The sequence below is a fragment of the Brassica napus genome, chromosome C4 (assembly GCF_020379485.1).
Source record: "Brassica napus cultivar Da-Ae chromosome C4, Da-Ae, whole genome shotgun sequence".
NCBI classification, from domain to species: Eukaryota; Viridiplantae; Streptophyta; class Magnoliopsida; order Brassicales; family Brassicaceae; genus Brassica; species Brassica napus.
In genome coordinates, this window is record NC_063447.1 from 56,284,074 (window position 1) to 56,350,574 (window position 66,501).

General features: G+C 34.5%; 3 protein-coding genes across 3 annotated transcripts; 2 read left to right on the forward strand and 1 right to left on the reverse strand.

Annotated features, from left to right (window-relative positions):
- The first annotated feature begins 25,270 nt into the window (after nt 1-25,270).
- Nucleotides 25,271-28,566, forward strand: LOC106377113 (tyrosine-protein phosphatase DSP2). Its single transcript, XM_013817284.3, has 6 exons — nt 25,271-25,679; nt 25,775-25,868; nt 26,221-26,310; nt 27,743-27,800; nt 27,900-27,943; nt 28,038-28,566. Exons 1-6 carry the CDS (start codon nt 25,390-25,392, stop codon nt 28,221-28,223), a joined length of 762 nt encoding a protein of 253 aa, XP_013672738.2. The 5' UTR covers nt 25,271-25,389; the 3' UTR covers nt 28,224-28,566.
- Nucleotides 28,567-29,646: 1,080 nt separating this feature from the next.
- On the reverse strand, nt 29,647-30,950 carry LOC125586201. The gene is made up of 2 exons (XM_048756043.1): nt 30,645-30,950; nt 29,647-30,540 (listed from the first exon to the last, which is right to left on the reverse strand). Exons 1-2 carry the CDS (start codon nt 30,948-30,950, stop codon nt 29,647-29,649), a joined length of 1,200 nt encoding a protein of 399 aa, XP_048612000.1.
- A 17,158-nt stretch (nt 30,951-48,108) lies between these two features.
- LOC106377112 (endoglucanase 11) lies at nt 48,109-53,031 on the forward strand. Its single transcript, XM_048754971.1, has 3 exons — nt 48,109-48,443; nt 48,788-49,201; nt 49,295-53,031. Exons 1-3 carry the CDS (start codon nt 48,261-48,263, stop codon nt 49,580-49,582), a joined length of 885 nt encoding a protein of 294 aa, XP_048610928.1. The 5' UTR covers nt 48,109-48,260; the 3' UTR covers nt 49,583-53,031.
- The last annotated feature ends 13,470 nt before the right edge of the window (nt 53,032-66,501 follow it).

The following is a 66,501-nucleotide window of genomic DNA, read 5'->3' on the forward strand; positions in this document are numbered from 1 at the left end:
TATATACCGTGTCCAATTGTGGAGATGTCAACTCGTTCTAAACTTAGTTGTTTGAGTTGGAATAAGCATGAGAAAAATCATATAGCAAGCAGTGATTATGAAGTATACCACTTTTACGGTTTGGGTAGCTCTTATAATAAATGAACCTATTGTGATTTGGATCAGGTTAAGGTTTGGTGCACTAGACAGGAAGCAAGTGTGCGCTTCATATAGATATGAAAGCGAACATTTTGTTGCGTCAAGTACAATCCTGGCTCAGGCAACTTCATTGCGGTGGGATCAGCTGATCATCATATCTACTATTACGATTTGGAAACATAAGCCAACCACTTCCTGTCTTCAGTGGACACAAGAAAGCGGTTTCCTATGTGAGTTTTTGTCCAACAACGAGCTCGCTTCAGCATCTACTGATAGCACACCTTATGGGACGTCAAGGACAACTTGCCAGTAAGATTACTTCCCTATCTAGTCTTGGCTAAGTTGTTCAATGTTTACTTCTTTTTTCCTCTTTTCAGGTTCGGACATTTAGAGGACACACTAACGAGAAGAACTTTGTGGGTATAACAGTGAATTAGCGAGTATCTCGCCTGCGGAAGCGAGACAAACGAAGTATATGTGTATCACAAGGTTCACAAAATCTAGAAGCCTCTGCTCTGTTTTTTAAAGTTATATTAATTTACACTATTGAATCTCAGATGTGTAATATTGCAGGAGATCGCGAGACCTGTGACATCGCACATATTTGGAACACCAGAGATGGACAATGCAGAGGAGGAAGCTGGTTCATACTTTATAAGTGCGGTTTGCTGGAAGAGTGATAGTCCCACGATGCTGACTGCAAATAGCCAAGGAACCATCAAAGTTCTGGTACTCGCTGCTTGATTGTAATTAATATATTTTCAACAGATTTTAAAAAGCTTCTTGAATCATAGAGAGAACAACTTGTCCAAATTAGGGTTCATGACTTGGAAAGCAAGTTTGTATTATAATGCTTGACTTGGACCCCCCTCAAGAGAAGACTTTGTATCAAACTGTATAGATATCTCACGGTTCCTTAAATCTCTTTTTTTTCTTTTTTTTTTGTTCAACGGTTCAATCTCTATAGTTTATGTGTATAATCAAAATGCTTTGACAGGTGATAAGTCAAAAACCTTGACTACCTACAAAGCGTCCAACCACATGCATGCACTTATAAGTCATCAATGTGTGCATGTAACAAGATCGTTGATAATTGAAGACTTTGTGACATTAGAGTAGTACGTAAATAATCTAGAGAACGTATAAAATGGGATTGTATGTGTGTACACGTTCTCATTCTACGGCCATGTTAATATTGTAATAGTAATCCTTTTACATTTGGATACGTAACTCGGAATGTCATGAATTCTATGAGCATGCATGCTTTGGGAAGTTTGAATCCAATGGCCGACCATTTTAGTTATTTAAAGAAAAACAACTTCCTGAAATTGAAAACGTTACATAGCTCATCATAGTCATTGTAATTATAGGTGGCTTGATAAAAATAATCGCTAACAAGCTTTTCTAGTTCCCTAAGTATTTTGAAAGTTGTAACTTGTATTTAAGGAGTCAGAAACTCTTTTAACAGGAAACAACGACTTTTTTTCACAACGAGGGGGACACATGAATGTGTTTCTTCCCTTTAAGCAACCATATCCATCAAATCCTTTTATTTTTGTTTATTAAAGACGTATACACGTACAACTATATATTTCTCAATTGATGTGCTCTTTCTTATATTCGTTTTTCTGTTAATAGTTCGATAGATCACAAAATATTGTCCTGCATGCTTTGTTTATATATAACTTAATTTTGTACAAATAAACTTAAAACCACTCTTTTCGCAAAGATTATTCTTTAAGAAAAACCATAGCTTAGATTAGTAAAATGTTAGTTAATCAGATTGATAACAGAATTGATCAGCGAGCTCTAGCTATATCAGTTTTAAAATTCTGGACTTTAAATAATTGTGTATTGGAAACAGCGAAGTATGGTCAATCACGTCCGTCAGTAGTGATTTGATTTAATTTATTTAGAATATAAGTATAGCTTGATAGGCACAGATTTGGATTTTTCGTTGTTATGGTAAAAGCAATCGTTTCACGGTTGCCACATATATTTCCCAAGTTCGCATCGAATTATAATACTTATGTAGGTCGAGTTACGTAAGCATATATACCTATGAAATCTAAATGTGATGTAGGGTGGCATCGGCTATTGGTTATTGCTCTATGCAGCCACAATTATATTCACAGATCTTAATCTACACCAATCTTCATTTATATATTTTTTTTAAAGCTCACGACTTTTTTTTTAGTCCACAACACATCTTTAAATTTAGGGAAATTTGGACTCATGTCCATTGTAGAATATAAATTAACGTAATACACATAGCAGTGATATGGCTACAATTTTCTGTATATTTTGTGTAATATTACAGTATCTGTCCTTCACCAATCACAAAGCTAGATTAACTTGGGTTTCTATTTTTTTTTTTTCTTCTTTCTCCTTTGATTTTGTTTGATCGGTAGGGCTTCAATTAATTAGTTATAGTTAAGTATTAATAGTAAGAAAAAAACATATATTTTTTTTTTCACATATGCCATATCTAAAATTTTTTAAAATGGACATAAAAATTTTCAACGAAATGTGTAAATTGATCTTAGCAAAAAAGATTTTCCATTCTATATTATTTTTATAGAATAGTCCATATTTATAACAAATTTCATATTTTTATGATAAATCTGTATTTTCATTTTGAAAACAATGGTTTGTGAAAATTTAAAATTAACCTTTGCTTTTTACAACATTTTACATACATTTTAAATGAATATATAATTGGGGTTTTTGCCAAAACTAACCTACAACTTGATTTTAACCCCAAACTTATACCCAAACTTGAATCAAATGCAAAACTAACCTAAAAGCCTAGTGAAATTACAGCTCAGCCCCTTGTGACCAAACAAAAAAACAGAAGCCATTTTTACGAATATAGCCCTAGTAAATCGTCTGAGTCGTCTGAGATGTTGGAAGTCGTCTGGATGACTGAAGTGTAAGTCGTCTGGTACCGGTTTATTTTAAAAATAATTTATAAATCTTGTAAAAAAATATTTTGATGCGTGAAAAATAAAAATCAAGTAATTATAAACAGTTTTAAGTGATATAAATTAAGATATGATAAAATTGATTTGTTTTGAAGATAGATGAGTGGAAGTAGTGAATCATGAAATACTTTGGTTTAGGAGTTTGGCAAACATATGTTGTAGTATTGTATGTATTGTTAGGGTTAGATTTTGGAAAACTAAAATGTTTTTTTCAAAAATTAGTTTTCACCTATATGTGTTTATTTATGTGTATAGTAAACACTTTTCAAGTTTGATTTGATTTTATGAAGTCTTTAATTAGATAATTAAGTTTAGGGGTTATGCTTAGGGTGTGGACGACTTATATTTCAGTCGTCTGTTGAATAATTTACTCGGACGACGTATATTTTAGTCGTCTGTTGAATAATTTACTCGAACGACTTACATTTCAGTCGTCTGGTGAAGAAATTAAAACAGATGACTTACATGTAAGTCGTCCAAATATTCCCGCCTAAAATTTTTTAAAAAAATTATTTTCCCGCTTAAATAATTTAAACCAGACGACTTACTTGTAAGTCGTCTGGAAAGTCTTCTATTTTAGTTTTCCGCTAAAAATATTTAATTTCCCGCTAAAAATATTAAACTCTTCTGGACGACTTACATGTAAGTCGTCTGTTTTAATTTCTTCACCAGACGACTGAAATGTAAGTCGTCCAGGAAGTCGTCTGAGTAAAAAATATTTAATCTAATTGGATTTTTTGTCTCCCTATATAAAGAAAAATTTACACATTCTCTCTCCTCCTCTCAAATGGCTGCAACAAAAATGTAATGTTCATCATTCTAAAACTCTCCAACCTCTCTCTAATCTCTTTGACTTGAAAACACCAAACTTTATATGAATTTTTCAGTTTTGTCTCATGTATTTCTTACTAATCTATCTCTTTTACAGGTTTTTAATCAAATGGTACTCATCTTCCATTAATTTAAAGGTAAATCTATTAATTTTAAATATGTATTTTTGTGTGTTCTATAAATGTAGATTTATCTAATCTTCCACTCATTTTCTCTATTTTTAAGTCATTTGAACGTTTTTGGATATGCAGGTTTTTCAGATCTGGATTTGATATGCAGGTTTTTCAGATCTGGAAGACTTCTTGGACGACTTACCTGTTAGTCGTCTGGAAGTCGTCTGGAAGTCGTCTGGACTTCTTGGAAGTCTTCTGACAAAGTCGTCTGGACTTCCAGGAAGTCGTCTGAACTTCATGGAAGTCTTCTGACGAAGTCTCCCTTTCATAATAGATCTGAGCGTTTTTGTAAGTTCTTATGTCTGATTTTTCTTCATTTGGGAACTTCTTGTTGTATAAAGTTCTTACTTTTTTCCCAAACTAAAACTCTCCAAACCCACTCTAATCTCTTTGACTTGAAAACACCAAACTTTATATGAATTTTCCAGTTTTGTCTCATGTCTTTCTTACTAATCTATTTTTAGATATGTATTTTTGTGTGTTCTGTAAAGGTAGATTTATCTAATCTTTCACTCATTTTTTCTGTTTTTAAGCCATTTGAACGTTTTTGGATATGCAGGTTTTTCAGATCTGAATTTAATATGCAGGTTTTTCAGATCTGGAAGACTTCTGGGACGACTTACCTGTTAGTCGTCTGGAAGTCGTCTGGAAGTCTTCTGGACTTCTTGGAAGTCTTCTGACAAAGTCGTCTGGACTTCCTGTAAAGTCGTCTGGACTTCCTGTAAAGTCGTCCGGACTTCCTGTAAAGTCGTCCGGACTTCCTGTAAAGTCGTCTAGAAGTCGTCTGAACTTCCTAAAAGTCTTCTGACAAAGTCGTCTGAACTTCTTGGAAGTCGTCTGGACTTCTTAGAAGTCGTCTGGACTTCTTAAAAGTCGTGTGGTCTTGTCTACTCAAGTGGAATCCAAGCTTGTCTTTGTAGAGGAATGATCTATAATAGTTTTGTTTGTGGTCTGTTTTGTGAATTGCATGTCTACTCTTTTAGTTGTGAATTTTTTGTAAAATCAGTAATAATGTTTTCCAAGATGTATTAAATGTGCTAACAATGTGTTTACACATTTACAAATCAATGAAATAATAGACTTCAGTAGCTTTTTTCTTATCTTTGGATCTCTCATATGCAATAATAAACTCCAATGGCCTTTTTCTCATCTTAATAAACAAGAATGTTGGTAGCTTTATATTGATACAACATTTTAAGAAGTATTTTAACCCTTCTTCCAACTCATAACAATAGTCATCATTATTGTCTATAACAATAATACTTAAGAGATGGAAACAAACAATAGTAACTAGTCAAAGCATATCATATTTTATTATAAGTTTGCGTTGAAAAACTTAGTCAAATTTAGTAAAACTAAGGGAGAGAACATATTTTGTAAATATGAGTTTTACATATCTTGAAGTTACTTATCACTCTTAAAAATACAAGTTATTCAAAAACTAACGTAGAAGACTTAAAAACTAGCGGAGAAGACGCGGACGACTTCAATCTAAGTTGTCCAGACGACTAAACTATACGTCGTCTGGTCAACACAGAGGTTATTTTTTCAATTGACTTTGAAATCTGTTATTTCGGACGACTGAAAAATAAGTCGTCTACTATTGTTTGGCTAAAAAAAAACTCCAAAAAAGCTAGACGACTTACATTTCAGTCGTCATAGGTTAGTTTTGCATTTGACTGGATAATTTCAGAAGTTTGACTTTTCTGGACGACTTACATTTCAGTCGTCTAGTGAAAATTAAAATAATAATATTTTTTTAAAAGTAGACGACTTACAGTTAAGTCGTCATAGGTTAGTTTTGCAATTGAAAAAAAAACTTCAAGATTTAATTATATACAGACGACTTATAATTCAGTCGTCCACGAGACGACTGAAATGTAAGTCGTCCAGGATTTACGAGGTTTGACCAGAATCTTAGAAAAAAATCCTGGACGACTTACAAGTAAGTCGTCTCGTGGACTACTGAAGTATAAGTCGTCTGTGTAAAATTAAATTTTGAAGTTTTTTTTTTCAATTGCAAAACTAACCTATGACGACTTAACTGTAAGTCGTCTACTTTTAAAAAAATATTATTATTTTAATTTTCGCCAGACGACTGAAATGTAAGTCGTCTGGGGAAGTCAAACTTCTGAAATTATCCAGTCAAATGCAAAACTAACCTATGACGACTGAAATGTAAGTCGTCTAGGTTCTTTGGAAATTTTTTTGAAACCAAACAAAAACAGACGACTTAACTTTCAGTCGTCTCAGGTTACAGATTTCAAAGTCAATTGCAAAAATAACCTCTGCGTTGACCAGACGACTTCCAGGTAAGTTGTCTACAGCCAGACGACTTCCCAAGTAAGTTTTCTGACGAACAGATCTGGAAAAAAACTCGATGTCATACCTTAAATTGGTGAGATAAGTTCTTTAGCATACATAAGGCTTCTCCAAGCACACAGAATCACAAACGAAAGTAACCCATCCAGAATCGTTAGCTTCTATGACTCTATGAACCATAAAAAAATTAGAATCAAAATCTTGGGTTTTTTTAGCTCATTGTGGAGAGAAAGTGAGAGATATGTTGTGTTTAGTTCACAAGAATGGAAAAAGAAGAAGGGTAAATCGATTTTGGGAGCATTAAGAGCTTCAAATTGGTTGTTCATGGTGGTTGTGGTATTGATGACAATGGCAATCTTGTAATTACTTGAAGATGATGAGGGTGAGAGAGTAAAAATGTCATTTTCGAAAAAAAAAAGAAAAAAAAAATTGATGGCATTTTCGTAAATTATATGAACTTGTGGGGTGAATAGGGCAAAACCAATTTTCAAAAAAAAAGAGGTTAGTTTTGTGTTTGACTTTAAGTTATAGGTCAATTCTGCAAAAAGCCCTATATAATTTCTCTCTTATTGTATTTTTTCTCCAAAACCAGATATAATCATTTCTAATATATTGTAACTAATATAATATACTATTCTATTTAAAATATAGTATAATATATTATAACATTCTTCCTCTCTACTATTTTTTCTTCTTTTTTCTCACTCATTTTCACTCTTTTTTATTCCGTTCTCTTCATCTTCTCTGTCTCCCTCCTCCTTTCTCCTTTCTACCCTTCCTTCGCTTCTCCGTCCTCCCTCTCTTCCTCCTCCCCTCTGGCCTCTGGCCTCTTTCCTCCTTCCCCACTTCCGTCCTCTACTGTTCCTTTTTTTCTCTTTCGCAGTTAGTAAAATAATAATGTTTTATATCTGTTAATATGTTATTGCTATGTATTTAACTGATATAGTATAGTGTGTTTTGTTATTTGGATGTTATCACTCGCACATCCATATGTTTATAGAGAGAATATGGTCAATTTGGTGGTGAAAATGTCTCATCAAATACATATTACTGTAGTATAGCTATATTCTTTATTTTTTCCTCCATTATGAATATAGAGCAAATTGACCCTTAAATTTATGTCTTTATAATTGCTCTGCATAAACAATTTCCTACATCCTAAATTTAAAGACTTTGAAAATTAAAAAATCTAGAATCAAAACCAAAAAAATCACAGCAATATTTCTACAGCTGAAAAATGAAAACACAGCTCTTACCAATCATACCCGTATCCTTTGTTTGTCTCCATGTATAAATTTAAATAGTACAACATTTAACTAGCACTACTGATTAATTTATCCTCACGAGCACGAGTCATATAATTATTTAACTTTAAATTCGGAACCCCCTCAGACTAATCGGTAGACGGTAGTGGATAGCTTTGTAAGAAAAATGGCAATGGGTGACTCGGAGCTAATTTTTATTGTCATGGTATATCATAATTAGGCTATTTAGAGCATCTCCAAAAGACACTCTATAACTTCAGATATGAAGTTTTTTATCTCCAAAAAAACATTTCAAAACTTTGAAGTTTCACTACTCAAAATTTCAATTTTGAAGTTTCATATTTTTTTTTTGCATTTTAGTCATTACAATCACATTTCACCTTTATGATTCATAAATATTTTCTTGTTTATTGTTTTAATCTTTAAAAAATTATATCACATAAATATTTTAAATTTTGTTTACAGATTTTTAATTTTACACATAAAATTAAATAAAACTTTAAAATAATATTTATAATATTTTACACTAGATTTAAACAACAATAATATACAAAAGAAACTTAACAATTTTAAAAAAAAAATATTACATGGAGACATAACTATTACACAAATTTAAATATTACAACAACACTAATAGCTAGGTAAGTTTGATCCGGAACCTTCAAAATTTTCAAATATTGTCCAAATTTTTTTGTGTAACTTAAGATGGTTGTTGTTGTTGTTGTTTTTGATGTATTTTTCGTACAATTCTTTTTGTTCATATCGAATATTTTCACGAGTATTAATATCATCGAAAAGTAATTAGTCTTTTAGCAGTATTTTATGCTTCTCTTTTACTTTTTTTGTTCCGATCTAATGTATTTACAAGTATCAATATCACCCGATTTCAACAACTTTTAGCTCGTAATCTACAAAGTAAAAATGAGGAGAACCATTTTTACTTCGAAATGCACTAATAGATCATATATGCATTACGAAAATTATTTTATGAAATAATATGGTATTTTGTTTGAAGTTCAATATTAATTTATTTATTTTTATTTCTATTTTTATATTTTAATAGAATATTTTATTAATATTGTTGTAATATGTTTATATATATGCTAGTTATTTACAAAAGTCTTATGAATTCAAATTAGTTATGACAAATATAAGGATCATATTATAAAATACAAATAGTTTTAAAGTGGAGTTTGAAGTTTTGCTTTTGGAGAAGAACCCCTTTAAACTTCAAATATAGAGTTTTGGAAACTTCAAAATAGAGTTTCTTTTCGTAGATGCTCTTAGGAAGAAATTGTAAGGTAACTCGTTCTATAAATCTATCTTATTATAAGTACTTTGAGTTTTTGTTTGACAACATTGATAGTAGTAAAAAAATAAATATAATGTTGTTTTAAAACATAGATAGTAGTAAGTTGCTATTAAAAAAATTTGAAGTCCATTACATTATATTAAAAAGTAATTGGCTTATGTTACTTGATATACATATTCAAATCAAAATAATAATTTTTATATCAAAAACCATTTCAAAATATACATATATTCAAAATTTGATTTTTGCTAACATATTTTCCAATAACCATTCTAAAAATGTTTTCAACATATATAAGAAAAATATAGTACAAAGCACAATTTCAAACACCAACTTAAATTATTGTTTTTATATTTCACGTTGAAATTTAAAAATATAATATATATGATTATTTATATGATTGTACGTATAAAATATTATTAATTATAAGATTACTTATTTGATGATACGTATAAAATACAATTAATTATATGATAACACATATATATTTTTGTAACCTATGATGACACATATAGGATATATAATAGTGATTAAGGGTGGGCGTTCGGGTTCATTTTCGGGTCTGTTTGGGATTTCGTGTTCAGTTCAGATCTTTGAAGATTCGGTTCGGATTTGGATAACCAATTTAAATTATTTTTAAAATTTATTATATGCTTTAATTTTTAAAAAATCTATAAACAATATAATATATTACTTATAAATTTGAATACATATGTCAGAGTACCTAACTTAACATATAAATTAGTTTGGTTTAAATATTTGGATAGAGAATTAATCATTATTTAAGTATTTTTGGAGTTTTGAGTATATTTTAACTATTGTAGATATTTACGTCTGATTATTTGTATATATTTTCAAGTATTTAAATAAACTTAAAAGTATCATATATATTCTGGATTTTTTATATATATTAAATTTAAAAATAATAAATATATATGTAAGTATATAAATCTATTTTGGTTACCCAAAATACTTCGGTTCGGATCGGATTACGTTTCAGTTCTTCAAATACCAAAATTTTGAATAATTCAAATATTTAATCAATTTCGGTTCGGGTTTGGACTACTTATTCGGATTGGGATCAGTTGGGTTTTTCGAATTCGAAGTTTTTGCATAATCCTAAATAGTGACATAAAAATAAATAGTATCGTATTTTTTAAAAAATACAGTCGCGCGGACCAAAATCACGTTTTATGTTAAATCGAATCAAAAAGTATTTGTCATAGATGAAGGAAAAGTTAAGGTATTAGGCACAGTCGTTGGGATTTTTATTTGGGTTCGGGTGAGTTTTTAAAATTTTTGAATTGTGGGTGTTCTGTATCTCCTTCAAACTTTATATATGTTTGAGTTTAGTTGGATTAATAATATTTCGAGCTCTAATAGAATTTTATAATATATCTAAGACATTTCAAATTTGAAGTTACTCAGATTCACTTAAAAATGATTATTTGAAGTACTTATTTAACTTCTCAATACTAAATTCTAATTAAAATTTTTATATTCATTTTTTCTTTTGCTTGAATTTATTTTTAAGTTTTTGAGTTTTATGCATAATCGAGTGTGGATAAGATTCGGATAATACTTGCTATCAAAACACCATCATACAAAATTTATTCCAATATTTTTGTAAGTCGGACAAGATACAAATTCAAGTTTTTGTTTCAGATTTAGTTTTCAAGTTCAGTTTGGTTTGGGTATACAATACTCATTTAATTAGGTTTTCACATCCATTCATTTTTAAACTCAACCTAACCATGTGTACATCCATCAGTAAAGCTAATGAATATTTGAATAAAGTAAGGACATCCCAGTTGATTGATTAAGAACCATTTCAATAAATAAAAGGCACTAGACCCTAGTAATCAACCATAATGCTGGGCACAATTATGAACTCTTCTCTGGTTTAACGGCTCTAGTTAATTTAAATAATCTGAGAACATGGTCGTCACATATAATTTGATTAATTAATTTGAAATTTATGCCCTAGTTTTAGTAGCAATAATCATTTGCTCCATAATCATTTTAAAATTATTTGCTCCATATATATATAACAAACAACATCTGATTTATGGTATTCTTAAAGTATGATAGCAAAAGCAGTTACAAAAAAAAAAAAAAAAAAAGTATGATAGCAAAAGTCAAACAAAAATGGCTATTGTAAAAATTTCAATGAAAAAATAACAACTACTAAAATTTAGCTTGCTTGTTTTAACCAAAAATACTGGAAAATTTTGAGAAATATAATTTTTAAGAATAATTTTATAAAAGTTGTTGGATAAGCTTGAATAACTTGGAGAATAAGTTATGTGTTTCCTATTTCCGAGATATAGATTAGGAAGAATATGAAATCCTTGATGTTTAGGAGTTATCTAAATGTCATGTGCTTGAGGGATAAGCTTTACGGTTTTTATATATATAGGTGTCAAAGTGTGGCATCATATATGAGTTGTGTTGTGCTTTAGTTTTGAGGTATTTTTTAAGGCCTTGAGAGATTAATAAGCAAGCAAGTTCTTATTAAGTTTGCTCACATTCGAGTTCTACGCGTGGTATCAGAGTATACAGAGTTCGATTGCTTGGTGATAAACAATGGGGGACCTAAGACGGTCTCAAAACCGAAGATTAGCGGACCTCTTTCAATCAGCTGTCCCATGCTGGATTCAGCAAACTACATTGTGTGGGCAATAAGGATAAAGGTTTTGCTTAAGCTGCATAAAGCTTGGGATGTTATTGAGGAAGAATCCAACGATGTCGAGAAGAACAACGTAGCGATTGCACTGCTCTTCCAGTCCATACCTGAGACACTCATATTGCAAGTAGGAGAATTGGACACTGCAAAGAAGGTCTGGGAAGCTGTTAAATCAAGACATATGGGGGCAGAAAGAGTTTGAGAGGCTCGACTACAGACTCTCATGTCTGAGTTTGATAGATTACGAATGAAAGACGGTGACAAAATTGATGACTATGTGGGAAAGATGTATGAGATTTCGTCAAAGTCAGCAGCCCTTGGAGAGGCTATTGAAGAAACCAAACTCGTTAAGAAGTTTCTGTCTGGTCTTCCGCGAAGGAAGTACATACATATCGTGGCCTCCCTGGAACAAGTCATCGATCTAAAGACCACTTCTTTTGAATAGATCATTGGACGTATTAAGACGTTAGAGGAGCGTGTTGCTATGGATGAGGAAGAAACACAAGATAATCAAAAGCTTATGTATGTGAATTCTGACTCTCACTCTACCTCCACAAATCACGACCCCAATGGATACTATCGCGGTAGGGGACGTGGAGGACGGTACTATAATAAAGGCAGAGGAAGAGGACGATACGGTGGACGATATAACGAAAGATACTATGGAGAAGTTGACTTGTCAAAGATTACATGTTTCCGCTGCGACAAGAACGACCATTATGCTTCTACATGCCCTAATAGTTTGCTAAAGCTACAAGAAGCTACAGAAACTATGGAGAAGGAGATTGATACGACATAAGCAGAGGAACTAATGATGAATGAAGTTGTATACTTGAACGAAAGGAATTTCAATTCACGAGATTTCGAGTCAAACACCGACAACATCTGATACTTGGACAACAGTGCAAGCAACCACATGACCGGAAATAGGAGTTATTTCAAGTCAATCAACGAGTCTATTACAGGAAAAGTGCAGTTTGGAGACGACTCTCGTATAGACATAAAAGGGAAAGGATCCATCCTATTCTGTAGCAAAGATGGGGAAAACAAGATACTAGTCGACGTCTATTATATACCAGATTTGAGGAGCAACATTATCAGTTTTGGACAAGCAGCTGAATCTGGTTTTGATGTGAGGATGAAGGATGATTATCTTACTCTGAGTGACAAGAACGGAAAGCTCATAACAAGAGCTAAGAGGTCAAAGAATCAAATATACAAAGTCCTCATTAATTTGGTTGATCCAATGTGTCTACAAGCCGCCACTTTAAGAAGATCAGATACATGGCACGCACGTCTTGGGCACGTAGGAAGAGACTCGTTGAAGACGATGATCAAGAAAGAACTGGTGATTGGGATACCAAACATTAAGGTAGAGAAATACACTTGTTCCGCGTGTATGCTTGGAAAACAAGTAAGACGCTCCTTCCCGCAAGCAACCTCTCATCGAGCAGAAGGAATACTTGACTTGATACATGGTGACCTCTGTGGTCCTATCACACCCCAAAAACCATCTTACAAGAGATATATCTTCGTACTGATAGATGATTATTCTCGATATATGTGGTCTATCTTGCTTCGAGAGAAAGGAGAAGCATTTGAGAAGTTCAAATCATTCAAGACAGTGGTAGAGAAGGAAACAGGGGCTACTATCAAAGTATTCAGGACATATCGCGGGGGTGAGTTCATATCAAACGAATTTCAAGCATACTGTGAAGTGACTGGTATTGTTAGACATCTAACGGCTCCCTACTCTCCGCAGAAAAATGGAGTAGTAGAAAGACGTAACCGGACTCTGATGCGAATGACAAGGAGCATATTAAAGGCGATGGAATGTCCTAATTACCTTTGGGGAGAAGCTGTTCGACACTCTACCTATCTGATTGATCGAGTGGCAACTCGGGTGCTTGAGTCTATGACACCGTATGAAGCTTTGAAGAAGAAGAAGCCATCCGTTGCTCACATACGAGTGTTTGGTTGCATCAGTTACGCCAACGTAGTCACTCCACACCTTAAGAAGCTTGACAGTCGGTCTCGTATGCTGGTTCATCTTGGCATAGAACTAGGATCGAAGGCATACAGGTTGTATGATCCTACTAACCGAAAGATAGTGGTGAGCAGAGACGTTATTTTCGATGAAAACAAAATGTGGAACTGGAAAAGCAACTCTGAAGACAGTGAAGGTACCTTCAACGTCACTTATGGAGTATTTGGAAATAGAGGAATCGATAATGTTGAAGAAGAGAGCTCAGATATGAGCAAAGCGATTGTTGTGAGTGATCAGCAACAGGAAACACCAGCTTATGAAGAAGAAGAGGAGGAAGAGGACACCAATGAGACTATATTAAGGAGATCCATGAGAGAGACAAAAGCCCGCGTATTTAGATGATTACATCGTCTTGGCTGAACTCGATGGAGAACGTCTTCTTCTGAGCATGAATGATGAACCTTGGGATTACGAAGAAGCAAAGGAGACAAAGGTCTGGTGTGATGCTTGTGATGATGAGATTGCCTCTATAATAAAGAACAAGACGTGGGAGTTGGTTGAACTTCATGTTGGTGCAAAAGAAATTGGTCTTAAGTGGGTATTCAAAGTCAAACGCAATTCAGATGGGAGTGTTAACAAATTCAAAGCTAGGTTGGTGGCAAAAGGTTACATACAGAGACATGGTATTGATTTTGATGAGGTTTTTGCTCCGGTGGCTCGTATCGAGACAGAGGACTTCTTATTGCTTTAGCGGCTTCAAGAGGTTGGCAAATTCACCACTTGGACGTCAAGACGGCCTTCTTACATGGTGATCTTAAGGAGGAAGTATTCGTCAGTCAACCTCAAGGCTACGAGATAAAGGGGCAAGAGAACAAAGTCTACAAACTAAGGAAAGCACTATATGGTTTGCGTCAAGCACCACGTGCTTGGAACGAGAAGCTTAACAAGGTTCTAGGAAGTTTGGGTTTTGTTAAATGCTCGAAGGAGCCTGCACTTTACCGAAGAACAGAGAAGGAACACGTCCTCTTAGTAGCAGTATACGTGGACGACTTGCTAGTTACGGGAACAAGTCTTGATCATATGAACAAATTCAAGAGAGGAATGGCAGAGAACTTTGAGATGAGTGATCTTGGAATGTTCACTTATTACCTTGGGATTGAGGTAGTCCAGCATCCAAAAGGAATTACACTAAGACAAGAGCGATATGCTATGAAGATACTATGCGAGTCAGGTATGAAAGAATGCAACGCAGTTCATGTTCCAATGGACCCGGGCTTAACACTGTCCAAAGGTAACAGAGAAAAGAATGTGGATGAGAAGGAATACATTAGGAACATAGGCTGTCTCAGATACTTGTTGCACACGCGACCATATCTTTCTTTTGTTGTGGGAGTCCTCAGTAGATACATGCAGACACCGAAGACATCTCATGAAGCAGCTTTGAAGGTTGTCTTACGTTATCTACAAGGAACATTGGCTTATGGTCTTAACTTTAGACGCTCAAGTGAAGTAGGAGTTGAAGGTTACAGTGACGCATCACATAATGTTGATGAAGACGACGGAAGAAGCACAACTGGTCATGTGTTCTACTATGCAGATTGTCCGATTACATGGAGCTCTCATAAACAAGACACAGTCGCATTATCTTCCTGTGAAGCCGAGTTCATGGCAGCAACAGATGCAGCTAAGCAAGCTATCTGGCTCCAGGATCTTTTGGAAGAGATAACGGGAATATAGTACAAGAAGGTGCCACTCATGATTGATAACAAATGAGCCATAGCCTTAACAAAGAATCCAGTGTTTCACGGCCGCAGCAAACACATTCACCGCCGCTATCATTTCATCCGTGAATGTGTTGACAATGGACTGATCGAAGTGCATCACATAGCTGGAGTCAAACAGAGAGCAGATATTTTAACCAAGACACTGGGAAAGTTAAAGTTCAAGGAAATGCGAGAGATCATAAGAGTCAAGGAAGTGTCAAAACCAACTTCACGAATAGTTTTCACAATTTGCGGCTGAACAGTCAGTACAGTAAATTATTCCATATATAATAACCATTTTTTTTTAACTGTATAATAACCATATTGATGACAAAAAAAAATTATAACCGTATTAAAACAGTTTTATCATTTCAGACATATATAATAAGTAAATAAATAATTATCAAGATAGAATCGAGTTTTAGTCTAGATTTACATGATGTCACCGTATATCAAAAATACTTTTGAGTTTAATTTTGAAATGTCGAAACTCAGTTATTTTTTGTTGGAGGGTAAGAAATATTATTTGTCTTTTACCTTTGCCTATTTCTTCATCTATTAGTCTATATTATTAGATGACAAACAAAAAAAAGTCTATATTATTAATCATTGAAATATTCCAAAATCATATAAAATCTTAATATTCCTTTGTCAATTGTGTAAATGTGTGTGGATGCATGAGGCATTGTTATCAGTTCGGTCCTACTAGGCCAATTCGATAAATTCGACCACAATTAGAAATGAAGCTTTGAACTTTTTAGTTTGAATCAATGTATTCTAACAATAGAAATGTGACCGGAATATAGAAATGAATCTTTACTTTCTATTAAATACTAACTTATACAGCCGTATATAGTAAATTCCAATGTTTTAGATTAGTGTATTTATTTATGGATTCCGTGATCTAAAAGATAATTAGATTCACTTGTCTAATCAAAACGCTAAACTCGGAAAATTATATAACAAAGTATATTTTAAAAATATAATACCGGTTATAATCATCTAACTGGGAGTTTTGTGCCCAACTATAAGGTGATAATTATTAGTTAGGTGAATGACTATATACTTTTTAATTTAAAAAAAAAATGAAATAATATTTTGGAACCATATATACCGTAAGCTATTGAATCAAATCTTTATCTCAAACTTAAACTCTTTATTGATCTCTCAATGCTTTATAAAATAACTCAAAACTAAACCTCTCAAATCTCTCGAATTATACAACATTCTTGCATCTCATTATATATAAAACTAAGTTCCTAAACTCATTAGTAAAACACAACTCAAAATATAACTTTCCTAGTCCATATCACAATAGCAAAATAGTAGCTTCTTCCCTAAGTTACTTCAAGCTCACTTCAACATTCACCCATTTCATCTTGAAGTCTCCATTTAAAACATTTTAAATCCCAACATTGCTCACGAGAAATCTACAAGAAGACACATTTTAAATCCCAACATTGATATCAGAGTTAGGTTGACGAAAAATCTACAAGAAGACTAAAATACATTTCGAGATATGAATGGTACCCTTCGAAATTTGGATGAGAGGTATGTGGCAGAGATCAAGTCAGATAATCCTGGAAGTGTACACGAAATGAGTGTGACCCTTAGTTTGAAGGGGAGAATGTGAGATATCAAACTAAATCCTACATTAAAAAATTAGACAAGAATTGTCTAATATATAAAGAGATGTTCAACTCTAATTAGTACGAAGCCTTTTGGAAGGAAACCAAAAGTAAATCCATGCGGACTTGTCTAAGACCCAAAACGGACAATATCGTATTAATCATTCAATATAGAGTATCACGTTGATTTAATAAATCCCAACATAAACAGCATGGTAGTTTTAAGAAAAATAAAATATGGTAGCTTTTTTAAATATCATGTTATTCAAAAGTATAGCCCTGATTATAGTTTGAATCGAATGTTACAGAACTTGTATTTGATTTAAAGTTGCATTTCATGTTGTCTTAACCAATATAAAACGAAAGGATTTGTCCGGAACATCATGGCCCAATGGTAAGGACGGGCTCCTTCCTGCACCCAGTTTGTGAGTTCGAACCCTGCCGGAGGGAACTACCTCATGATGTCTCTGGACACTCCACACGGATATGGGTCCATGCTTTAGGGCCCATTTGAATATCCGGAGAGAAGGTCTATCCGTGGGTTGCACCTCCCTTTGGGGATTAGTCTGGGCTTCTCCATGGGCCTGGGATACCCTCAGGTTAATCAAAAAAAAAAAATATCTTTTTAAAAGACAACGAACTTTCACTACTAAATATAAATATATTTGAATACTAGTGTATTTTACCATTGGTTCACATGGTTGGAGACAAAGAATATTTAGATAGACAGAGAATATATTTATACGATATGATTTTTATCTTTGTCCTTTTGGTTTGAAGAGAGGTTGGAATGATTGGATCGGCTTCTCGTCTCGTCGTCTCTTCTTCTTCCATACAGTGACCAACTCGAGAACAGAAAATGATGGGAGAGATATGAATGAATTCCCACTTAGAGTTTTTAGAGTGGGATTCTTATTGTAAGTTAGGAAAATATTTCTTAACTTTTAACTAAAAATGTTAAAAATCGGTTCTTAAAATCCTTGTTTAAGAACCGGTTCTTAATTTTTTTAGTTAAAAGTTAAGAAACAGTTTCTTAACTTCCGTTAAAAACCCTATCCTAAAAACTCTGGATTAATCATGCTCTAAGTCACTGAGGTGGAACAATAATCAAAACTTATAATAATGTATTCTTTTAGCTAAAACTTTTTCATTTGACCAATTCAATCCTACAATAGTATTATGTATACATACCGACATTCACCATTCAAGGTGTTTCCCAATAAAGTATAACTCGGCATTAGATTCTATAATTTCGTTTATTTGTAAAGTTTGGGGAATTCATAGTATAGTAAATTAATAATTATCAATTAAAAAAACCATAATATAAGACTTCGACATTTTTGCTAGTAGTCCAACTTAGAGCATCTCATATTGATCCAACTAAATTTTACAAGACTCTTGAAATCAATATTGAAGACGAAGTTGTAACGATATCTAAAACATGCATTTGAAATGGTACAAAAAACATTATTAAAAATATAACATATATATTTAACAGTAATAATAAGAACTACTCATTTTCCTTATTTAAATTGGTCATGGAATCTCTTTACAAGAGTCTAAAAAGATCGAAAGGACGAGAATACATAAAACTAATGGTGGTATCAACATATGAGGTGATGTGTCTCTTATTCAATACTAAGTTTTTTTTTTATATATAGTCCGCGAATTGTTGTGGAAGGGTTATGTTATCCACAAGTTAATAAGTTATTCCATTATTTCATTTTTTGTTTATATTTGTCTGTGGTCAATTATATTAGAAGCCCGGCCGAGAGATTGAACCAATTTGGACACCGAAGAAAAAAACATGTCTCTTGCGTAGGAGCCCCACAGGTGGTTTGACCCTCTATAGAGATACCAATATCGGGTCCTCAGCTGAATGAATCTCAATTTTGAAAAAGCCTCCTAGACGACATCATCCCTAACCCAATTAATTTACGACAAAGCTTTTTTCTGTTTTTCTTGACTCCCTGGTTAGTCGCTTTTAAGAAACGTGAATATTGGATAATCCTTATAACAACACATTATATTATCTTTTTTTAACAAATTATATTATCTCATAAGTATGTAAGCTAGTTCTTCGTGTTGCAGGCATTATTCGATGGCAAATTATCATTATCATGACTCTAGAAATGTCACTGTATCAAAATCATTCCACATTATTTTCTATTATCTCCCAACCCGTCTTATTACCAATCCTAATTTAAAAAGTGGACCGAGAGCTTATCAGATATATCTAATCCCATCTTCCAAAAATGGGTTTCGGGATGAGCCAAAATGTAATGCATTATAATTCACTTGATGAAAAAAACCTTTTTAGATATATGAGACTGAATCTTTGTTTAAGCACGTTCGAATATAAAGACCTTTGTATCACAGACCTTTGTAGTTTATAGTTCAAAAAAAAAAAATACAGACCTTTGTATCACTGGTTAGAGGAGACTAAATTAAAATGTTTTAAAAAAAAAGGTTAAAAACCAATACACATACCATTAAATGTCAATCGACAATTTTGGTTTGTGAATCTTCTGTCTTAATTAAAGGTTTGTTTTATGAATGTTTCTTTAACAACCTTGGTCTGAACTTTTTGAGATAGGAAACCCAGCAAAATGAATTCAGATAAACATATATATAAAGAGATATTTTCTTTTTATTTTTTATTATTTCCAGATTTACGTATATATTAAAAACCATTGAAGTTTAATAAAAAATCATCTCTGCTTGATTAACTATTTTAATAAATTTAATTCAATAATAATTTAATAAATTCAATTGCTTTTTATGCTTATTATTTGTCCTTTATTAACTAATAAAATACATAAAGTTTAAATTTTTATTATATTTCTAAAAGATTTTGTCCTTTGCAAACAGAAGGAATATGAGGTTGAAAATTGGTTGAAAATTAACAAATTTATAGCATAACTTAATTGTATGACGTCAAGTTTATCGAAGCAATTTTCTGGACTAATGTTAACACATAAGCTTTGGATTAATACAAAAGTTAATTATAACAAAAATGCTAAATCGAAAATCTCTATAATATTATTTAAGAAGTTATTTTCCTATGTGTCGCTCTCACGTTAAATTTCACGATGATTGATTACAATGATACTCTTAATGAATTAATTTATATTTAAAATACTATTATTTATTTTTTATTTAGTTTCCTTTTAAAAAATTTCCAAAAATATACACATATAATAAAAAATTAAATTTTTTATAAAGTTAAAAAAAATAAAAAACGAAAATATATGTATATATAATATGATTTCACAAAAAAAAAAAGTTCACAAAATAGTAGTATTACATTTAAAAAATATTTTTAAATAACATAAAATATACTTTTGAATTAATAAAATAAATTTTTATATCTATATTTTCTTCGATGAAAAATATAAATTTGTATATAATATGATATCATTAAAAACAATTTACACAAATAATCTTGATATTAGAAAAATAAATATTATTTCCTCTTAAAAAATTCCAAAAACATACACATGTAATAAAAAGGAATTTTTCTCACAAAGTTAAAAAAATAATTGAAAAACGAAAATATATGTATATATGATATGATTTCGTAAAAAAACGAAAGTTCACAAAATAGTAATATTACATTTAAAAAATATTTTTCAATAACATAAAATATACTTTTAAATTAATAAAATACTTTATATTTTCTTATTTGAAAAATATAAATTGTATATAATGTGATTTTATTCAAAACAATTTACACAGATAATCTTAATATTAGAAAAAAAAATATTATTTCTTTTAAGACATTATTTGAAAAAATACAAAAAATATTCAAAGTAATGGAAGTATTTTTATATATCTATCTATTTTCGTAGATGATTACATAAAACAATTAAAACTGATATATGTTTAATTGACTAAAATAGTTTATAATTAGTAATATTGAAATGTTTTATTTATTTTTCATATATTTAGTTGACTATAATATCTTTCAATTACAGAAAAAAAAATATCGATAAATTATATTTTTTACTTATTTAATATTATTTTCAAATACATTCACAATTTTGTTTACTGCTTATTTTTAAGCGATATTAATTTTTTTTTTAAAAAAAATAAACATTGTTTGATCAAATAGTTACAAAATAGTTTAATGAGTTAGATATATTATATTTTATCATTATTAAAGTTATTTTTTTTATTAATATTAAATTTTCTTTTAAATTTTATGTTTTTATGTTTGTAGAACTTAATAGAACCATAAGTAAATCTGAATTCTCAGTTTTAAGATTATTTAAAATAAATTTCAGTTTCCGTTAAATAAATCAAATGCATAAAGTTATTTAGAATTTATAAAATATTTTAATTATTATAAATATTGATATGTGTTCCTGAGCTTTCAAAAATGTATCAGCTACTTATGCATGTAATTTCCTATTGATCATCTCTTTATTTTCTAATATTTTTTTAAGAAAACATCAACATATAATTTGATAAATATTATGAAAATACATGCACATTTAAACGATAAGTAAAATTGATTTGATTTGACTTAATTATAATAAAAAAATAATTATATTTCATTTTGAATTTAAAATAATATATGTAACTCGATTTAATCACAATATGAGTGACTCGATTAATCAAATTTATATCTAAAATCATAGATATAACTATGATAAAAATGTATAATTTTATAAGAATAATAATTTATTTTGTAAATATAAATCATAAGACAACTCAAAACATATTAAAAATGAAAATAAAATATTAATCGACTGTTACAATTTAGTTCTTTTGTAAAATTTATATATATGCATGAGACTTCAGAATATTATCGTTATATTAATTTATGTAATTTGGAATCAAACACTTTAATTTTTTTTCATTCTAAGCACAATATATCTTAAGTTATACATAATCTTCATTAAATATATTTACATATCTAAGACAACAACCAATTAAATGTAAATAAGAAATTAATCAAAATTTTAAATTATAGATAAAAAATATTACAGTTGAATTCAGATATGCAATCTAATTTATCCAAATGATAACTAAATCAATTGAAAAACAACAAAACTAGTTAGATATAACATATATAAAATCATATTTATAATTAAAATACTATAATATTATTAATATAAATAATGTGTATAAATTATAAATTATTTTAAAATTAAAAGTAAATAATAATAAATTATTATAGTATATTTAATTTAAAAATATTTATATCTATGCATAGACACGGAAATATTTAAAAATTATTATAGTATATTTATAATTTAAAAATATTTAATATAGAAAAATCGCCTAGGTAGGGTTTATTTGTACATTCTTTTAACACGGTGAGCTCATTACGGGATGTGGAGCCAGCTCAGCTCGGGGCCCAATAACCTTTCCCAAATCTGAAGCATATTCCACAGAATGTGCCTTTTCGATTTCTCATTAGCTATTTTATTTTTCTTCTTTTTTAGAAAGAAGCGACGAAAAAGAAACCGGCTTGGAATTCGTCTGTAATTGGGTCTTCTAAAATATACAAATTTTAATTCTGTAAATCAACTGAAGAACTGTTCTTATCTTCATTAATATGATAACATTGCATTGATAAACTACGTATTCTTATTTAGATACGAGCTACGATCAAATCCAATAGTTAAATTAATAACAAAAGAACGACAACAGTGAATAACAAAAGATTCTATAGTTATGAACCACTTACGGTTGAATAGAAAAAAAGATTCTATAGTTTTTTTTTCTATAGTTATTATATCTCTGTGTATACTTAATAAGTTTTGGCTTTATCTCCAGTTTTATTTATTTTTTTAAGGGTTAAATAGCTGTTTTTTAAATAGCTGCTTTGTTTCCATTTATATGTTGTGAATATTGTATATGACAATAACATGACGTGCATGGCACAATTATTGAGCCAATTAGAAAATTTTGTCTATTTAAACATTAGAGTGGAACACATTTGAGCAGTGATTGAACCAATATAGGTTTTTTGTTTCGGGCTTGGAACTTTTCATCGTTTTCGTCCATATTATAAATGACCACATGAACATTGATTTAATATTGTTACAAAATTTCTTAAAATGTCTAATGTAAGTTTTCTTTGAGCAAAAAAAAATGTTTAATGTAAGTCATGTAAACAAAATTCTCAAAAGAAAAGTTATGTAAACAAGGAAAGCTGCACATTTGGAGGGAGCCCTTTGCACTTTGCAGCATGTTTATTGATTCGGAGCTCATGCGAGTCCACTCAGTCTTTTGTATATGTTTTGTTGGTATGCAATCTAGTCGTTGAGTTGATAATATGATTTGTGATTCACATATCTTAATTATTAATCATTTTTGTATCGTCTATAATTTACACACATCTTTCTAGACAATACTAGGACAAATCACTAAACTATATGTGTATGTTATTATACTAGTAGTTGACAAAAAAAAATGTTATTATACTAGTATCATTTATATTTTCTATATATACATGAAAATAAAACATTTCGTGAAACAAAAGAGAAAATTAGCACAACATTAATAACAGTCTTAAAATAGTGGCCGTAGCTAGGGATAGGCATTTTACCCAATATCCGAACCCGTATCTGAACCCGACCAGAAAAATCCGAACTGAAACCCGAACCAAAATAGCAAAATACCTGAACAGGTATTGTATTAGAAGAGATTGGATATCCGAACCCGAATGAATATCCGAAGATAATCGAACATATGAATATTTGACCATATATTTCTAATTTACTTCTTTAATTTTATTCAAAATATTTATATTGATTCTGAACATGGTTCAAAATCATATAATATACATATAATTATGGACAAAATCATTTGATACTCACTTAAAATACATATCAAGCTCTTGTTTCTTACTTTAACAAAAGTTACATCCAAAATTTTAAAATAACAACTAAATTTAATGTTTTTTTATTTTTCAAATTTTATCTTCAAACCTAATCTATTAGAAATAAAAAACAGTTAAATTAAAAGTATATATTTCAAATACAAAAAAAACTTAAACAATGAAGAATTTAATTTATTTTTTCCTTCAAAATCTAAATATCCGAACCCGATCCGAAATAACCGAATCCAAACATAAAATAACCGAACCCGACCCAAAATGTAAAAATATCCGAATGGGTTTTATACCTGTATACCGAAATATCCAAAAAGCCAAAATAACCGATCTGAACTCGAATGGGTATCCGAACAACCACTCGTAAGTGCTAAACATTTATGGAGAATTGTACTATTCATACGATTATGGAAACCATTAAGCCTAAAATAAAAATATATTATCATAATTATTCTACAAAATACACAGCTATACATTTTCAGCCGGTTCTTCTATACAATTAACTTTTTAAAACTATATATAATACGGAGGGAGTAACAAAATACCTAATATATCTTTTATCGTTACTGTTAAATTACCAATCAAAAACATACTTGATTACTTGAATCATACGAATTAATGAAAATAAAATTTTAAAAGGAAACTCACATATAGAAGCAATTACAAATTTTAAAAGGGACTCGCATATAAAAACAACAAAATACTGACACGATCGGGTCGGTCCTTAAAGAACTAACCTAGATACGTCAGCGAACTACGACAACAACATCCTTTATTTTTTACAAAACTATTGTTCGGGTGTTAAATTACTCACAATATTACTGTCACCAGTTTCATGATTTCTTTTGTCGTGAAAAAGAAAAATTGTAGTTTTACCCAGCAACTTAAGTTCTATGTTGAATTATCGGCTTCACTTGATCACCACAAATATGAACTGTATTTCTTTGGCGTGCGATTCAAATAAGTAGTTTAACAAAATATAAAATAGCGTATTATAATAATACGTGCGAAATCGTATATTATCTACTGAAAGTCTGAAAAAAAAAATTAACCAACTCAACTTGTAAACCAGTTTGTCATATTCTGTTTCTGGAAATAAAAGGTTGTGGAATCTTGGCGTATGTATACTTTATATTTACACATGAATTAAGTATTATTTATATTTTCATATATCCCGCAAAACAGAATTAACATCATGCAACGCTTTTAAAATTAATTAATCGAAAAACACACGCAAGTCTCATTCACCATCCCCTCAAAATTGTTCTTTTTCTTTTCTTATCTCTCTAAAAGTTACAAAAGCGACAACAAAGTTACTCTCTCTCTACAATGGCGTGTCTATATAAAGCAACAAGGTTGTGGAAACATAACTACCATCTTCATTACTTCTCCATAACCAAACCGAGAAATCAAAAACAAGACAAGAGACAGATCTTCAGAACTCGTTTTGAGGATGAAACTGATTGAGAAGACGATGAACAAGTCTATCAAGGAGGAGGAGAAAGATGATGGAAGCAAAATCTTCCAGACGATCGAAGTAGCTAAGGTTGACCACCGGAGCAACGTATCTCCGCCGCCGTCGGCTGGTACCACCACACCATTGGTAGAAGTTTCCACCGGCGACGAGCTTAGCCTGCTTCCTCCGTTGAACTTTGCGATGGTCGATAACGGTATCTTCCGGTCTGGATTCCCGGACTCGACCAACTTCTCCTTCCTCAAGACTCTTGGCCTTCGCTCAATCATGTAAGCATTACGATCAGTTGAGTATATTTTCTAAATAAAAACATATATATAGGAATAGTTTATTGAAGATTTTCTTGTTCTTGTTTCTGTGAAAGATCGTTGTGTCCAGAGGCGTATCCTGAGAACAACATGCAGTTCCTCAAATTCAATGGGATTAAGCTTTTCCAGTTTGGCATTAAAGGCTCTAAGGTTTGTGTCTGCTTTTGCTTTTTATTATGTTGGCACTTTCTTGCTACTCTGTTTTCCCCAATGCCCATTTACTTTGATCATTGTCTTGCTTGCTCAGTAATTCTGTTTTACCAAGTGTTATTAGCTCAACTGAAAAGTATACAATGCAAATCTTAAAGGTCACGTTAATGAATGACTCTTATATTAGAGCAATATAATGTGTTTTTGAGCAAAAAAAAACTGATATTAGAATTCCCAAGAACCCTTCTAGATACCCTAGTGACAATTATTCCATTTTTAGTGAACCTCTCTTTTCCCTGAACTACATAAAGGGAATTCTCAGAATTTAAAGTTTATATCTTTAAATTTGCAGTGTCTCCCAGGATTGGAGAACGAGGTTTGGTTGCATCTTCGGAAGCATCAGAAAGAGGGTTCCTATACAAATGGAAATTCCAAAACTACGGTATTAACCTGAATACTATTTGGATGATACCTTCTTATCACAATCTGAATTGCTTAATATGCATGTATCCTAGCTAATTCGTCTTTAATCCTCGCTTAGTTTCATGTCACTTCAGAGTGGTCATTATCGTTGTCATGTTATGATTTAGACTTAAAAATGGCATTTCATGTGTGTGGATTTTTGTCTTGGACTTGACCCTTGTAAGAGACTATTCTAAACCACATTATATGACCTCCCAAGAAAAGCGTACACCATTCATTAAAATTCATGGCCCCATTGTTTGTTTCTTCTTGCCTTTTTTATTTTTGATAAGTATATTTCTTCTTGCCTTTCATCAACTATAATACCGCTTTGTCCTTTTACTGTATATATATTTTTAAAATTAGATAATGGGCTGCGTCAAATAAGTGCTGAGTTGCTTAATTCAATTCTTGTCAGAGATGCACTACTCTGAAAGTTTTTACTTTTCTTTTGTGTTTATGTGATACTGTTTTCTTGTTCATGTTAGTTGCGCGTGCACTTTGATGCATGAGTGGTATGTATACCTTATGCAATCTTGAACCAAAAAAATAAAATAAAACTGGTTCTTAAGGCAGCACAAGTTGTAGCTGAAAAGGACAATACATCTCAAACTTTTTGGTTCTGATTATGAAAACTTGCAGAAAGTGACTCGTCGAAAATGTGTTAGTGGTAAAGTTATCCACTTATGAACTGGTGGTAGGTATGTATCTAGATAAAGTTGGAAATGTGAAAGTGATAGATAGATAGTTCAGATGCTGTTATTTAAAACCTACCTATACCTGTCTCTTCATTTCAAGTGGCTTGTGTTTTGGTAAAATGACTCTTCGTTTCAAGGAAATGTTAGTAAGAGAGGGAAGAACAAAAAAAAAACTTGAGCGTAGAGTCGTTAACTAGTTGTCTTTATCGTAAAATGTCTTAGTGTAACTTTTTAGATTTCTACCGCAGCCATAAGTAACCAAACATTTTAATTTGTTGAACTTGTGATGGGGCGGCTAGTTTTAAATTGATATGGATCATCTTTATAACCGAAAAGAAAAGGCTAAAAGTAATTATAATTGTGCCAATATATATTGTTGTGGTAGTGATGAGAATTTTCTCTCCAATAGACTTGTCAATTAAGCTTTTTAGACTAGAAAACGATGTAAAGTGGCTTGTATCATCTTGTTAGAATGATTTGACTGGAAGGGCATGAATATTCCACAGTCATATTTTGTTTGTTGTGGTCTCTACTTTAATCTTCTTATTGGCTAAGATTCTTTATGTTGGGTGTGACAACTCTCTAGTCCTCATAGGAAGGCATTTTGGTTTTCATATTCGCTGCTTTTGATGGACCTTCTTTGATTTTGTGGCTGAAACTAAAACTTGCTAAGAAATCGATTGTGTGATCTAATCTTTCCTTATTTTTTTGCAGGAGCCATTTGTAAATATCTCAGATTATAAAATCCGTGAAGCACTTAAAGTCCTTCTTGGTACGAATCATAAAAAGCCCTAAAAGATACTATGTAAAAAAAAACATGTTTCACGCTAATATATGTCTAATAGTCTTTTCATTTCTTTCTAATCTTCAGATGAGAAGAACCATCCACTTTTGATTCATTGCAATCGAGGAAAGGTATGTAAAAGCGCGTAAAATCTCCTCCTTAATTAGACTAGTTGATCATATCTGTGTTTTTGACTTTAAAACAAATGTTATGTTGATATTGCAGCATAGGACAGGGTGTCTTGTTGGGTGCATGAGGAAACTCCAGAAATGGTGCTTGACATCGATCTTCGATGAGTACAAGCGATTTGCAGCGGCTAAAGCTAGAATATCAGATCAAATGTTCATGGATTTATTCGATGTTTCGAGTTTCAAAAACACTCCAATGTCTTTCTCTTGCTCCAGTAGTTAGGTAGATGAAGCAGCAGCAAACAACAACATTGTCCTTTGGATTTGATTGATTGATCCATCGGTCAGTCCCTTGAGCCTTTTTCGTATATCTTCTTAGCTGAATAACAAAAGGAGGAGAGCAATCATGAGCTACCAGAGGAATATCACCATCATTCTTCTTGTTTTTGTTTCTCTTTTCTCCTTATCCAATCAATAATAATACAACTATAGTAATTGGAAGAAGAAAGAAATAAGAGATTCATTTTCTTTTGATTTTTTTGTATGCTGATAATGCAATGTATCCATGTACTCAACTCATGTACTCAACTCATTCAGCTAGATAAATATAATAATAGTCATATTTATATCAGTGTTCCAAAAAAAAGTCATATTTATATCTATATAAATAAATGTTCACTGAATATTCATCTTTCTATATGAATGATGTTATGTACAGTATTTTTGAATTAAAATTTTTGAATGTTTTAAATTAAACTATATTACATTTTATTTAAAAACTAAAACATAAATTAAAATATAAATTATTAATTAATGGTAAACTTTTATTCGAAAACTATGTGCAAAAAAACTTATAAAAAAATATTATTTGAAGATGGAATAAATCTGAGTTCCAACATGCCCATCTAATAAAAATCTGATTTTAATCATTTAAACTAGATTTCGATCCGCACAACCGAGCGGGTTTTTGTTTTCATTTATTTTAATATAAATATTTTGTTTTCAATTCTAAATTGATATATATTATAATATATATGTGTCTATCAATTTTTAAAACATAATAAGTTTACTGTTTATTTTTTTCATTGAATAAATTGTTTCAAACTTTCAACTGTATTTGTATCTTTTAGATTATTATTTCATTATTAAAATCGTAACTATATATATAAAGATTAGTAAAATATTGTTTTATTGTCATATTCAAAGATATTGTAACATTTCACAAATTTAGAAAATTTTCAAAAAATTAAACTTTTCGCTTCATAGATTTATATTATCGAGTAAATAATTAAACATTTAGTTTTTGTTTAATTTTTAAAATAAACTATATAATTTAAAAAAAAAATTCAGTGGTTTAAGGTAGTAAAGATTAATCATTGTTAGATAATATGATTTTTGTTATTTAAAAAATAATCTTTATAATTTTAAAAATTAACATCGATAAATATTTAAATATTTATCATATAGAGGTATAGTATTACAACATTAAATTATATCTATTTAGTTTATTCTATCTATAAATCTAATGGATCATCTATTGTTTAAATCCAATTATTGATAGCTCAATAAAAAATTTTGGTAGACCCAAAATTTAAATGATAAGATTAGATATTAAATGTAACTTGACTTTCTAAAAATAGATATATTAGGTCAATTTTTTTAAAAAATCACGTATAAATCAAGTTGTGACTTTTATTTTAATATATTTAATATATAAGATAAAGCTCGTGCAAATGATAGCGTGAAACGAGGACTTGACCTAATTGCAAGTGAAGACTGACTACTGGGTTTGAGAAACGATGGCACATTAACGACCAAACATCTCCTCTATGAGTTACACACGAGTTAACGCGAGTCCACTCGTTCTGATCACCATTCTCAAGAGGCCACCGAAGGTTAGTGTGAGCCACAATAGCATAACGTTCGACTTCTTCACCAAGCCCGTCATTTTCACAATGCTTAAAAGTGACTGACATTGCTAACGGTATTTGACGGCGAGGATTGAATCTCGACGAAGTGAACGGCTCGATCTCGGCGTCGGTTGGGTAGAGAAAGCTTCGAGTTGCTTCGTTGATCGAAGGGGCGCCTCTTACGGCGACAGCACCGAGTTCGGTCGGGAGAATCGAGCTCAAGGGGACAGAACCGTAGTCGTACTTTGAATAGTTATGCATGACAATGCATGTGTACTGGAACCAGTTGGTTTGAGAATTCTCGAAACCGAAGAGGTTTAGAATCGAAGTGAATGGAGCGGTTTCACCGGCGGCGTTGACACGTGTCGCACCGACGAAGACGGAGCTCCAGAAGGCGCGAGCAGAGGCGGTTTGCTGAGGTGTGGAGAATAGTGAACCGCAGAGTTGTGGACCATGCGGTTCGTATTCTTGAATGCTTTGAGAGAAGACGTTACCGTACCATTGAAACTGAAAGCTGTCAGTGTCGTCGCTGGTGGCGAAGTGGTGAAGCTGGTCGAGGATTATGGCTGGTATAGGGATCTGTCTAGCGTAATCAGCGTTTATATGAAACGCTGAAGCGTTCCATAAGGATGTGAACTCGGGGATGATCGGAGTGATGTCGAAGAAGCGGCCGTTAAAGGAGGCTAAGGACTGGAAGAAAGAGACCAAGGGACCAGGAACTATACAAGACTGAGGAACTCGAGTTCGTTCAAGATTTGATAGTATTGAAAGAAAGATCCTAGTCTGGAACTGACGAAGTTGCGAAGGATGGTGAAGTTCCAGAGGAGAGAGATGTAGAGCTGTGAGACGATCGGGAGCCAGGAAGGAGAAGATCGGAGAAACTGGGTGGTGGTGAGCATTAGCTGGTCGCAGATTCCGAGGACGTGGAATAGCATTTGAGCGTCGGGGACGAAAGAGTTGAAGCGGGGAGGGTGGACGGTGGTGTAAGGTTGAGAGGCAGCAATCTCGAGCATGGCGTTGGGAGGAGCTATGTTGTGATTAGGGCTTTGAGGAACTGGTCCTCGGGGTGTCCGGTCGCGGCGGGAAGCATGTGGATGCATTGGTTCTCCGGGTAAAGAACAACGATGATGTTAAACGCCAGGCGACGATAGGGAGTGATTTAAAGGTAATTATAGATGGTAAGAGAGAAAATCATTTAGGGTTTCGATTTATAAATGTAAAAAGAGTCCAGTTACAAAAAAAAAATTGGTAAAAAGGGTAGAGCCACTCTGTGTTTTCCTATGTCACAAGTTACTAAAGTCACTCTGACTTTATCTATGTCACAAGTTACTAGAATTACTCTGACTTATGTCACAAGTTACTAGAGTTTGACTCCAGTTAGTAAAAGAGTACTCCAATCGATAAAAGACGCTATGACATTTGCAAGAAGATGGAGTCTCCTTTCTTTCCTATATAGAGTGAGGTACCAACTCTGAAAATTGTTTCTGAAGATACAAAGCTATCAGATACTGTGAAATGACATGACTTCAAATATGAATTTGCAGTAGGATAACAAAAGCAATAGAGTTTACTTGGTCCTGGAAGTAGCAAATACTATTAAGTGAGATGACTCGCCTGATATTCTGCTTCAACTAGAATACAATCTAGTGAATAAGGTTGTTGGAGACGAGAGATGATGCGATCCTGCCATATAAACAGGCAAAATATGCCACATTAAATAAATCATTTTGAACATAGCAGGAGATAACTTAGCATACACGAATATCCGACGGTAAGACGCTCAAACTAATAATGGGCTTTAGTTTAATACGGCCCAACGTGTTTATACGAACAAGAAATATAGCTATTGAAACAGTTGATACGTGAGTAACAACCAAAAACAAAAAAACCATATTAAGGAATATATTTGTTTCCTTCAGTCTCTGATTATTATGTATAAACAAATATAAAAAATCTAAATTTAGAAATCAAGAAACAAACCTAGTTTTGTCAGGTGCAATTCGGAAAGATCGCACAAAAACGGAAACAAAAAAAAAGTGAAACTATACTAAAACTAAAAGCATTTTTACTAAGAAGTTTTCATGAGAATATATCTTATAATAAAAATTAAAAGATGATAAAAAGTAATAAAATAGGATTTTCAAATGAGATTTTTATAGGAAGCTGAAGCGGATCGTTTGTGAGCAACACGAAAAGCCTATCTTAATCTACATGACCACAACGAATCAAACGCATTAAGAAAAGCTCAGCGGATCATAAGATAGTAAAATACTAGTGTCAATAAGTGCAATATTTGTATTACGATCTTGTCGATGGACATGTGAGTCATGTATACTGATGCCAAAGAGATTATGGTCCACCGCATGCTACATAGTTATACAAAAAAACTTACACGCCCAAATTCTTTACCTTGAGGAGTTAACAAGGGCCAGTCGCAGGAACAAAGCAATTTTCCCACCTTAGTGGTAGCAATATGATAGTAATTCTGTTAAGTGGTTTCTGCACGTTTATTAAATGTGATGGCGATTAGCGACGAGCTGCGGGACCGTCGGTGGAAGATTATGAATAGTTGGAACGTCTAAAATATTCGATCTATGAAACTTCTCTTTACCTTTTGATTTGTACAAAGACTCTTTACGTAAAGATTTTGACAGGTCTGGTCATTAATTAGTCTCTTAAACAAAAATATTAGGATTTGATTTGGACGAAAAATCCTGCATTTTATTGTTTTGCTGCTTAAATATTTTATGCTATTCTTTATATTTAAGAGAGAGCGTGAGGGATTCATTTTATCAGATAAATCTTGATCTTTGTCATCATCAATCTTAAATGTGCATTAATGGAGTCTGAGCATTTTACTCAGTAAGCACCATTAATTAGTCCATATTACTTCCTATGAGCAATAAAAAGACTCGTTGTGATGAAATTAAACAAGCAAAAGGGAGTTTGATCAAAGTGATCAATCACCATGGTAACGGCTTAATTTCAAGAACATGACGATCTTAATTAGTGACTTAAAAGTGAATGGACTTTGAAGATTCCACGTTTTTAATGTGCAAATGACTTGGAGATTAAACCAAAAACGGTATATATTGAGATTTCGGAAATGTCATAAGAGATGGTCAAATCGAGCGCTGGTCGTACACATGGGAAACCGTAAAACATCCTTTCCTAAAGGTTAACTAACGAATATTCAAACTCAGACACACAAATGCACAAGAAATCTCAATCTCTGTCCCAAAATATATATCTACTCACCAAATCAGCTAACCATACAGGGTAAGAAATAAAGCTATTAATATTAATGTGTAATAAGTGTCCATTAAAAAGTCAATTAATCTATTAAAGTTTCTTTATAAGATCGTAGGTGGGAATAGTGTAGCTTCGTTGGAGTGTGAGGGCGTCGGTGATGTGCTGGAGAAAATTTTGTCAGGGAGAGACATTTGGCACCCAATTATTTAATACTATTGTATAGTTTTTTTTGGTAAATGGAATGAAGATGTGTATACACCATCGACAGCATTATTAACTCCGTAGATTTAGAGTTAATTGAGACAGGAGGATGGCTTCCCGTGCGTTGCACGAACCACACACACCAAATTGCAAAATAACTTCTTCCTTTTTGTAACTAATGGCAAAATAATTTGCTTATGTATATATAAATAAGACTTTTTTGCTTAAATAAATAAGAGATTTTTTTTTTTTTTTGAAAGAATGCTAAATTTATTCATCTCAAAAACCTTTGTACAATAAATGAATCAGTGTTTGGAATGATATTAACTCAACTTCTGTACAAAATTGACTATACTCTATCGACTACCAAACCAAAGCTGCATGGCAGTTTGTAGTCTTGAAGGACCTGCCCTGTTTATTGAGGAGATGCGATTTCGCACTTGCTTATCAATTCTCGAGAGTAACAGAGCAGCAGACCACTCCCGTTCTCCCACCCGACGGCCATTTCTCTCCTGCCACACAGAGTATACTGCCGTTTGATATGCATACCGAATCAGGAAGGTTGTTGTTGCATCTCTAGTACCCTCAGACACCATATTTAGAGTCTGATTCCAATTATTAGAGAACCGAGAAGCTAACAACCTACCTACAAAACCATACCAGATGGTTTGAGAATATGAGCAGGTGAAGAATAGGTGATCTCTTGATTCCATGGAGCTCTTGCACAGCAAACACAGAGTGTCAGCTTGTGGGTTCCATTTTTGGATCCTGTCCCCAGTAGCTAGACGATCCTGAATGGCGAGCCATGTTATGAACGAAAACTTAGGAGTCATGCCCCTAAACCACACCCATTTGCTCCAAGTAACACGTGGGGACTGACTTCTTATGATCTCCCAAGTTTGCTTCGTACTAAAACAAGACTGAAAGTTACCTGCTTCTGTTTTCCACAATCGAGTGTCATCTTCTAGTGATAGGCCTCTGGTCCGAAGATTTAGAATCTCGTTCTCTGTCTGAACCAAAACCTCCACTCTGTGTCTGTGACGTCTGTATGTTTGGACCACAGCCTTCACAGTAGTATTTATTGGAATGCCCATGGTAATACAGCCTCGAGACCCAGTCAAGTCTATCAATCTTCCCAAAGGAGACCAATTGTCAAACCAAAAGGATGTGTAGGATCCATTACCAATCTCCATCTGAGTGAGCATCGATGCAAGGGGTCGAAATTTAAGTAACTTCTTCCATATCCAAGACCCCAAATAGCTTCCTTCATTAACACTCCACAGTGAGCCCTTCCTTATTAGATACCGATGAATCCAGCAAACCCAAAGCGACTCCTTAGCTGACAAAACTCTCCATATCAATTTGAGACAGCAAACCGAATTCACTTCATTGAGTGACCTCAGACCCAAACCTCCTTCTTCCCGAGGCTTACACACATCCTTCCATGCGATCTTAGCTTTATGCGATGAGAGATCAGGACCTGACCAGAGGAAGGCGCAGCATAACTGATCAATCTCCTTGATGCATTGTTTCGGAAGTCGAAATGCGGACATCCAAAAATTTATTAAACTGTGAATCACCGAACTAATGAGCTGCAGACGACCTGCAAACGAGAGTTTTCTTGCAGTCCATGAGCTGATTCGTTGCTTGATTCGCTGAATAAGGGGGCTGTAATCTTGCACTGTCATTCTCTTTGTCAACAGAGGGAGACCAAGGTATCGTACCGGAAGAGTCCCTGCCGCAAAGGGAAACTGATCCAGGATTTGGACCCTTTCCTCATCTTCCACTCCAGCCATAAATAATGTTGACTTCTCCAGACTTATAGTCATCCCAGACATCTCTGCAAATTCTTTGAAAACCAACATAATGCCTTCTATCGAACTCTTCTTCCCATCTGAAAACACCAAAACATCATCGGCAAAACACAGATGTGTTAGCCTAATATCTTGACATTATGGATGGTATCCAATCCTCTGCTCAGTTGCTGCTTTGTCCATCATTCTCGATAACACTTCCATACATATAACAAAAAGGTAAGGGGATAAAGAACAACCTTGTCTGAGACCTCTCTTACTATTAAAATATCCAGCAAGTTCCCCATTCACCTGCACTGAGAATGACGCTAGCTCAATACACTTCTTGATCCATAACACAAATCTCTCCGGAATATTAAGGGCTGATAGAGCTGTAAGGAGGAAAGGCCATTGGACCGAATCAAAGGCTTTCGAGATTTCAATTTGGACTGCACATCTCGTCGAAACAGAGGTCTTGTGGTAACTCTTCACCAGTTCAGAAGCTAGCAGGACGTTCTCCATCAGTAAGCGGTCTTTAACGAAGGCTGACTGGTTTTTGGAGATGAAACTGGGTAGAAGAGACTTGAGCCGCCTTGCAAGTATTTTTGAGATGACTTTGTAGACAACATTACAACATGAGATGGGTCGGTAGTCCCTCATGTGTAAAGCTTCCTCTTTCTTTGGAATCAAAGCCAAAATAGTGGAGTTAAGCCCTTTAGGTAGGAATCCATTCTCGAAAAAAGATCTAATAGCCATCACAAGGTCTCCTCCTACTACCGGCCAAGCAGCTCTAAAGAATTCATAGGTGTAGCCATCCGGACCCGGAGATTTATTCCTAGCCATACCAAAAATCACCTTCCTTATCTCCTCAGCCGACACTTCTCTAACCATAGAGGATCGCATTTCCTCACTGCATCGGAAGTCCAATAAACTCTGCATATCCTCCATTGTGACACCCCTGTAATCTGCTGGTTCATATGACAGAAAGCTACTAAAGTGCGACACTGCCTCCTTCTTAATATCTTCTTGATTATCAGCCACTGTACCATCTGATCTCTGAATTTCTCTAATGGCGTTCCGAGTTTCTCTTACTCTAGCAGCACAGTGAAACTGCTTGTTGTTTCCATCTCCAATATTCAACCAATGGAGTTTCGCTTTCTGACTAAGAATTTTCTCCTCCAAGTCCGAGAGGAACTGCCATCTTTCTCAAGCTTTCGTTTCTTCTTCCATATTCAGCTGAGTCGGATCAGTCAAAGTCTGTGTCTGAGTCGTACACAACTTGATATAAGCTTCCTTCGTCTTTTTTACTATATCTCCAATTTTATCTTTACTCAGTTTCCTCAGCAGTGGTTTAAGGCTTTTCAATTTCTTTCCAAGCCGAAACAGAGTAGAGGTCGAGATATGTAATGGTACTGTCTCATCCCAGAAAGATTTGACGAGCGGGAGAAATTCCGGCATATCATCAACTGCATTCGTGAACTTAAAGGGACGTTTTGGCTTCAATTGATCTGCTGTGATAGAAATTCTACAACGCTGATGGTCTAAGCATCCTCCAGCTTCAAATACGCAATAAGCTTGAGGGAACCTCCTCATCCAGACCCCATTAATTAAAGTGTGATCAAGCTTCTTGCAGATAAGGTCACCCTCTCTTTTGTTACACCAGGTGAACTTTGGCCCGTGGTAAGATATATCCAAGAGAGAACAGTAGGACACAGCCTCTTGGAAGTCTCCCATGCCTGGCGCTAGGATAGAAGAGTGCTCATGGCCTGAGTGTTCCTGATCCTCTAGTATTTCATTAAAATCTCCACATACTATCCATGGTTTATTTCTGATTAGCGGCGAGTCCTGATGTGCTTTCAGATCACTCCAAAGCTCCTTTCTCTCCTCTATCAGATTGTAAGCATAAACAAAGGTAATAAAAACCTCCTCCTGCACCCCCTCCATTAATACCGAAACAGTGATCATCTGAGCACTTTTGAAACAAGGTGTGATTCTCACTTTCGGACTCCATATTAACCAGATTCTCCCCAAACGGTGATGTTCATAATTTGAAAGAAAGGACCAACTAGGGTAGACCTTTGAGAGGATCCTCCCAACTTTCCGCTCCTTTACTTTTGTCTCAAGTAGACAACCAAACTGAAAAGAACCCGTACGAATCTAATCTCGAACTACTGACTGTTTTGAAAGTTTGTTGAAACCTCTGATATTCCAGAAGAAACCAGACATTAAAGGTTTTTACGGTTTTTCTTTTTATTCAAATCACTAGGGACAGCATCCTTAGCTTTTTGAACAGAGTCTCCTAGAATTTTGTGTTTTGATTTTGAGTCTCTTGGCAACGACTGTCTCTGAATCCCAATTTCATGCTTGACAGAGCTACCATTCTGCTTCACGGTTTCTCCATTCTCTTCCTTCGTGTCTACTATTTCACCTTCCTCCTCTTCCTCCGTAAGACTGAGAACAGAAAATCTGGAGTTTGAGACGATGGCTTGCCCCAACTCTGAGTTATGTAACTGTTTCCCCGGAGACTTGCACCCTTTCCCCGGAGTAATTTCCAACCACTCCTTCTCTTTGTCTACATCCTTCCTTTCCAACTCCACACATCCTCCAATCGACACCTGATTCACCTCTTTGTTTGAAGCCTGTTCTGAGATCCCCGGAACGTTTCCAAGTTCTGTTCCAGGAGAAACTGATACAGATAATTGTTCACCACTTGTTGAGCTTCCGTTCTCCTCCCCCACATTCCTACTTCCCTTATTGTCTGTAGATGACATACTTTCTTCTTTCTCCTGTTCCATAGATGGTTCTTCACTTTTTTCTCCGAGGTACAGAATACCTGTGACACCCTCTTCCATCGAAACTTCCTTACTGTTTTCCATCTCCTTATCATCTTTCTCAGAAATCTTTTTCTCTCCAGACTTATCAGAGTGTTGCCCTTCCCTTTTCTCTCCTCCATTTACTAAGCACACTTTAGCAGTGTGCCCCCACTTTTCACATGTAGAGCACCTTATAGGTAAGCGAGGGTAGCTATACTCCACCATTGTCTCCTTTCCTTGAAATGAGAATTTCATCTTATTCGGAAGCTTCTTTGTTAGATCAACATTTACAAAGATCTTCGCCTCTTTCAGATTCAGACACTGTGATGTTTCTGGATGAAGTCTAACAGGAGTACCCAGAGGGCTTGATACAAAGCTTAGACCTTTCCATGAAAACATATTCATAGGGACATTTTTCATGTGAACCCACATTGGTACCGACTGTATCTCTACTTGTTTTTCTTCAGCAAAAGGAGTCCACTTTGTCATCACAACTGGAACCTCTGCAAGATTCCACATTACTCTTCTCAATACCCGATTCCTCATCTCCGAGTTTGTGATTCGAAACTTCATTGTGTTAGCGTTGACCTCAAACACCTCTATCATCTGATTCTTATCGCTGAAAGCCCATATCTTATTAACAATTGCGTGAACCTTGGCGATATGTGGAGCAGTTTCAAGGAATTTCCCTATGAGGAAATCTTCCCACAAAGGAGCTGCATCCTTCATGACCTCTTCTGGAACATCCACCGTACCAACCCCATCTTTCATTTGAACATCGACCTCGAACTTCGTTAGAACTCGCTTACCTTGAACGGCTCCCACCCACGAACCAACTTTCTGACTCAACACCAACTGAGCACGCTGTGAAGCCTCCCCTGGAGGTACCGAAATCTCCGAATCTTCCATCAGAATGCCCCAGAATAGCGCCGGCGTGATGCCTTTGCGACGGCAGAACCCAAAACCCTCATCGCCCAAATTTTCGCGATAAATCCAAATAAAATCCTACCCAAAATCCTATCCAGAATAAGAGATTTCATAATAACAAAAATCAAAATAATGAAACTTTACATGATTGTAGTTGCTTTGTGTTTATACAAATACCATTTTAAATATGTCACTGAGAAATTATCTCAGTGCAAGTTCAAGCATCAGGTTTAACTTAAACAAATAAACACACTTGTTTTACATTACATGTCAAAATTACGCCTCCATGCTTAGTGGCGCTAACAAAAATAAAAAAAATAATGACACCTTACACGATTGTAAGTTTTTTTTTATACGATATAACTGAGAAAATGTCAATGCCCAAATCAATTTCAAGCATCTGTTTTCTCAGCAGGTGTTATATAGTAAGTTTAATGATAAACTAATAAACAACGCATGTTCCACGTTAACAACATATCAAAGTTTACGTCTCCATGCTTAGTGGTGCTAATTGTACTTTTTGGTTGCTTAAGTCGACGTATTTTGACTAAGTTGTCGGTCGACGCTCGAGGTAAACAAATGGTAGGTCCATACTCCACACCAAAATGTCGGTGCTCGAAAAAATATACAGTCCAAACCGGTCATCAAGCGAAATTTATGGATGTAGGAACTTGCACACGTGTTGGTGTCACTTAGTGGCACACTCCTTTCCGTCTCGGTTTGGTGTGGATATTGAAGTTAAACTTGATTTTGGGGTATCCTTAATTATGGATTCCAATAATCTTATTTGGCTAAACCCAAAGTTAAGTTAAGGTTCTAGAATTTCTCTAGAAAAATCATAAAAAATCATCACCTCCTCAAATGTTCTAGAGATCTCTTTTGGATAAGTATTAGTAGAAAAAATCTAGATATTATGGTAGAAAGTTCTAGAAATTAAGATAAGGTTTGTAAGATATTTTGTACTTTTAGAGCCTATAAATAGCTCCCTCCTCTCTCATTTGTAACAACAACACAAGAAGTTGAATAAGTGTAATAATAAGAAAGTTTTTCTTAAAGAAAGAGTGTTCTACTCAAAGTTCTCTAAATCTTTTGAGAGTTCTTCCATATTATTCTTCATACTTAGAAATTCTCTCGGTTCTTTCAGGTTCTCGGGTATTACAGTCTTGGGCTAGTGCTAAGCACTATCAAAGGGTGGTTTCTCTACATGGTATCAGAGCCAAGCTAATCTTGTGCTCATCGAGATCGAGTTTTAAAGAGAGCTCGGGTCTATTCTAAGTATGGAATCAACGGGTCGTGTTGTTGGATTGGGAATGGAAATCCTAAACCAATCTAACTTCCGGTTATGGAAGTCATGCATGGAGTCATACCTGGTGAGTGAAGACTTATGGAACGTCGTCGGTGGTAACAACACAACACCACCAAGGGGAAATGCTGCAACCCCAGAAGCGACAAAGGAGTGGACACGGAAGAATGCCAAGGCGGAGTTTGCTTTGAAGAGGTCCATATCTTCAAGCATATTTGAGCATGTCTCAAGGTGTACTTCCGCTAGTTCCATTTGGCAAGCTTTAGATCAATTGTTCAACAAGAAGAATGAGGCTAAGCTACAATTATTAGAGAATGAGCTTGCGAATGCGAAGCAGAGGGAGTCTTCAATCTCAGAGTTTTTTATCAAGGTAAAGAACCTATGCTCTGAGATTAATACTCTAAATCCGGAGGAGTCAATTTCTGAAGCAAGGTTGAAGCGGTCTATCATTCGAGGTCTACGGCCTGAATATACACCGTTTGTGACTTCGGTTCAAGGATGGGCTACACAGCCTTCCTTGGAAGAGTTTGAAAATTTGCTAGCTTCGCAAGAGTCATTAGCCATGCAAATGTCAGGAGTCAAAAATAATGATGACTCGGGAAGCGTCTTTGTAGCTCGGAGGCAACAAAGCTTCAAGGCGAAAAACAAAGATGGAGGTTCAAGACACAATGATGGAAGTGAAAGATCTTCTATGGATAAGAAAAAGTTCAAGTGCTACCGGTGTGGAAAGCTTGGGCATTTCAAAAGGGATTGTCGAGTCAAGTTGAAGGAAACAAATATGGTGGAGTCAAAAAGTCATACGGAAGACGAAGAATGGGGAAAATGTTTCACGGTGGAGGCTACACATCCAGGTACACCCACAACTAAGAACTTGAGAAATGATTGGATTGTAGACTCGGGTTGTAGCCATCATATTACCGGAGATGAGAAGTTATTTTCCAGTCTTCAACGTCATGACGGAAAAGAAGCTATTATTACCGCTGATAATTCAATCCATCGAGTTGAGAAGGAAGGGACTGTTGTCATTAAAATAGATGATGAGGAACCGATCACCCTCAAGAATGTGTACCATGTCCCTGGAGTAAAGAAGAATCTTCTTTCGGTGGTGAATGCGGTCGACTCAGGTAACTATGTTCTATTTGGCCTAAAAGACGTTAAGTTCTTAAGGAATATTAAAGAATTAAAGGCGGATGTTGTTCACACTGGAGCACGCGTCAAAGATTTATATGTTTTATTGGCTTCACACGCCTATGTGGAGAAGATGAGTACGAATGAAAATGCTTCCATCTGGCATGCCAGACTTGGCCATATAAATATGACCAAGCTTAAGGTCATGGTGAATAAAGACTTGGTTCATGGGCTTCCAAAGTTGAAGATTCAAGATGGAGGAAGAATTTGTGAAGGTTGTCAATATGGAAAGTCACATAGACTTCCATTTGATCATTCAACCTCAAGATGCAGCGGTCCATTGGAGAAGGTCCATAGTGATTTGATGGGTCCAACAAGAACATCCTCCTATTCCGGGTATCGCTACATGTTGCTGTTCGTAGATGATTTCTCACGGTACACTTGGGTATACTTTGTGAAAGAAAAATCAGAAGTATTTCGAAGATTTCAAGAATTCAAGGTTACCGTGGAAGGAGAGATTGGTCGAAAACTAAAGACTCTAAGGACGGATAATGGAGGAGAATTTATGTCAAAGGAGTTCTTCTCTTTTTGCCAAAAGAATGGTATTAAGAGAGAATATACATGCCCGTATACACCTCAACAAAATGGAGTAGCAGAAAGAAAGATTAGACATCTAACCGAGACCTGCAGAAGCTGGCTACATGACAAGAATTTGCCTAAGGCCTTATGGGCAGAAGGCATGAGATGTGCAGCTTATGTCATCAACCGGATGCCACTCAGTCCAAACAACATGAAGTCTCCTTACGAGATGATTCACGGGAAGAAGCCAACGGTGAAGTATCTCAGAATATTTGGATCAGTCTGTTACGTCCATGTGTTCGACTCTCAAAGAACAAAGTTGGAAGCAAAGGCAAGGAAATGTATCTTTGTCGGTTACGATGAACAACGGAAGGGCTGGAGGTGTATGGATCCAGAGACACATAAATACACAGTGTCTCGTGATGTTGTCTTTGACGAAATTTCATCCTACTATGGACCACACCAAGTCTTAGATGAGCAAGATGGTTCAGGTTCCTTTAAGACTAATGAACAAATTATTCAAGTTCCAAGTGATAATGAAAGCTTTGAAAAGGAGACTCAAGGTGAAAGGGGGAGCGATGACCAAGATGAAGAAGAGGAGCATGATCATGGTTCTGTCGCCAATCAACGACCAAAAAGGAACATTGTCAAACCCGGTCGGTTTAGAGATGAAAGGTTCGTCACCACTTACTCTTGTTACTTTGCAGCTCCTCTAGATGAAGATGAGCCATCATCTTATGAAGAAGCAAAAGGAGTTGAGGAGTGAGTGACCGCAATGAAGGAGGAGATTGATGCTCTCATGAAAAATGAAACATGGGATTTGGTTCCGAAACCAAAGGATGCTCAACCTGTTTCTTGTAAATGGGTATACCGACTAAAGGGAAAGGCGGATGGGAGCATTGATATATACAAAGCAAGGTTGGTTGCTCGAGGATTCTCTCAGAAGTACGGAGAAGATTATGATGAGACCTTCAGTCCAGTAGCAAAGATGACTACGGTACGCTCACTCTTATCACTAGCTGCAAGCTTTAGATGGAAATTATGGCAGTTAGATGTGAAGAATGCTTTTCTCTATGGTGAGCTTGATAAGGAAATTTTTATGGAGCAACCACCTGGTTTTGAGTCACAAGAGTATCCTAACCATGTGTGCAAGCTAAAGAAAGCCTTGTATGGATTAAAACAAGCTCCACGAGCTTGGTATGGAAAGCTTGCTCAATTTCTTCAGTTTTGCGGGTATATGGCATCAAGTGCTGATCCAAGCCTATTCTTCAAGAGAAGTGGAAGAGTTCATGTGGTAGTTCTCCTCTACGTGGATGATATGATCATTACTGGAAATGACGATGCTGAAATTGCTCGTCTACAAGAGGATATGTCGGTGAGGTTTGAGATGAAGAAGTTAGGCGAGCTGAATCACTTTCTTGGCCTAGAGGTCGAGAGGGTAAATGATGGAATATTCATCGGCCAACAAGGTTATGCAAAAAGGATTGTTGATAGGTTTGGAGTACACCAAGGAAAGGTACGTTTTACTCCATTGGATACTAACATAAGGCTCAAACGCGATGAAGGATCCTTGTTAGCCAATCCTGGACCTTATCGCTCTCTTGTTGGAAGTCTTTTATACTTAACAATTACAAGACCAGATATTGTCTTTGCGGTTGGTCTTGTAAGCCGGTTTATGCAGGAACCAAGGAAGCCACATCTAGAAGCAGCAAAGAAGATATTGAAGTATGTGAAGACAACACTTGGCATGGGACTGATGTACAAGTATAATGCCAAGGTTTTTCTTCATGGTTTCACAGATGCTGACTTTGGTGGAGATTTAGATGATCGAAAATCAACTTCAGGTTTTGTGTTCTTGTGTGGAGATACAAGCATTTCATGGTGCAGCAAGAAACAAGCAACATTGTCTTTGTCTACTACCAAAGTAGAGTATAAAGCTTCAACACTGGCAGCTCAAGAATGTATATGGCTTCGAAGACTCCTTGAAGACTTGTTCGAGCCAATAAATAAATCGACTACCATCTATGGAGATAATCAAAGTGCTATCAGGCTGGCCAATAATCCAGTGTTCCATGGAAGAACGAAGCACATTGAATTGGAACATCATTTCATAAGAGAGAAGGTGCTTGATGGAACAATTGAAGCATTGGAGGTTCGAGGCGAGAACAACATTGCTGATATCTTCACCAAGTCGTTACCTAAAGGTCAGTTCGAGATACTCTGTTCGTAGCTTGGAATGGTGGACAAAATCAAGTTTAAGGGGGAGTATTGAAGTTAAACTTGATTTTGGGCTATCCTTAATTATGGGTTCCAATAATCTTATTTGGCTAAACCCAAAGTTAAGTTAAGGTTCTAGAATCTCTCTAGAAAAATCATAAAAAATCATCACCTCCTCAAGTGTTCTAGAGATCTCTTTTGGATAATATTAGTAGAAAAAATCTAGATATTATGGTAGAAAGTTCTAGAGATTAAGATAAGGTTTGTAAGATATTTTGTACTTTTGGAGCCTATAAATAGCTCTCTCCTCTATCATTTGTAACAACAACACAAGAAGTTGAATAAGTGTAATAATAAGAAAGTTTTTCTTAAAGAAATAATGTTCTACTCAAAGTTCTCTAAATCTTTTGAGAGTTCTTCCATATTATTCTTCATACTTAGAAATTTTCTCGGTTCTTTCGAGTTCTCGGGTATTACAGTCTTGGGCTAGTGCTAAGCACTATCGAAGGGTGGTTTCCCTACAGTGGAAACTGTACTTAAATTCAGCTCGATCTTTACACCTGAATATTAATTTTGTCGACGAAATATATGACGTTTTTATAAGAATATTGTTTGAAACCGGAGATAACGAAATGAACACAAAATCTCAATCTCTGTCCCAAAATATATATCTACTCACCAAATCAGCTAACCATACAGGGTAAGAAATAAAGCTATTAATATTAATGTGTAATAAGTGTCCATTAAAAAGTCAATTAATCTATTAAAGTTTCTTTAGAAGATCGTAGGTGGGAATAGTGTAGCTTCGTTGGAGTGTAAGGGCGTCGGTGATGTGCTGGAGAAAATTTTGTCAGGGAGAGACATTTGGCACCCAATTATTTAATACTATTGTATAGTTTTTTTTTGGTAAATGGAATGAAGATGTGTATATAGGCCTGGGACGGATCGGATATCCGGGCAATTTTAAGGTATCCGGATCCTTATCCGGCGGATCCATAATTTTACTATCCTTATCCGGATCCGGGGTTCTCGGATATCCGGGTGTCGGATATCCTCCTAAAAATTGTAATATCCGGCGGATATCCGGATCCGGATTTGGATCCTTAAAATAAATAAAAAATAATATTAATATATATATAAAAAATATTAACAATAATTTAAAATATATATATATAACATCTTTAATTATTTCTATGTACAATATTACAAAATTTACATAAAATTTATATATATTATTATAAAAATGAAAATATATTAAATAAAATTAATTTTTATATATAGATATTACTATTTTTGAAATATTTATTAATAAAACTTACGGATCCGGATATCCGGACTTAAAAATTAAGATATCCGGATCCGGATCCGGCTTTGACGGATCCAACATTTTACTATCCGGATCCGGATTCGGCCCCTCCGGATATCCGGATTTTCGGATCGGATCCGGATCGAATCTCGGATCGAATCCGGATCTCGGATAAAAGTCCCAGGCCTATGTGTATACACCATCGACAGCATTATTAACTCCGTAGATTTGGAGTTAATTGAGACAGGAGGATGGCTTCCCGTGCGTTGCACGAACCACACACACCAAATTGCAAAATAACTTCTTCCTTTCTGTAACTAATGGCAAAATAATTTGCTTATGTATATATAAATAAGACTTTTTGCTTAAATAAATAAGAGATTTCATTATAACAAAAATCAAAATAATGAAACCTTACATGATTGTAGTTGCTTTGTGTTTATACAAATACCATTTTAAATATGTCACTGAGAAATTATCTCAGTGCAAGTTCAAGCATCAGGTTTAACTTAAACAAATAAACACACTTGTTTTACATTACATGTCAAAATTACGCCTCCATGCTTAGTGGCGCTAACAAAAATAAAAAAATAATGACACCTTACACGATTGTAAGTTTTTTTTTATACGATATAACTGAGAAAATGTCAATGCCCAAATCAATTTCAAGCATCTGTTTTCTCAGCAGGTGTTATATAGTAAGTTTAATGATAAACTAATAAACAACGCATGTTCCACGTTAACAACATATCAAAGTTTACGTCTCCATGCTTAGTGGTGCTAATTGTACCTTTTGGTTGCTTAAGTCGACGTATTTTGACTAAGTTGTCGGTCGACGCTCGAGGTAAACAAATGGTAGGTCCATACTCCACACCAAAATGTCGGTGCTCGAAAAAATATACAGTCCAAACCGGTCATCAAGCGAAATTTATGGATGTAGGAACTTGCACACGTGTTGGTGTCTCTTAGTGGCACACTCCTCTCCGTCTCGGTTTGGTGTGGAAACTGTACTTAAATCCAGCTCGATCTTACACCTGAATATTAATTTTGTCGACGAAATATATGACGTTATTATAAGAATATTGTTTGAAACCGGAGATAACGAAATGAACACAATTGCGTTTAAACACATACTACCATTGAACCACATTATAGTTTTTTTTTTTAATTAACTGGAGTGTTTCATGGAAACCTGTTGTAGTCATTATAATCAGACAAAGAATCTAATTAAACCCCCTTTCCTACTCTTCGCTGTTACACTTTCTAGGTTCTACAACGGACTTTCTCCTTATGCTTTTTAAAATTTTAAAAACCACTAAAATTTTGAAATTATTATAATATACACTTTTGACAAAATTGTATTTTCTGAGAAATGTCTATTTTTGAATTTCAAAAAGTGGAATAAAACAGTAATAAATTAATAATATACACTTTTAACAATAAGTAGTTCAGATTTGGATTTTTAACGTTAAAACCCCCCAACTATGTTTGTTTTGGGTAAAAACTCCCAAACTAAGTATTTAACGTAAAAGCTCCTAAACTAACTTTATTTAATGAAGTAAACCCTAACAGGTCATAATTACCAATAATACCGGTAAATCTTTAGTTTATGGGTTTCTACATTAAGTAAACATAGTTGAGGGGTTTTACCATTAAAAATAAAATAAAAATCATTTTTATAATATTATCTAAAAATTAGTAACTTAAATTTTCAAAATTAGGATTTTTAATTTTTTTTTGTAAATATATGAGTTTGATGTGTTTTAACATCAACATTATATATGTATAAATTAAAAATGTAAAAACGAGAAAATTTAACAAAAATTATATAAAGAATTTAGACGCAGTAAGACTTTCTTCCCTAACTTCCGGATCAGACATATTCCAAGAGCACAAAATACTATGGCGGACAAGCTTGCAAGTGGTGCGAGGAGTTCTCCTTCAGCTATGTTATATGTCGATTCAATACTTTCGGTTTGGCTTTCTGAATCGCGCGGTCCAGTTACTTAGTTCTCGCTTATGTTGTCAAAAAAAGTTACTAATTTTTAAATAATATTATAAAATTTTGATTTTTTTTTTTAAAAAAATTTAATGGTAAAACCCCTCAACTATGTTTAATTGATGTAGAAGCCCCTAAATTAAAGATTTGCCGGTAGAAATGATAATTATGACCTGTTAGGGTTTAATTCATTAAATAACGTTAGTTTGAAGGTTTTTTCATTAACTACTTAGTTTGAGGATTTTTATCCAAAAAAAACTTAGTTGAAGGGTTTTAACTTTAAAAATCCTTCAGATTTTCACAGCCAGCACAATAGCTAGCTGCATAAATTACGCACATTAAGCCGATTATCACTATGTAGAAAAAGCAAAAGTCTCATCTCACGTTAAAGATTTAGAGCATCTCTAATCCAGTTTCATTTTTATTGTAAAATTTAATTGGAAGTAAATTTTTTCATACCTACTCGATTTTCAATTCTTAAAAATATTTATCAAAATAAAATAATTATATTACTTTATTTAATATTCCAGTTTTACCTTTTTAAATAGAGTAGAGTTACTAATGTAAGAAAAAGTAATAATTTGAGATGTTCTTACAAATTTTCTATTCTTTTGGTAAAATGTTAAGATCTTACAAACAAAAGTTACCACAAAATAAAAGAAACAAGTCACATCATCTCTCTCTCTCCTTACTCCACCACTCCACACAGCTTTCAAATATCCCCTGCGAAGAGCAGGGAAAGAGAGAGACTAGTGAGAGAGTCCATCGCTTTCCCTCTCTCTTTTCATCTCCAACAGAGACTTAGAGAGACAGACACACACACACAAATATGACAGTGAAGGAGATTCACTGAAACAAGCGATGGCATTTTCTCCTCCTTATTCTGATCACTATGTCCTCCGCCGCGTCGTTGATAGGTGTTTCTTCGGAAACAGACGTCGGAGCGTTCGACTACGGTGAAGCATTGTCTAAAAGCTTACTCTACTTCGAAGCTCAGAGATCAGGTCGACTTCCGTACAACCAGCGCGTGACTTGGCGTGATCACTCTGGTCTCACTGATGGTCTCGAGCAAGGGGTTAGTGTCTGCTACAAACTTAAGCTTAAATGTTTTTTTCTCTTTTTTTGATTTAAAAAAAAACTTATTTTACATTTTTTTTTTGCTATAAGATTACTTAATTATCATAAGTTTTGAAAGAGACTTGTAAATGTGATCAATGTGTTTAATTTTTCTTTAATGTAGATAATTATTGAAATTTATTATTGATTCAAGAAATATTTTCTTTACTTTTGAAAGAGACTTAAAAGTTTTTAATTAATTGAACATTCAATCTATAATTAGTATTGAAATTCGTTGTTGGTTTAGTCAAGGATTTGACTTTATTTCTATAACTTTTAACTTTTGCATCTTTGGTCATAAAGGTGGATTTAGTGGGAGGATATCACGACGCCGGAGACCATGTTAAATTCGGACTTCCGATGGCTTTCACGGTGACTATGTTGCCGTGGAGTGTAATAGAGTACGGTGACTCACTCGCTTCAACCGGCGAGTTATCTCACGCACTTGAAGCTATCAAATGGGGAACCGATTACTTCATCAAGGCACACACAAGTCCAAATGTTCTATGGGCTGAAGTAGGCGACGGTGACACTGATCGCTACTGTTGGCAAAGACCGGAGGACATGACAACTTCACGGCGAGCTTTCAAGATCGACGAGAATAATCCGGGATCAGATCTCGCCAGAGAAACCGCCGCGGCTATGGCTGCAGCTTCTATCGTTTTCCGCACAACAAACCCACATTACTCTCACCTTCTCTTGCACCATGCCCAACAAGTACATACACATTTTAATTTTATTTAATGTTATTAAATGTTACAGTTGAGCTGGAACCATCGTTTATTTAATTTGGTTATGGTTTTGGTGTAGTTATTTGAGTTTGGAGACAAGTACAGAGGAAAATACGATGAGAGTCTAAGAGTTGTTAAAAGTTATTATGCCTCAGTGAGTGGTTACATGGACGAGCTTTTATGGGGTGCAACGTGGCTTTCTCGAGCCACCGACAATGATCATTATATTAGTTATGTGGTTGACATGGCTCACCAACTAGGTGGCCTTTCTTGGGCTATGTCCGAGTTTAGCTGGGACGTAAAGTTCGCTGGCGTTCAACTCCTCGCTTCCATGGTTAGTGTTTCATATTATCAATCACATAAATAAACTAAGAATTTGGTCTGGTCTGGTTGGATAATCCTAATTTTTGTTTTCTAATCCTAAAAAGTTAACAAACGAACTAGCAACATTTCTAATTCTAGCATAATACAAACAAAGGTTAAGCTCAAGAGTTTTAACACCATGAATTAAAAACAAAAAAAAAAATTAGTTTTTTTAGTAAATAAAGTCTTAATAGGACTAACCTCTTATTACATCATTTAAGCGAATTAACGGTCCTACTTAAAAGCTCTTATTATTGCGTTATGTGAAGGGATTATCAAGCTTTAACTTCGTGGGAAACCATGATTAACCCCAGTCTTTTAACTGGAGTTCTTAGATTCGGCTAAAATATGATTTTTAGTTTTTCTTAGATTTTAATTAAGAAAAACTAAGAACCGTCTCTTAAATAAGAAATATAAGAACCATCTTTTACCCGAAAAATGTAAAAAAAAACAAAAAAATATCAAATCATAAGTTAACAACTCCGGCTAAGACACCGGATTTAATCATGCCGTCACGTTTAAGTAGGTTGTAACTTTTCAGTTTGTTTTGATGTTCGAAACCAAAAGGTAGGTCGTAACCAAAAGTAAGGTATATATCCCACACCATATCTAACATTCAACAACTATTCAAATACTTTATCTTTGTATGCAACAATATAAATATTAAAAAATTTAAAATTAACAAATTTTCATTTTTAGAAAAGTTTAGTTATAGAGCGATACTGAATCAAACACTTAATCTCAAACTCAAACTCTTTATTATTATTCTCTCAATGCTTTAGAAAATAACTCAAAAAAACTAAAGCTTTCAAATCTCACACATTATGCAACACTTTTGCATATCCTTATATATAAATCTAAGTTCCTAAACTCATTAGGAAACCACTCTTATAGATAACTCTAACATATGACTTTCCTAATCTCATAAGAAAGTGGTAGCTTGTTTCCTAAGCAGGATATTCCGATCATCTACGAAAATCAAACTCCAATCTGGAGTGTCATGAAGGAACTGTGACTCCTGATGAGATGATCGTGTTTGCGAAATCCCAAATAGATTACATTTTAGGAACAAACCCGATGAAAACAAGTTATCTTGTCGGATACGGTCCGAAATACCCGACTAGGGTTCATCATAGAGGTGCATCGATCGCTTCTGATAAAGAATACAAGGGATTCATTGGATGCACTCAAGGATATGATTATTGGTACGGACGGTCCGAGCCAAATTCAAACCGAGGCTTGCACGTATAATACTGCCCCTTTGGTTGGTGTTTTTGCGAGACTTATAGAGCTTGAAGAGCAAAAACTTGAAGAAGAAGATGTGAGTTTGGTTGCAACTTACAAGAGATAGGTTTTAAAATACAAAAAATGGTTTTATTTGCACCCATTTATTATAATACTAGTGGTATTCCGGCGCATAGCGCCGGGTTTGTATATTTTTTTCTGAAATGAATTTACAATATATTTTATGGTTTTAGTAAACAAAATATGTTCTAGAAGATGAAAATGAAAATATGTTGAAAAAGAATAATATTTTTCCGATCCATTCGATAGTGGTTAGCTATCGTAGTGTATTACTTTGTTTTGAAGTTGCTTAGTTCAAAGTGGAATATTATTAGCGACTGTGACTAATTGATTCAGTAAAAGTAAAATAAAAAGCTGAAATTGTAACAAAGTTAATTTAGTTAGAATTTAAATATATTTAAATATATTATAATTTAAATATAGTTAAATATATTGCGGCCATCACTTGCTCTCCCTATATATGAGACATCTTATGTTTGTACGAAGCCATTGGTCAATGTAGTGGAAATGAACAGTATGGCCGCAAGTAAGTAACCATAGATCGGTTCCATTGTTGCAATTTCTAAAGCATATTGTGCATGTACCGTTTTCCTCTTATGTAGTTGGAGGTATTTTAGTTTCCTCAAGATCGGTGATGATAAGGTCGACGTCAAGTCTTGTAGTCGTGTTTTGGTTGTAGTTTGTGATGGTAAGAGTAACTTGAAGATCATCAGTTATGTTATTGTTTTCGACTCTTAATAATTTCATCACGTATTAGGTGTTCTCTTGAATAAGCAAGGTTGAGTCGGGTATTCTATTTCATGGTATGTTAACATGAATATCATTCTCTCAGTTGTTGAGTCATTAAAATTACCTTGATAGTCGGTGATGGATGGTAGCTAGAAATCAATAATAAATTGTTGTGTGTTGAACCTGTGGATGTAGACTTGGAGTGTGTGCCAAGATTTGCTCATGAAAGTCTTGTTTAGTGTGAGAACTCATAAGAAAGAAATGGTTCATTATTCATTGTTTGGTTATTTGTGTTTACTCAAAGTTGAAAGTAGCATAAGGCGACATAGTTATATCTTATAGATAGTGAGTTTAAGTTGTCGATTTTCTTGACTTCCTGTAACATTTTGTTTAAAGGACTATTTATTGAGAAGCGTTCGGGTTTTTGAGTTGATGGTTTGTGATGAATTAACTGTTTTTTAAATTAGATTGTTTATTTATGAAGATTATCTATTATAATTTATATTTAGTGTGGATTTGTAAGAGAACATTGTTCTTTATATTGATAATATAACTATTATTTAATTTTTTTTAGGAATCTTATGTTTTAATTAAGCAACGTTATTTGTACTATTTATTTTAAAGTTTTCTTAGGGTGCTTAGTTTTTAAACTAGTAGAATTTAACTTATATTTGTTTAATCATTTTTATTTTTATTTTTTTCTGTAGACGTTGGGTGATATATTGATATAGACTGTATTTTCTATATACGTAGTTACGAAATGAACTGGATGGTAGGAGCGTTATAATATAGTTCTTAGTTGGGGGTCAGGGACACGTGAGAATTGCCTGTAGATATATGAACTTTCAAAATATTACTTTCTGGTGCATATTGGATTTTGGTGATAAAGAATTTAGAGGCCTGACATATGAAGGGATTTTATGGTGCATGTATAATGGAACATTACGCAATTCGGTTAGGAAACCTCAGACCTGTACGTCAAGTAAAGGCATTTCTGACTCCTGCTGAGCCTATCTCTAAAGATTGTTACTAATGCAAGCAATGCAATAATTATTTTTTCCTGTAATTTTTTTTAGTGTTTGTATGTATAGATGAATAAGAAGTAAATGCCTATTATGGTGGAAGCTTAAACTGAAACTTGATAGTATAACTCACATGGAATGTTTTTGATACTCAAAACCTCTCACTGAAATATGTATGCCAGATTTTATGTCCATGAAGACGTCAAGACACCGAAGAAGTTTGCGTATTCAGATGATGAAAGCCTATGCTGGATATATAGGGAGCTTAGGAAAGGACTACTAATGAAGACTGCATGGCCTCGGAACCTATAAATCCAAGACATGTGGATGCGTATTGTTAAAAAGATTTGCATTGATAAAAGAAATAACAGCCACGACACTGAGTTTTTTTTTAAAAGGGAAATAGAATTTGTATAGATAAAAGAAATAACAACAACCACGACACTGACTTTAAAAAAAGGAAATAGATTTAAGCTAAGTTGAAAGATGCTAAAAGATTAATTGATAAGGAGAAGACGTTGTTAGTTAGGCTCTTACAGGGGACTCATCCCACACGTGCTTTCTTGGGGGCATTCTCTTCCAGATCAACTTGTTCTTTCGCTGCTGGTAAACGTCCGGAAAGTGAACCATCAGGTGTAGTTGCTTGCTCTGCAACTTTGCAAGTGTTAACATCTCTGACATCTGATCCTGGTGCCACAGCTCCAGGAAGCGCTGCCTCAGGGACCTTTACACCTTCCTGTTATGAACATAACCAAGACTGACCATTTATTTTTATAAACAGCTAATTACATTAGGATAAGTGACGAACACTCACAGCAAACGTTGGCATAGGTGCAAGCTCTCGTGCAGGAACTATGCGGGAAATGGTAAAGGTTTGGTGGTTTGCAGTGAAGTTGGAGTCTTTCATTCTGAGCTGAAAGATATAGGTATTCCCAACACTATCAGCCAGTGATCGAGGCATGTCAGTGTAAACCTGAGCATTAACACCTACCTCCTGCAAACCGGTCGAAACCATTATAGATGAATCACTTCGCACAAGTAATAGTTGACGCACAAATAATAGTTGACGCTGATATTTAAAGGTTGATTATAGGTCGTACCACAATCTGTGGGTCAGTTTAGGCACCTCCGTATCAAAGCCAAGGAAAGCCGCTGTGCCAGTGTTGTCCGACACAGAAAGTATCACCCAGTACCTGTCGAAAGGGAAATTATTTTTGGTTTTTGCTTACAAATACGCATAAAGACAAAAATAAAATTACTCACCTGAGCTCAACCAGAGCATTAATGATGCAATCACAGGGTATTTCTAGCCTTAGTTGATATTTCTAGCCTCCCAAAACCTCAACAAACAACCTCCGCAGTATTAGAGCAGCGACCGGCTTTCAAATAGGCAAGGAGGGTGTATAAAGTCGCCATCGTCGGAATAATTAGCTAGAACAAACTATGTTTCTGGATCGTTTGAGTTGTGCTGTCCATCTTGGGAAGGTCGGATATTTATACTTGAAGCTTTAGACGGTTACGGTGGGATGCGAAGGGTTCGATTGAATGCTTGTCAGTGGTGTTGGAACAATAAAGCCAATGAGCCTTATTAAAATGTGAATAACAAATGATATGGGTCTAAGCCCATCAGAAATGTTAAATAAATGAAATGGTGAAGTGGGGAAAGTCCCACATCGGCCAGGAGAAGAAAGTTTGAGCTGTTTATATATGATCTGATGATATCATGGGTTAAACAGCTTGAGAGAGGAGAAGGCACCCCACGCGCGCGCCGCCGCCGCCGCCGTCCGGCCGGCTCGGCGTGGGCTTGGGTGGAGGGCTTGGGCATGGGTGGAGGGCCTCTGGCCCGATAAGAATTATTCTTTTTGGACCAAATTAAGCTCAACGTTTAGCCATTTATTTCGGGAAAAACAGCATACAATTTTATTTAAAACGACAAGTAGTTTGTCTAGAAAATAAAAACGCCATGCATGTTATCCTCTCGAAAGTTTTAAAACGAGATAAGAGAGAGTCTTGAGGAAGAAGTTTCGGAGCTCAACTTCCCTCGATCTCCGCGAGATTCTCGCCCACGTGCAGCAGCTGTTGCGGGAAGTGGGTCGTCTCCGTCTCTTTAAATATCGCCTCTCATCTCCATTCATTTCCGGATTCTTTTCGACTGCAAAATACCAGCAAAAACTCCTACGCGTAAGTCTAGAGAGTGTTTCGTAGATTATTAGTTCGTAGAGGTTCTTCACGAGTGTCGCGTGATAACCTTACATGGTTTTATCCTGGGACTCATATTCGTACAGATCCATCGCACTAACGGAGCGAATATTAAGAGTTAAGGAAAGAGATTCGTCTCGACTCCATGGTTTCGTTTCCATTTCGGTTTGAATCGTCTATTTTTTCCTTAACATCGTAGTTATATTATCGTTTGTGTCGAACCGGTTTTACGGCTTCTACAATCTTAACTCTTATTTCGCTTTCTATCTAAAGCGTTTGATCGGATTGAAGAACGATTTATAAAAACGGGTTTTGGAACCGTGTTTGCGATTTGCTTTCTAGCACTTCCGCGAAACGTCTGTAATTTATCTCATTAACGGTTTGCGTTTTGCTCTGTAGCACTACCGAAAAACGTTTATTCATATACGATTCATACAAACCTGTTATGGTTTCATTCAAACGATGTTTGCGATTTGCTATATGCTTATCCGCGAAACGTTTCTATGTTCTTTGGAAAACGAGTTTGCGATTTGCTTTATAGCCCTTCCGCGAAACGTTTCTTATTTGTTTCATAACGCTTTACGGATTGCTTTCTAGCATTATCGCGAAACGTTTTTGATACATTAACAAAATGTTATTTACATGAATCGTTTTCAGTAACCGCTTTCTTAAGCGATTTTGTGAAACATTCTAAGTCTATACAAAACGATTTCTCTGAACGCTTTTAAGCGAGTTTGCAAAACGTTTTTCTCAAGACTTATATCAATATGATTTGGTTCAAACACCAAAAATGAAAATTGATTTTAGACTATTATTTTTTGCTTAAAAATAATATGTTATTTGTTGATTGGAGTACTAATTCGTCTTCAAGTTTTCTCTACAGAAAAATGACGAACGATAACAACACCCCCAGTGACACAACAAATGTCAATCAGACTCCACTCCACGTTGCAGCCACTGATGCAACAGTGACAACCGTTGGGAACATCACAGTGTCAACCGCTGCAGCAATAACAAGCACTATCCTCCCTGCGGGAAATGCTGCTGATGAAACCACTCGCCGGAGTCTATTCGGTGCTGGTCTTTATCAGACGAGTTCAGTTTCAGCAACTGCAAGTGGTCCGGTGGCAGTTCAAACTCCTCCGGCTGTACCTAGCGTGTTCACTCAAGGACTGATGCCAGACAAGTTTGATGGCAAAGGCTTCAAAACGTGGCAGAAGAAGATGATGTTCTTCCTAACAACGATGAAACTGGACAAGTTCATCCAGAAGGACAAGCCCCTGATTCCGTACGGGATTGATGATGTTCACAGTCTTGCAACTGTTGACATATGGGTGCATTCCGACTTCATCTGGAAAGGTTACATCTTGGGACGTCTCATTGACCCATTGTACCGTGTCTACTGCGAGATCCCCACGGCGAAAGAGCTATGGAGATCACTAGACAAGAAGTACAGAGGTGAGGACGCTGGCTGCCAGAAGTATGTGGTCTCAAAGTTCCACGACTTCAAAATGGTGGATTCAAAACCCATCATGGATCAGGTGGAAGCGTTTCAACTCATTTGCCATGAAATCGCTGCTGAAGGAATGTCCATCTGCGAGACATTCACAACTCTCAGCTTCATTGAGAAGCTTCCTCCAAGCTATGCGGATTTCAAGAACTACTTGAAGCACAAGAAGAAGAAGATGGGGCTCGAGGAGCTCATCATGAGGCTTCAGATGGAATCCAGAAACCGAATTGCTGACAAGGTCACTGCTAAGGAGCACAGTGTCAACATGGCTGAGCACAAAGGCAAAGGAAAGGCACACGCCCATTCTCCTGCCAAGCCTTCCAAAACTGCTGCAGCCCTGAAGGCTTCTGGAAAAAACTTCAAGAACAAAGGCATTGAAATCAATGCGAATGCGAATGTGGAGAAGTTCAGGGGGAAATGTCACTACTGCCAAAAAGTGGGGCACAAGACTGTTGAGTGTCGCAAAAAGATCAAGGATGAGAAGGCTCAGGCAAATCTCACTGAGGAGGATCTCGTTGCTGTGGTGACTGAAGCCAACATGGTTGAAAGCAACAACCCCAAGGAATGGTGGTATGACACTGGTGCAACCACCCACATTTGCACCGATAGGGCGATGTTCAACACCTATGAGAAAAGCAAGACTCAGGAGAAGCTCAAGATGGGAAACACTGCAGTCTCCAAGATTGAAGGACGCGGCAATGTGATTTTGAAGATGACATCTGGACGTGAGGTCACTCTGACAAATGTGAAGCATGTGCCTGACATGAGGAAGAACCTAGTCTCGGGAACCTTGCTCAGCAAGAATGGATTCGCCACAAGTTTTGAGGCGGACAAGCTCGTGATTAGGAAGAATGGGATGTATTTGGGAAAGGGGTATGTTAAGGGTGGACTTGTCAAGTTGAATGTAATGACAGTCCTTCCGAAAGTTGTAGCTCCAAAAGTTTCAATGAATAAGAAAGATCCAGTTGCTTATTTGGTTGAGTCTTTTAATATACGGCATGAAAGATTAGGCCATGTGAACTACAAATCTATACAAAGATTAATGAATTTAAATCTAATTCCTAAATACAAGACAAGTAAACAAAAATGTGAAGTATGCGTACAGGCTAAGCTCACAAAAACACCATCACCTCGTGTTGAAAGAACTAACAAACCTCTAGATTTAATTCATACCGACTTATGTGATTTAAAATACTTACAAACTAGAGGTGGGAAAAATTATTTTGTGACCTTCATAGATGACTGCACAAAATATTGTTATGTATACTTGTTACATAGCAAAGATGAAACCTTAGAAAAATTCAAAGAATTTAAACTCGAGGTCGAAAATCAGCTTAAAACAACTATTAAAGTAGTTAGAAGCGACAGAGGAGGCGAGTATGATGGTCCATTCAATGCATTCTGTAAAGAACATGGAATAATCCATCAAACTACAGCTCCATACTCACCAGAATCTAATGGAGTTGCTGAACGCAAGAATCGAATTCTAAAAGAGATGATGAATGCAATGTTGCAGGAATCTGGGTTACCCCAGAACATGTGGGGGGAAGCGTTGCTTACCACAAACTATATCCTCAACAAAATTCCACACAAAGTAACTGGCAAAACTCCATATGAATTATGGAAAGGTAATTTACCTTCGTATAAATACCTCAAAGTGTGGGGGTGCTTGGCAAAAGTTGCAGTACCGCCACCAAAAAAGGTCACTATTGGACCTAAAACAGTGGATTGCATCTTCATCGGATATGCACATAACAGTAATGCTTATCGATTTCTGATACATAAATCTGCAATATCAGACATTCATGAAAATACAGTCATGGAATCAAGAAATGCATCTTTCTTCGAAAATAATTTTCCATATAAGGAAAAACAAGGTTCAAAACGAACTCGAGAAGAAAGAGACAATGACAAAAACTCAGAAACTGAGACAAACGTCGAGATTTCTATAAATGATATTTTAGAAAATGAAGAAAAAGATGAACCTCGAAGAAGCAAAAGAGCTCGAAAGGAAAAATCTTTTGGTGAAGATTTCCTAATGGCATTTTTAGTAGAAAATGTTCCAAAAACTTTGGCAGAAGCCATGGCTTCACATGAAGCCCCATTTTGGAACGAAGCTGTCAGGAGTGAATTTGATTCTATCATGCAAAATTTTACATGGTACATAACAGATTTACCACCTGGCTGCAAAGCATTAGGAAATAAATGGATAATGACACGAAAACCTGGTGGAAAATACAAATCTAGGCTTGTAGTTCAAGGATTCAGACAAAAGGAAGGTTTGGACTATTTTGATACATATTCTCCAGTAACGAGAATAACATCAATAAGACTGATGATAGCGATCGCAGCCTTAAGAGACCGAGAAATCCATCAAATGGATGTGAAAACCGCTTTTCTAAATGGTGATTTAGAAGAGGAAATTTACATGAAACAACCTGAAGGTTTTGTCGTTCCCGGACAGGAAGACAAAGTATGCCGACTTGTAAAGTCACTTTATGGACTTAAGCAAGCTCCTAAACAATGGCACCAAAAATTTGACAATACAATGATGTCAAATGGTTTCAAAATAAATGAATGTGACAAATGCATATACTACAAAACTACCAAAAATGCGTACGTTTTGCTATGTCTATATGTAGATGATATGCTCATTATTGGAAGCAATAAAGATATTATCAATCAAACAAAAAACATGCTCAAAGGAACATTTGAGATGAAAGACTCGGGATTAGCAGATGTAATTCTCGGGGTTAAAGTCACAAGAAATTCAAACGGAATTATCTTAACCCAATCTCATTATGCTCAAACAATATTAGAGAGATTTAAAAATTACTCTAATAGTACGGCAAAAACTCCGTTAGATCCCCAAATGCACTTAACAAAGAATTCAGGTGAAGCGGTTTCTCAAAACGAGTATGCACGTGTGATCGGAAGTCTCATGTACTTGACCAATTGTACAAGACCAGATCTAGCGCTTGCAGTAAACGTACTTAGTCAATATACAAGTAATCCAGGTCATACACACTGGAAAGCTATAACGAGGGTACTCAATTACTTGCGCTACACCAAAGATTTTGGGCTTCACTATGGTAAAGAACCAGCAGTTTTAGAAGGATACAGTGATGCTAACTGGATATCAGATTCTAAAAACTCGAAATCCACGAGTGGATATGTCTTTACACTAGGAGGAGCAGCAATATCATGGAAATCTACCAAACAAACAGTGTTAGCCAGATCAACCATAGAATCTGAGTTCATAGCCTTAGACAAAGCAGCAGAAGAAGCTGAATGGCTTAGAAATTTTTTGGAAGATATTCCTATGTGGGAGAAACCAGTGCCAGCTATACGCATACATTGTGATAGTCAATCAACTATAGCTCGGGCTGAGAATAATCTCTACAATGGTAAATCTCGTCACATCAGAAGACGACATAAAACCATTAGACAACTTATCTCAACTGGTGTAATCACAATAGATTACATCAAATCGGCTGACAACCTAGCGGATCCATTTACTAAAGGTTTGTCACGAGATGTTGTTGCTAAATCATCAAAAGGAATGGGTTTAAAGCCTATAACGAATGAGGATGCTTGATTGCAACCCTACCTATCATGACTGGAGATCCCAAGACGTAGGTTCAAAGGAAAAACAAATTCAAGCAGAATCTAACCAAAGAACTTGAGACAAAGTAGTCTCTTCCCAGCTTCTAAGATGATAAAAGTGCTAACAAATGTGTGAAGGATAAGCATAAGCTTTTAATGATTCCATAGCTTCTAAGCGGAGTATTACTCAATACTTTTCATGGTCAATCACCTAATGAGTGTGAAATGGGGCCGTTTCTAGGAGAATTAATGCAAGGCTATATTCTTTAAGTTCACTCATGAAAACCAGGAATAGTTCAGGGCCACAATGAACACAATAGAGAACTAAGTTCTACGAGAAAATGAAGCTGCGTTATGCCTGTTGTCTCGGTTTACATAAAACACCGATTGGTTCAAGACATCATGTTCACCTTCTGGTAAAGTAAACCCGACAGATATTAACTATGAGTGGTTCAAGGCTTAAAAATGCCACCAACTCAAACACAGTGATTTTTCGCAAACACTCTCGATAAGTCTGTCTAGTCTAGTCAGGATTAGAATAAGTATAGTTGTTTTTTCCTTAGAGTCTATCGAGTCAGCATTTAGTCTGCATATGTTTAGAAGAGTCATTTCTATTCATGTGGGGGATTGTTGGAACAATAAAGCCAATGAGCCTTATTAAAATGTGAATAACAAATGATATGGGTCTGACCCCATCAGAAATGTTAAATAAATGAAATGGTGAAGTGGGGAAAGTCCCACATCGGCCAGGAGAAGAAAGTTTGAGCTGTTTATATATGATCTGATGATATCATGGGTTAAACTGCTTGAGAGAGGAGAAGGCTCCCCACGCGCGCGCCGCCGCCGCCGTCCGGCCGGCTCGGCTCAGCGTGGGCGTGGGCGTGGGCTTGGGCTTGGGCTTGGGCTTGGGCTTGGGTGGAGGGCTTGGGCTTGGGTGGAGGGTCTCTGGCCCGATAAGAATTATTCTTTTTGGACCAAATTAAGCTCAACGTTTAGCCATTTATTTCGGGAAAAAACAGCATACAATTTTATTTAAAACGACAAGTAGTTTGTCTAGAAAATAAAAACGCTATGCATGTTATCCTCTCGAAAGTTTTAAAACGAGATAAGAGAGAGTCTTGAGGAAGAAGTTTCGGAGCTCAACTTCCCTCGATCTCCGCGAGATTCTCGCCCACGTGCAGCAGCTGTTGCGGGAAGTGGGTCGTCTCCGTCTCTTTAAATATTGCCTCTCATCTCCATTCATTTCCGGATTCTTTTCGACTGCAAAATACCAGCAAAAACTCCTACGCGTAAGTCTAGAGAGTGTTTCGTAGATTATTAGTTCGTAGAGGTTCTTCACGAGTGCCGCGTGATAACCTTACATGGTTTTATCCTGGGACTCATATTCGTACAGATCCGTCGCACTAACGGAGCGAATATTAAGAGTTAAGGAAAGAGATTCGTCTCGACTCCATGGTTTCGTTTCCATTTCGGTTTGAATCGTCTATTTTTTCCTTAACATCGTAGTTATATTATCATTTGTGTCGAACCGGTTTTACGGCTTCTACAATCTTAACTCTTATTTCGCTTTCTATCTAAAGCGTTTGATCGGATTGAAGAACGATTTATAAAAACGGGTTTTGGAACCGTGTTTGCGATTTGCTTTCTAGCACTTCGCGAAACGTCTGTAATTTATCTCATAAACGGTTTGCGTTTTGCTCTGTAGCACTACCGAAAAATGTTTATTCATATACGATTCATACAAACCTGTTATGGTTTCATTCAAACGATGTTTGCGATTTGCTATATGCTTATCCGCGAAACGTTTCTATGTTCTTTGGAAAACGAGTTTGCGATTTGCTTTATAGCTCTTCCGCGAAACGTCTCTGTTTGGCTGATCATCTTTTTCTCAACGTCAATCTCTCGTCTGAGCGGTTGATCTCTTCTCCGGTGGTAGCGGTATCAGCGACTATCTCTGTTGATGATTCATCGCTGCAAGCATGCAAATCTATAGTTGAACATTCCCCGGTTACGTATGAAGAGGCTGAGCTCGATTAAAAGAGCAAATAAATGGAAACCTAAGGCGTTACAGCCTTACAGGAAGTTAATCGCACTTCACAGAGGAAAGAGACGGCGTGATTATCTATATTGAGTATCGGTTTGTGCTCAAACACACATAAAATATTGGGCCTTAAGAAAAAGTACGACACAAACCCAAATAAAAGAACAAAAAGTTTATTTTGTTGAAGTTTTTTTGGACTGCCACGTGGCACGAAATTTCCTTACCTCTCTGATGACGTTGACGCAAGAGAAGGAAGGCAACTCAACTTTATATATAAGAGATAAGATAAGATATTGATGGACTTTTACTTCTCAGCAAAAAAAATATACCGAGTGAAAAGTGTGTATAAATTATGAATTATGAATATAGAATGTTTTATTGTTGCTCAAAGGCCTTTTAATTAGTAGATTTTGTTCTTTACAGGCTAGAGCGTCTCTTCTTGCCTCCGTCTGTTTTTACCTTCTTTTTTTTTTTACCTTTCCCATTATGTGGATGTAAGAGAATCACACGAGCTGTTTTAGAATATACTGTAGTAAGGTTTAGCTGACGTGGTTTAAGGAGATGTATATGAGTAACGATTCTTGCCTTATGTAGAGAGGGAAAAAAGTAGAAAAGAGCAGCTTCATACTTGTCTTGAGATAGGAACTATAGGTTTGACTCCGTACAGTTACTGAGATCGATGAAACATAGAGAGAACTGAAACAACCATTGTGTCGCATATGTTTCTTCATTAACACTCTGCAAAACAGAGCAGATGCATTTTTTTTTTTTTGATAGATGTATTGTAGATTAATTTGACAGCTTTGACTAATCAAATCCAGTTATGCTATTAAATACTACTTTTCTTTGCTATTGTCTCCTTCAACTTGACCTCAAGAGGTAGATGTGGGATGTGTATGAGGTAGATGTGGGATGTGTATTAGCTGTTTCCACATTAAAGATTCCTAAGACAGGAATTTTCCTAAAATAGCCACAGTATTGTCCTAGGGGTGAACCTAAGTTCTGTCCTAGAAATAATGAGAACAGTCAACACTATGGCTATTTTAGTTGGTTTACGGTTTGGGTTTAAGATTTACCGTTTGGACTTATGGTTAAGGTTTTGGGTTTAGGGTATATAATTTAGGTTTAAGGTTTACGGTTTGGGTTTAGGGTCTAAGACTTTGGTTTAGGGTATAGGGTTTAGGTTTATAGTCTTATTTTTCGGTTTAAGGTATATAATTTGGGTTTAGGGTCTAGGATTAGGGTTTAGGCTATAGGGTTTAGGTTTACGGGTTTAGATTTGAGTTTAGAATTTAGGGTATAGGGTCTAGAATTTAAGATTTATGGTTTAAGATTTCGCTAGCGGCGTTAACGTCGTTAAAATTAGCATATTTATTTTTTTAGCTAATTTTTATTTAATTTAATATTTTTTAGTTAATAATTTATGTTACACTTTAATTGGTCATTAAGAGTGAGGTGAATTTAAAGATTCACCCTAAGAGGTGAACCTAAGTTTTGTTCTTATTTCTATAATATTACGTAAAAAAGTCATTTTCATAATTATCTCATACACGTTAAATTTATTCAAAAATTTTAAAAATATATTTAACATAACTCAGATAAAAATTTATAAATGCAATTAATAATATTAATACACCTTTTATCTATTTAGAGCTCAAAAAATTATTTCTCAACTAGAAAGAATAACTATAACCCAATATAACCAAAATTTAATAAGTGAATCAGTCGACTTTTATGCATAAAATTGCATGTATACCTAAAAACAACATATTATTATTTTAAATATTTTTCATATATAATTAATATAATTATAAAATAAATTAAACTTTATAAATAAATAAAAGTAAAATATTAACCCTTGTTCGAAAACGCGGACAAGGCGGCCGAGTTCTCGGCGTGGAGGCGCTTGGCGGTTACTTACCGTCGCGTTTAGATCCTATGCGCTCAAAAACTCGGAGCTGACAAAAAAAAATCAAAATTTCTTTCTTTTCGTGATTAAAATCAATTGTTATGTTAAATATCCATCATATTTTGATATAAACGCCAGTTAGAACAAGAAATTTGATTAAAAAATTAAAGAAAACTGAAGAGCGGCGGTTTAGGGTTCGCAGGAATTCTAATTTAAAAGGAAAAAGACGAGGGTATATACGTAATTGTGCTTGATTAATGTGTGCTTGATTAATGTGAAAAATTAAGAGGAAAAAAACTGCAATCTCGTTACCTGTAGACAACAAACGTGTCAAAGACCACTACACTATGTTGTTTTTACATCTTGCTTTCACATGTATTATATTTATCTGTATATGTATTATTAAAAATATATAAAAACTAGGCTCCGCGTATACCCCGTTTTATCCCGATTTTTTGATAACTCGCTAGGCTCGGCATCGCCGTCCGACTAGCGCCTAACGTAGTTTCGAACAAAGATATTAACTAATCATTACGATTAAGTTGTTTTACAAATATTTAATCTGTGCACTAGTACAAAAACATTATGTAAATTTATTTAACGAAAGCCTCTTAATTGATTGTGAGAGTTGTTCCTGTTGACTTGGTTTCCCTTTTGATTTTAATAGAAAATAATGACTTTCCTTTTAGTATATATGTAAAAGACAAAAAAATAGAAAGAACATATTTAATATTTGTAGTATTTTAATAAAAGTAACTAAAACTAGATCTTGATCCGCGCAACGAAGCGGATGATTATTTTCAATTTATACATAATTAGTGGTATATAATTTTAATATTTATCGTATTATCAATTGTTTAATATGGAATTTTTTATCTCAACAATTTCATAGTTTGCATGCATTAATTTAATTTATTGCTTCAAATTTCAGTAATATCTCTCTTACTAAAACATGAAAACTAATTAAAACATTAACCTTCTATGATATATACATGAAATGTCACTCAATTTAACATTAACTTAGTTATTTCATTACAGGTATACTTGTATTTTAAGTTTTGACCACACCTATATGTTAATTGAATTATTTGTGTGATTTTAAATATTTGACTCAGTAACCTATACTAAGTCTAATTTATAAAAGGCCCGCTTCAATTAAATTATTAAACTGAAAATTATAGTGCATCTTGTTTGTCATTGTCCGTTTAAACCATCAATTTTTCTTCATTATTTATGTTTTATTGAAGTTTCGTATGTTGTGTATTGGTGATTTATATTTTTAAACTATTTTTAATAATAGAAACCGAATGCATTTTCAAAATTTTCAAAATAACATTTGTAGACCAGTTGTTCATACTAAGCATATTTTCAACCATGTGGTACAAAATTCTAAATTCACAAATCTTATCGTTCAGGGATCAGGGATTTAACTGAAAAACTTATATTAAATTAATATCTCAAATTTAATACATAATTGTACAAGTTTAATTATAATTTCAAATTAATTAGATATTTAAAAGTTTTTTTAGTGAAAAATGAAATAAACATTTATATTTTAAATAAATATGAAATTAATTAAATATTTAAAAGGTTTTCAATTAAAAAAATGTGATATACATTTTTATTTTAAATATATACGAAATTAGTTAAATATTTTAAAACATTTGAGTTGTAAATTGAAATATACATTTATATTGTACAAAAAAGATATGAAAATATTTTAATCATATATAATTTTAGAAAAATGGGAATATCTATTTGATTTGCTTGTTTTAGAAAATTCAAATATTTTTATAAAAAAATCGTTTAAACAAATTTCTAAGAAGTGGTCCAAATAAAAAAATACACATGAAAGAAATTATGACTTCTATTTTAATAGATAATATATTATTTTGAAAATCTGCATATTATTGTAAATGATATTGTTATAGAGTTATAATATATATAATGTAAAATGTATATATGATTTTAAAATGTTTACTGTAAAATCAAATCAGAAAACAAAAAACTAGAAAAATAAGTAGCATTTAAAAAAAAAACCCGCCCAAACAATTGTAAATGATATCTAATGGCAAATGTGTTACATAAAATACTATTTTGAAAATCTGCATATTTAATGACATACTAGACCTTGATCCGCGCGCCCGCGTGGGTGTTTGTTTTCCGTTTGAATTGTTATTGTATTTATCATAGATTATGTAATTGTGATATTAAATATCTTATATTATATGGTGATACAAAAAAAATGTAAATGTTGAATTACATTAGTTATTTATATCTAAATGATTGAAACAGATTTTTGTTAATCATATAGTTTGTCTGTGGTGGTTTGTTAATTTTATAGTCAATAAAAAAATATTTGATAAATTTTTATACTCATTCACTTGCATGAGGTAAAATATTATGTTTTAATATTTATAAATGCATAAGTACATATTTGATTATTAACATTATTTAGTTATAGATCAAATATAGTTTGACAGAATTTATGTATATCAGTAAAATCGAATTCAATTTTTTTTTTAAATATGTACATAGTTAGAACCTAACTTAGATAATATATAGTTAAAGCAATATATATTATTATTAAATGGGTTTTTAA

Bases quoted from the DNA above. Each gene is read 5' to 3' on its own strand.
- LOC106377113 (XM_013817284.3), top strand. From the start codon at position 25,390: ATGAAACTGATTGAGAAGACGATGAACAAGTCTATCAAGGAGGAGGAG. The intron at 25,680-25,774 runs GTAAGCATTACG...TTTCTGTGAAAG, and splicing joins CTTGGCCTTCGCTCAATCAT to ATCGTTGTGTCCAGAGGCGT. The intron at 27,944-28,037 runs GTATGTAAAAGC...TTGATATTGCAG, and splicing joins TTCATTGCAATCGAGGAAAG to CATAGGACAGGGTGTCTTGT.
- LOC125586201 (XM_048756043.1), bottom strand. From the start codon at position 30,950: ATGCATCCACATGCTTCCCGCCGCGACCGGACACCCCGAGGACCAGTT. The intron at 30,541-30,644 runs GTCAGTTCCAGA...TCTTTCTTCCAG, and splicing joins TCACCATCCTTCGCAACTTC to TCCTTAGCCTCCTTTAACGG.
- LOC106377112 (XM_048754971.1), top strand. From the start codon at position 48,261: ATGTCCTCCGCCGCGTCGTTGATAGGTGTTTCTTCGGAAACAGACGTC. The intron at 48,444-48,787 runs GTTAGTGTCTGC...TTGGTCATAAAG, and splicing joins CTGATGGTCTCGAGCAAGGG to GTGGATTTAGTGGGAGGATA. The intron at 49,202-49,294 runs GTACATACACAT...GTTTTGGTGTAG, and splicing joins TCTTGCACCATGCCCAACAA to TTATTTGAGTTTGGAGACAA.